This window comes from Tamandua tetradactyla, chromosome 7 (assembly GCF_023851605.1).
Source record: "Tamandua tetradactyla isolate mTamTet1 chromosome 7, mTamTet1.pri, whole genome shotgun sequence".
Classification (NCBI taxonomy): domain Eukaryota; kingdom Metazoa; phylum Chordata; class Mammalia; order Pilosa; family Myrmecophagidae; genus Tamandua; species Tamandua tetradactyla.
In genome coordinates, this window is record NC_135333.1 from 146,370,741 (window position 1) to 146,442,829 (window position 72,089).

The following is a 72,089-nucleotide window of genomic DNA, read 5'->3' on the forward strand; positions in this document are numbered from 1 at the left end:
TACAACTATGATGAATGCTAAAAACAAATGGCATGTTTTACACATTGTGTAACCACATTGTGCCAGTTTGAAACTGTTGTATACCCCCAGAAAAGCCATGTTCTTTAATCCTCATTCAATATTGCTGGGTGGGATCTTTTTTATTGTTTCCATGGAGATGTGATCTACCCAAAACTGTGTGGTGATAATTTTTGATTAGGTATTATCCATGGAGATGTGGTTCCACCCATTTGAGGTAGGGTTACTTTCTGGAGTCCTTTAAGAGGGAACTATTTTGGAAAAAGTTTTAGTGCTGACAGAGTCCACACACCAGAGACTTTTGGAGATGCAGAAAGGAAATGTCCCTTGGGAAGTGGTTTGAAAGAGCTGGTATAAAAAGCTAGCAGACATTGCTATGTGCCTTTCCTGCCAAGAGAGAAAGCTCAAATTTCATTGGCCCTTTCTTTGGAGTTGAGGTATCTTTCACTGGATGCCTTAGTTTGGACATTTCTATAGCCTTAAAACTATAAACTTGCAACTTAATAAATTCCCTTTTTAGAAACCATTCCATTTCTGGTATATTGCATTCCAGCAGTCTTAGCAAACTGAAACATACATTAAAAAGAGAAAAGTAAAATTGTCCCAATATATTAACACATCCATGATATCATTATTTTACGTACAATCAATATAAAAATGTATTTTGCATTCTTTCTCTATACTAAATCTTAAAAATCCAATCTTGATTTTATACTTATTACATACCTTAATCCAGATTGAACACATTTCAACTGCTCAATAGCCACATGTGGCTAGTGGCTACCTTAAGAACTATACAGGTCTGCTAGAACAGCCCAGGTTGTTAACTCAATAGGCCAAAACTTAAAAAAAAAAAAAAAAAAAAAAAAACCAACAAAGACCTGAATTCTTAATGCATTCCTTGACCATTTCAGTCCTTGTCCTGACAACCTATAATTCTGATATTTGACAAGAATATCAGTTAAGGTTGCATAAGCAAGCTTCAGGGTACCATAAAATTTGGTCTCACTGTCATGAATTTTAGTTATCCTGAATTTATACATCAACTTCTTTATAGATTTCGGGTACCCAACATGGTTTTAGCTCAAGCTTTCTTACTTTTAAGGCCAAAGCATAATGATGTAGTATGATCATTATGACACAATAGCACAAATGATTAATGACACAATAACAGAAAGGGAAAGTTGAAGGCATTGGAAATATAGCAGTAGCATCAGTGTGGTTATTAGGAGGCAGTTGCTTTTCTGGTATAATGATATAAATATTATAGTCAAAGGTTCAGTTTGGGAAAGGCTTTCATGTGTTGGCTTACCTTAAATGGATTCTTTTAACTATTGCTTTATTCAAGTAATCATAAAAAAAAAATTAGTATAAACTAAAGTGCCTTAAAGTCCTGGCAAAAAATGAGCTTGTTACAGCATCATGGCAAATCTGGGCAAGTACAGAGAAGATAGGTGTTCTAGTTTGCTAGCTGCTGGAATGCAATATACCAGAAACAGAATGACTTTTAAAAGGGGGAATTTAATAAGTTGCTAGTTAACAGTTCTAAGGCCAAGAAAATGTCCCAATTAAAACAAGTCTATAGAAATGTCCAATCTAAGGCATCCAGGGAAAGATACCTTGGTTCAAGAAGGCCGATGAAGTTCAGGGTTTCTCTCTTTAATGGAAGGGCACGTGGCGAACACGGCATCATCTGCTAGCTTCTTCTCTCCTGGCTTCCATTTTCATGAAGCTCCCCGGGAGGTGTTTTCCTTCTTCATCTCCGAAGGTCGCTGGCGCGTGGACTCTCTGCTTCATGGTGCTGCAGCATTCTCTGCTCTCTCCGAATTGCTTCTCCAAAACGTTTCCTGTTTTATAGGACTCCAATAAACCAATCAAGACCTACCCAAATGGGTGGAGACATGTCATCACCTAATCCAGTTTAACAACCACTCTTGACTAAATGACATCATCCAGGGAGATAATCTGATTATAGTTTCAAACATACAGTGTTGAATAGGGATTATTCTACCTTTATGAAATGGGATTTTGATTAAAACATGGCTTTTCTAGGGGACAAAAACCTTTTAAACCAGCACTATAGGCCAGAGATGCAAGTTGTTTTTATGCTTTTTTTAAAGAAATCAAAGACTAGTTATTTGCATCAATTACTTCAGCTAATTTCTTGGGTTCCACTTTAAATACATCTAATGGAAAGAGCAAGAGCATCAGTAAATACAAAGTATCTCTTTAGCCTGAACAGGCTTCTGATGACCATGTGTCCCACACTTGCCAGAATGGTTTCCATTCAAATATTTCTATTCCTTTTGCAATTTCTTCATGTTTGGCTTGAAAAAGTTCTGCATCTAAGGCAAATCAGTCTGTGTCTGTCTGTCTTTCTCTTCTTAAGAACAAATACTAGAGCTGAACCTATCAAAGCTTGCCAAACACCAACCAAAACCATTCCAGCCAATCCTAAAGAACACCTAGGGTGTTGTATAAGATTCTACAAAGGTTCCATGCACTAGAGTAACTTTGCAGAAACCTACAACCTCCAGATGGGTCCCTGGCCCAGATAAGTCTTGAAACCCAGAGGGCCAGCCTCTCTAGAACATCAGCTAGTTCCATCTTCCTACCCCATATCATCGATATCCCCTTCCAACATGAAAAAGTAGAGTGGGCATAGCCCAAATGCCCCTAAAGAATGGGAGAAAGAACAAATGTGATGGTAGAGTTATACAGAGAGGGTAGGGTTTAACAAAGGAGTGTGATTACTGAATTATTATATTGATATTTCTTTCAGTCTCCAGTATCTCAAAGCAGTTAGAAGTAAAAACTCCAAAGTTGTAGAATTGTAACCCATACCAGACTCCGAAATCTGTTCTACAACTAATTATTGTGCTGTCCTTTGAAATTTATTGCTTTTTTTGTATATGTTATTTTTCACAAAAAGAAAAAAATAGTCGATTGTGATGATAAACATTTATTCCTTCTAGCTGCAAATGTTCTGGAGCAGCAAGAAGGAAAAATTTGAGAGGATCATATGGTAGCCCATGACAAACTCTGGGATCTATCCTCTAACTACTTGTTGAAGAGTGCTTTGAAAGCTGTTGCTTTTTTCTTTCTTTGCTTTGTATATATGTTACATTATAAAAATACAAAATAAACAAATACTACAGCTGAAATTCTGGAAATCTTTCCAGGATGAATCTAGTGGTCATGAGATTTTCTGATGTAAGGTAGGATTTGGCACCAAGAAGAAAACATATGTGTTCACCATCATTTTCTCCCCCACATTATCATCACTTGAGTGCTAACATAAACTCTGAGTACATGGAAGGCTACCTTAAGATAAACACTTTTGACAGGAATTAGAAATGCTTGATATCAATGTTTTTACTCACTGATTTTAAATATCAATAGAAATAGGGATTATCTTGTGGTCTCTGGTGCTTTCTGAATATGCAGGATTAAAAACAAAAATCCGTATTAATTCTGGAAAAGCAATCCTCATCATTAAGTATTGCCTCCATCCTATTCTCTTTATTTTCTCTTTTTGGGATTCCAATGATAAGTACTTTCAACCTTTTTATTCTTTATGACTTTTATCTTCTTTTAATGTATACTGTGATGCATTCTAGATGATTTCATCAGCTCTCTCTTCCAGTTTCTAAGTCTTTTGTTTCTACCATGTAATCCATTTAGTTTATAAGTATAATGATTTTATACATCTAGATGAATACATATGCATATTACATATTCATTTCTAGAAGTTTTGATTTGTTTCCAAACCTTAGCCTGGTATTTCATATCACTTCTTTTTTGGTTTCTTTACTTAAAAATGTAAAATATACATCCATATGAGTACATAAAACTGTAAAGTTTAGGTTCTAATATACATCTGTGAAGGCCCTTTTGTGCCTCTTTCTGATCATATTACCCTGCCTCCTTTCTGGAGAGAAATTGTGTTAAAGATTCTTTTTTAAAACTTTAAAAATTATGGACATATTCCTAAAAATGCATTTTTATTTTTTTCTGTTATATACAATGTAACATAAATATAATCATACTAAATGAACTCCTCCCTAAGTTTTTTTGGATTGCTTTTTTTTTCCTGCTTCTCAGGGTCTTTGGGGGAGCAGCAGGAGTCCTCAGTGATAGCTGAAGGGGGTGTCACTGACCTCCCAGGACTCCAGTTTCAAATGAATTTTGAAGAGCTACAGATTCCTTGATTTTGTGCCAGCTCATTAATACATTAAAATAATTTTAAACATCATATCCAGCATTTTAGTTGTTTCAATCAGAGGATCATTCACAATATTCATACCTAATCTATCATAATGTTAGAAATAAAGTGCTCTTTTGTTCTTTTCTCATGCTTTTAGTTTCTTCTTCTTTCTCATCCATTATAGACATCACTATTTTGCAATTTGTGTCCATCAATTCTGATAGCTGAAATTCTTGGCAGTTCAGTTCTGTGCCTTGTGTTGACTTGTCACAGGTGACCTGTTTGCTTTCTTCTGTGCTTTGTAAGGTTGGATTGTGAAGTCATAGTAGTGGCTTCCTGTGTAGGAACTGTGTGAAGGAGGCATTCCTCTATGCAGGATTCATGTTTGCCTTTGTTAGATCAGCCTGTTACCAACTTTAAGTTAATTTGCTAAGTTGGGGTTTCTGGGATGATGCATGTTGCATCAAATCAAACAGCAAATTCTTATGCAGGTGATTCTGTGGCTATCAATTTCTTGGCACCTGTTTTATACCTCTGGTCTGTATTCTGGCTGGGAAGATATGTTCTTTTACCATTCTGGCTGGGAAGATATGTTCTTTTACCATTCTCTTTTACCAAGAGAATACCATTCTCTTGCTGGTATTTTCTTCTTTCCCATTCATGCTTCCTCAAAGGGGTGGCCTTTGAGAGACCCAATTTGTGAAGGGGAGCTGGTAGTAATTGCAACTTTTTCCTTGCTAGGGCCCAGTGCTTTGCATGCCTCTTGTCTCTTGTGGGACTTTTATATCCTTATCTTCTTAGTTTCAAGATCAGAGAAGGATCCAAGGTCAGCTGTACTTTCAGCATCACTTCAGCTTGCCACTCTGCTGTCCAGCAATCTGATTTTTTTAGCTTAGACTTAGGGTTATCCTTATATTGGAGGTTCAATCATGCTCCCCGCAAAGATACATTCAAGTCCAAATCCCGGTCCTGTGGCTGTGAACCCATTTGTAAATAGGACCTTTATGATGTTGTTAGTTGGGGTGTGGACTCGTGTGAATAAGATCTTTGAAGGTCCTATTTGGATGAAGCCAAATTGTATCAGGGTAGACCTTAATCCATATGACTTCAGTCCTTATAAGCAGAGGAAATTCAGATTCATTTTGAAGAAGCCAGAGAATGAGATAGATTTTGTGCTGGAACCAGAGATATAAGCCAAGGAACCCAGGAATTATGGCAAGCCAGTGTAGAACTGGGAGAAAGTATGGCTTGGCAAGACTTTGATTTTGGATTCTACCCTCCAAAACTGAGATGATAAATTCCTGTCTAAGCCAGAAATGTATTTGTATTTGTCCTAGCAACCATAGCAAACTGATACCTTAACAATCCTGCAAGTGTATAATGCTTTGAAAAGGCCGTTTTAATTTTTCCAGCACTTCAAGTTGTTTTTATCAGGAGGGTTTTTGTTTTTAGAATAATCTGCATATTGTCAAAAATAGAAATCTTTCCATTGTTTTTCCAGTCAAGTCAAACTCTGGAAAACATAACTTTATAATGCTTGTATTTTTATTATATATGCTAAATCTGATAGGACAAGACTCCCATTAACAGCCCCTTTCTTCCTAGAATGTTCTTTGCTATTATTCTTGCCTGTTTAGTCTTCTTGAAGAAATTTAGTGAAATCAAATAAAAACTCAGTGATTTTTGTCTGAATTGCATTAAATTTCTACATTGATTTGGTCAAATTCTTTCACATGTTGTTACACTTAACATAAAGGAAAATTTTATCTCTCTGCTTAGCCAAATATTTTCTGCATACCTAGCTAAGTTTATAATTTTTTTTCTTTCTTCTTTTTTTTTTTTTTTTGGTTACACGGGCAAGCACTGAGAATCGAACCCAGGTCTCCGGCATAGCAGGCGAGAATTCTGCCACTGAGCCACCATCAGAACCACCCCATAATTTTTTTTTTTTTTTTTGGGTGAGTGCTTCAGGAATTGAACCTGGGTCTCCCACATGAAAGGCAGGCATTCTAACCACTGAACTGCCCCATAATTTTAAAGTAGATTTGATGTATTTGTGTTTAATGTTATCTTGAATTATTTTTGTTGTTATTGTGGTTGGACTATATTCTCATTGTATTTCTACCTTGTAATTGTTTAAAGTTAATAGATGACATGTAAAGCATTATGGTACCCAGTATCATTGTAACCACACTCTGTATAATAGCTTATTTCATTCACAAAACAACCCTGTGAAGTTGGTGGTGGTATTCCAGTCCCACAGACTGACAATTTCAGTGCTAATTTTTCTTATCTGATGCACAGTGCAGAGACAGGCAGTTGCTGGGATTCTCAGTGTCTCACGGGTATCAGGAAGGAGGTTTTCCCCTCATGGTCACAAGATGGCAGTTGCAGCTCCAGCTATGGTATCAGAATGAAGGGCAAATCTGTATACAAGACTTTTGAAGAAAGCCATAGAAGTTCTACCCCAAAGCTATATATGTTATTGACCAGAACAGTATAAATTGACACTTTTTCTGAACGGAGGCAGAATTATTTGGGCATGTTACCATTCTTAACCAAATATGGGTTCTGTTAACAAGAAAAAATGGGAAAAGGATAGTGGTTGGTACCTAGCATTTTCTGCCATAATTTAACATATTACTTTTATGTTAAGTATTCTTTTGTTTCTATTTCATAAATTTTTTTCTAAACAAGGAATGTGGGCTGATTTTCAACAAATGTCCTTAAAAATATATTAAAACTGGGCAGATAATGGTGGCTCAATGGCAGAGTTTTCGCCTGCTGTGCCAGAGACCTGGGTTCGATTTCCAGTGCCTGCCCATGTTAAAAAATAAAAAAAGAGAAACTGAAAAAAAAATTAAAATTATTAATATTCTTGTATTATATTGATTTCTTAATATTAAAAATTATAGAAATGACCATATAAACAATATATTGAATGATATATTCTCTTATTCTTTATATTCAAATTATATCTAAGGATTTTAGAGTGTGCCCATATAAACTCATAAATATAATGAGTATTATATTCTTTACTGATCTGTTGAATAAATATTTTATTCCTCTTCATAAACTAAATCCTTAATGTTTTTAAAGGGTGTGTCTTCACTGAATTTAGGTATCATAATTCCAACTATTTAGAAAGTAGAAAGCTTTCTAAATATTATCTGTTTTGGGAATGACTTTTAAAACAAGAGAAATCTCTCTTCCTAGAATGTTAGAAGGGAAACTCATTTATGATACTGTTTGGCACTGCTACCATTTTTGGAGGGGGTGCGTGTCATGGTCAGGTTTATGTGTCAACTTGGCCAGGCGATGGTACCTGTTTGTTAGTGGAGGAAGTGCTGGCCTGTCTGTTGCTATGAGGACATTTCATAGAATTAAATCATGATCATGTTGGCTACATTGACAGATAATTCCATTTGTAATCAGCCAAGGGGAGTGTCTTCTTTAATGAGTGATGTTTAGTCTAATTACTGGAAGTCTTTTAAGGAGGATTCAGAGGAGACAGGCTCTCTTCTTACTTTGGATGGCAAGCCTCTCCTGTGGAGTTCATCTAGACCCTCTATCAGAATCATTAGCTTCACAGCCTGCCCTACAGATTTTGGGCATTATGTTCCCCCAGTTACATGAGACACTTGTTATAAATTTTATATTTACAAATATTTCCTGTTGATTCTGTTTCTCTAGAAAACTGTAACTAATACAACTTGGTACCAGGAGTGGTTCTTAAGAGCCAGAATCTTAAAAATGGGTTTTTATGAATGGTTTTCTACTCTGACTGGACTCAAAGGCACTAAGGACTCTGATTCCCATAATCCAAATGACACTGCCAATCCATGGGGTGAGCTGGCAAAAGAGATAGTCAAAATATCACCATTTGATTCTTCTAATGCTATGTTTATATGAAGCCAGGCTCTGGGGGATAATGTTTTTGATACCTTTACAGAGTTTTATGGAAATAGAAGGTGTAGAGATGTTAGCTGGTTGTTGTTAGATACATTGTATACATTAATGAGTGAAAGGAATGGATTTAAGGTTTCAAACTAGAAGCTTAAGCACCAGCTGACAGATGTAAACGTTTCTATGAGTGTCCTGAAGGAAAATCTTATTTTCTTTAGCTGCAGACTTGAGATTTCTGAAAATCAGACTCAGAATCTTATTGTTAGAGTAGCAACTTTACAACATAAACTGAAATCTCAATCTTGCATGGTGTCTGCCCTTAAAGTAAGGCATTGTTTGGAAGAGAGTGGGACCCTGAAAAATGGGATGGTGACATATGGATTGATAATGATGTTGGTGGAGAGGTTGAAACCCTAGGTCATACTGAGTCTTCTCTAGATAACCCTGTAATAGTCTGCCCTGAGGACATAGCTGCCCCACCTCCAGCCTGCCTTGAGGAGTTGGCCACCCAACCTCCACTTGAAGGGATTAGCCCTAGAGTGATTAATCCTGTTTCACCAGATGAAACTGCAAATGAAGGCCCTGAAACAAATGGCTTGGAAGATACTTCTAATTCTTTTCATGACCCACCCCCACCACTCCTTACTTCTTCCATGCCTATAACTATACTAAAGTCCCAACAGGTCCTAAAGGTGAGATACAAAGTGTCACACATGAGGAGGTATATTATACTCCAAAAGAACTGTGTGAGTTTTCCAATTAATATAGACAGAAATTAGGAGAATATATGTGGGATAATGGTGGGAGGAATATAAGGCTGGATCAGGCTGAATTTATTGATATGGGCCCACTAAATAGAGATTCTGCATTCAATGTATAGCCAGAGGGGTTAGAAAAGGCATTGACAATTTGTTTATATGGTTGGCAGAAATGTGTATCAAACGGTGGCCAACATTACTTGAGGTTGAAATGCCAGAACTGCCCTGGTATAATGTAGATAAGGGGATCCTGAGGTTTAGAGAGATTAGAATGTTACGGAGTAGATTTATCATGCAAAGCCTGCTCTTACACCCCAGGAATGTCCTGAGGTGTAAAAAAAAAAAAAAAATGCATCTTTTACCAGAACAGTGAGAAATAAATTTGTGAGATAGTGCCATCATCCCTGAAGCTCTCTGTAGTTTCATTTTTCTGTAGGTCAGATATTACTGTGGGAACTGCTGTCACTAGGCTGGAATCCTTAAACACGATGGAGATGATGGGATCCTGAGTTGGCAGCGCCAGGTGGCAGCACGTAAACACTAAAGACAGGGTGGACATGGCTATTATAACAGACAGCAAACTCAAAGCAGGAATCAAAATAATCTGACTTGGAGAGATTTGTGGCATTGGCTAGTAAATCATGGGGTACCTAGAAATACAATAGAAGGGCAGTCTACTAAATTCTTGTTTGAGCTGTATAAACAAAAGAGGTTTAGGTCAAGTGAACAGAAGTCTAACTTGAATTACAAAAACACAGAGTCATGGCCCCTTATCAATTTCCAGACTTGAGACAGTTTACAGATCCAGAGCCCCTTGAATGAAGGGAGGACAGGACCCTTGGGGGAGAACCCTGTTATACTACCACAAGTATATACTGTTAATCTTCCTCCAAGCCTTCCCCGAGGAGACTGACAGTCTTTTACCAGGGTAATTGTGCACTGGGGAAAAGGAAATGATCAGATATTTCAGGGATTAGTAGACACTGGTTCAGAAGTGACATTAATTCCAGGGGACACAAAATGTCACTCTGGTCCATGAGTGAGAGTGGGGGCTTATGGTGGTCAGGTGATTGATAGAGTTTTAGCTCAGGTCTGTCTCACAGAGAGTCTATTGGGGCCCCAGACCCATTTTGTAGTTATTTCCTCAGTTCCAGAATGCATAATTGGCATAGACATACTGAGCAACTGGCAGAATCCCCACATTGGCTCTCTTACTTGTGCAGTGAGGGCTATTATGGTGGAAAAGGCCAAGTGGAAGTCACTAGAACTGCCCCTATCTAGCAAAATAGTAAATCAGAAGTGATACCGGATTCCTGGAGGGATTGCAGAGATTACTGCCACTCTTAATGACTTGAAGGATGCAGGGGTGGTGATTCCCACCACATCCCCATTCAACTCTCCTATTTGGCCTGGGCAGAAAACAGATTATTCCTGGGGGATGACAGTGGATTATTGTAAGCTTAACCAGGAGGTAACTACAGTTGTAGCTGCTGTGCAGGTTGTGGTATCATTGCTTGGTATCATTGCTTGAGCAAATCAGTACATCCCTTGGTACCTGGTATGTAACTATTGATCTGGCAAATGCTTTTTTCTCAATAACTGTTTGTAAGGACCACCAGAAACAGTTTGCTTTCAGCTGGCAAGATCAGCAATATACTTTCACTGTCCTACCTCCAGACCTGTGTCATAATCTTGTCTGCAGGGATCTTGATCATTTCTCCCTCCCACAAGACATCACATTGGTCATATTGATGATATCATGTTGATTGGACCTAGTGGGCAAGAAGTAACTGCTACTCTAGACTTACTGGTAAGACATTTGTGTGTCAGAGGATGGGAGATAAATCCAACAAAAATTCAGGGGCCTTCCACCTCAGTGAAATTTCTAGCTGTCCAGTGGTGTGGGTCATGACAATATATCCCTTCTTAGGTGAAGGATCAGTTGTTGCATCTGGCCCCTCCTTCATCCAAAAAAGAGGCACAATGCCTAGTTGGTCTCTTTGGATTTTTGTGAAAAAATATTCCTCATTTGGGTGTGCTACTCGGGCCCATTTATTGAGTGACCAGAAAAGCTGCTAATTTTGAGTAGGGACCTGAACAAGAGGAGGCTCTGTGACAGGTCTAGGCTGCTGTACAAGCTACTCTGCACTTGGACCATATGATCCAGCAGATCCAATGGTGCTAGAAGTGTCAGTGGCAAATAGAGATGCTGTCTGGAGCCTTTGGCAGACCCCCCTATAGGAGAATCACACTGACCCTTGGGATTTTGGAGTAAAGCTTTACCATCTGCTGCAGATAACTACTCTCCTTTTGAGAAACAGTTTTTGGCCTGCTATTGGGCCTTAGTAGAGACCAACCACTTAACCTTGGGCCACAAAGTTACCATGAGACCTGAATTGCCTATCATGAGCTGGGTGTTGTCTGACCCACCAAGCCATAAAGTTGGGCATGCACAGCAGCACTCTATCACAAAATGGAAATGGTACATACGAGATAGGGCCAGAGGAGGTCCTGAAGGCACAAGTAAGTTACATGAGGAAGTGGCCCAAATGCCCATGGTCTCCACTCCTGCCACATTACCTTCTGTTTCCCAGACCAGAGCTATGGCCTCTTGGGGAGTTCCTTACAGTGAATTGACTGAGGAAGAGAAAACTTGGGTCTGGATTACAGATGATTCTGCACGATATACAGACATTCAAAACTGGACAGCTGTAGCACTACAACCCCTTTCTGGGCTGTCCTTGAAGGACAATGGTGAGGGGAGATCCTTCCAGCAGGCAGAACGTTGAGCAGTGTACCTGGTTTGGTTGTTCATTTTGCTTGGAAGGAGAACTGGCCAGAGGTTTATTTGTATACTGCCTCATGGGTTGTTGCTAATGGTTTGGCTGGAGGGTCAGGGACTTGGAAAGACCATAATTGGAAAACTGGTGACAAAGAGGTTCTGAAATGCAGGAATGAAGGTTTAGGTCACCCCACCAGGCAAAGCACCATGGTCAGCTGAAGTGCTCGCTGAGGATAAAGGGAACATGAAATGGGTAGTGGAAGAGGGTAGTGATAAATATGAACTATGACCACATAATCAGTTATAGAAACAAGGACTGTAAGGCTGTTTTGTTCATGTTATAGTATTTAAATTGTAAGATATCAAGTTTAAGAATGAATATTACCCAAGGTTGTCTCTCTCCGCCGGACCGCCGCGCGGCGCACGCGCCCCGCAGCAGCCGAGCCGCCCGACCTCCCTACCCCCTCTCTCTCTCCGCCGGACCGCCGCGCGGCGCACGCGCCCCGCAGCAGCCGAGCCGCCCGACCTCCCTACCCCCTCTCTCTCTCCGCCGGACCGCCGCGCGGCGCACGCGCCCCGCAGCAGCCGAGCCGCCCGACCTCCCTACCCCCTCTCTCTCTCCGCCGGACCGCCGCGCGGCGCACGCGCCCCGCAGCAGCCGAGCCGCCCGACCTCCCTACCCCCTCTCTCTCTCCGCCGGACCGCCACGCGGCGCACGCGCCCCGCAGCAGCCGAGCCGCCCGACCTCCCTACCCCCTCTCTCTCTCCGCTGGACCGCCGCGCGGCGCACGCGCCCCGCAGCAGCCGAGCCGCCCGACCTCCCTACCCCCTCTCTCTCTCCGCCGGACCGCCGCGCGGCGCACGCGCCCCGCAGCAGCCGAGCCGCCCGACCTCCCTACCCCCCCCCTCTCTACCCCCCTCCTCCCCCTCCTGCTCCGGCTGCTCTCCAACCAACACGGTGCCCTCTTCCCCCGCCTTCACCGTGCTCCTCCGCCACCAGCCTCGACAGCCTTGCCGCCCTCACCTTTCCTCCTCCAGAACAACTACTGGGGGAGTGGAGATAATACAGAGCAGCTCCCGGAGCCACGAGGGAAATCAAAGGGACAGTGTACCCCATCCTGGAACGGCTGACTATCTGGGAGAACCAGCTCCGGTGAGATCACCAAGGGGCACGGGCTTTCCTGGGTGGGACAGCAAGCGACCGGAGTCCCTCCCTTCCACCTTCCCAGGCCAGCTGGTAGAATTGGACAGGCGGTCCCCTTAGGCCGCGGCGGCTGGTGCCCCCACCACACGAGGCCCCCCGGAACAACTGAGATAGTTGGGTCGGAAATCCCCAGACTGCGGAGAACAGTGACCGGGGGATCCCTTCCAAACACGTGACTCCCCCGTCGGCTGGGAGCAGTGCACTCTCCCGGGCTGCGACAGCTGGCGCCCTCCCGCCACGCTTGGTGCCCCGGGCCGACTAGCTAATTTGGCCGGACGCTCTCCTGTGCTGCGACAGCCGGCGACCCTCCCCGTGTTTGGAACCCCGGGCCGGCTGGCATTCTTCCAAGACGCTTCGGTTGCCGAACCTCCCCTACGGCGAGAGTTTTCCAGAGTTGAGGGACCCACAGCAACTTTCGCTGGTGGAACCCACAGACAGGCGTGTGCCACGTGTGCCACCTACTGGGCAGGATAGGAAGAACAGAACCCAGAGACTGCGCAGAAAAATCTTTCAACCTGTGGGGTCGAACACCCGGGGAAATCTGACTAAATGCCCAGACGCCAGCAGAAGATAACGGATCACGCTCAGAAAATTGAACATATGGCCCAGTCAAACGAAGAAACCAATAGTTCAAATGAGATACAGGAGCTGAAACAACTAATGCTGAATATACGAACAGAAATGGAAAACCTCTTCAAAAACGAAATCGATAAATTGAGGGAGGACATGAAGAAGACATGGGCTGAACATAAAGAAGAAATAGAAAAACTGAAAAAACAAATCACAGAACTTATGGAAGTGAAAGATAAAGTAGAAAAGATGGAAAAAACAATGGATACCTACAATGACAGATTTAAAGAAACAGAAGATAGAATTAGTGATTTGGAGGATGAAACATCTGAACTCCAAAAAGAAACAGAAACTATCCGGAAAAGAATGGAAAAATTTGAACAAGGTATCAGGGAACTCAAGGACAATGTGAACCGTACAAATATACGTGTAGTGGGTATCCCAGAAGGAGAAGAGAAGGGAAAAGGAGGAGAAAAACTAATGGAAGAAATTATCACTGAAAATTTCCCAACTCTTATGAAAGACCTAAAATTACAGATCCAAGAAGTGCAGCGCACCCCAAAGAGATTAGACACAAATAGGCGTTCCCCAAGACACTTACTAGTTAGAATGTCAGAGGTCAAAGAGAAAGAGAGGATCTTGAAGGCAGCGAGAGAAAAACAATCCGTCACATACAAGGGAAACCCAATAAGACTATGTGTAGATTTCTCAGCAGAAACCATGGAAGCTAGAAGACAGTGGGATGATATATTTAAGTTACTAAAAGAGAAAAACTGCCAGCCAAGACTCCTATATCCAGCAAAATTGTCCTTCAAAAATGAGGGAGAATTTAAAACATTCTCAGACAAAAAGTCACTAAGAGAATTTGTGACCAAGAGACCAGCTTTGCAAGAAATACTAAAGGAAGCACTAGAGTCAGATACAAAAAGACAGAAGAGAGAGACATGGAGAAAAGTGTAGAAAGAAGGAAAGACAGATATGATATATATAATACAAAAGGCAAAATGGTAGAGGAAAATATTATCCAAACAGTAATAACTCTAAATGTCAATGGACTGAATTCCCCAATTAAAAGACATAGACTGGCAGAATGGATTAAAAAACAGGATCCTTCTATATGCTGTCTACAGGAAACACATCTTAGACCCAAAGATAAATATAGGTTGAAAGTGAAAGGTTGGGAAAAGATATTTCATGCAAACAACAACCAGAAAAGAGCAGGAGTGGCTATACTAATATCCAACAAATTAGACTTCAAATGTAAAACAGTTAAAAGAGACAAAGAAGGACACTATCTACTAATAAAAGGAACAATTAAACAAGAAGACATAACAATCATAAATATTTACGCACCGAACCAGAATGCCCCAAAATACGTGAGGAATACACTACAAACACTGAAAAGGGAAATAGACACATATACCATAATAGTTGGAGACTTCAATTCACCACTCTCATCAATGGACAGAACATCTACACAGAGGATCAATAAAGAAATAGAGAACCTGAATATTACTATAAATGAACTTGACTTAACAGACATTTATAGGACATTACATCCCACAACAGCAGGATACACCTTTTTTTCAAGTGCTCATGGATCATTCTCAAAGATAGACCATATGCTGGGTCACAAAGCAAGTCTTAACAAATTTAAAAAGATTGAAATCATACACAACACTTTCTCGGATCATAAAGGAATGAAGTTGGAAATCAATAATAGGCGGAGTGCCAGAAAATTCATAAATACATGGAGGCTCAACAACACACTCTTAAACAACAAGTGGGTCAAAGAAGAAATTGCAAGAGAAATTAGTAAATACCTAGAGGCAAATGAAAATGAAGACACAACATATCAAAACTTATGGGACGCAGCAAAGGCAGTGCTAAGAGGGAAATTTATTGCCCTAAATGCCTTTATCAGAAAAGAAGAAAAGGCAAAAATGCAGGAATTAACTGTCCACTTGGAAGAACTGGAGAAAGAACAGCAAACTAATCCCAAAGCAAGCAAAAGGAAAGAAATAACAAAGATTAGAGCAGAAATAAATGAAATTGAAAACATGAAAACAATAGAGAAAATCAATAAGACCAGAAGTTGGTTCTATGAGAAAATCAACAAGATTGATGGGCCCTTAGCAAGATTGACAAAAAGAAGAAGAGAGAGGATGCAAATAAATAAGATTAGAAATGAAAGAGGAGACATAACTACAGACCTCACAGAAATAAAGGAGGTAATAACAGGATACTATGAACAACTTTACGCTAATAAATACAACAATTTAGAAGAAATGGACAGGTTCCTGGAAAGACATGAACAACCAACTTTGACTCAAGAAGAAATAGACGACCTCAACAAACCAATCACAAGTAAAGAGATTGAATTAGTTATTCAAAACCTCCCTAAAAAGAAAAGTCCAGGACCAGACGGCTTCACATGTGAATTCTATCAAACATTCCAGAAAGAATTAGTACCTACTCTCCTCAAACTCTTCAACATAATCGAAGTGGAGGGAAAACTACCTAATTCATTCTATGAAGCCAACATCACCCTCATACCAAAACCAGGCAAAGATATTACAAAAAAAGAAAACTACAGACCAATCTCTCTAATGAATACAGATGCAAAAATCCTCAATAAAATTCTAGCAAATCGTATCCAGCAACACATTAAAAGAATTATACATCATGACCAAGTAGGATTCATCCCAGGTATGCAAGGATGGTTCAACATAAGAAAATCAATTAATGTAATACACCATATCAACAAATCAAAGCAGAAAAATCACATGATCATCTCAATTGATGCAGAGAAGGCATTTGACAAGATTCAACATCCTTTCCTGCTGAAAACACTTCAAAAGATAGGAATACAAGGGAACTTCCTTAAAATGATAGAGGGAATATATGAAAAACCCACAGCTAATATCATCCTCAATGGGGAAAAATTGAAAACTTTCCCCCTAAGATCAGGAACAAGACAAGGATGTCCACTATCACCACTATTATTCAACATTGTGTTGGAAGTTCTAGCCAGAGCAATTAGGCAAGAAAAAGAAATACAAGGCATCAAAATTGGAAAGGAAGAAGTAAAACTATCACTGTTTGCAGACGATATGATACTATATGTAGAAAACCCAGAAAAATCCACAACAAAATTACTAGAGCTAATAAATGAGTACAGCAAAGTAGCAGGCTACAAGATCAACATTCAAAAATCTGTAGCTTTTCTATACACTAGTAATGAACAAGCTGAGGTAGAAATCAAGAAACGAATCCCATTTACAATCGCAACTAAAAGAATAAAATACCTAGGAATAAATTTAACCAAAGAGACAAAAAACCTATATAAAGAAAACTACAAAAAACTGTTAAAAGAAATCACAGAAGACCTAAATAGATGGAAGGGCGTACCGTGTTCATGGATTGGAAGACTAAATATAGTTAAGATGTCAATCCTACCTAAATTGATTTACAGATTCAATGCAATACCAATCAAAATCCCAACAACATATTTTTCAGAAATAGAAAAACCAATAAGCAAATTTATCTGGAAGGGCAGGGTACCCCGAATTGCTAAAAACATCTTGAGGAAAAAAAACGAAGCTGGAGGTCTCGCGCTGCCTGACTTTAAGGCATATTATGAAGCCACAGTGGTCAAAACAGCATGGTATTGGCATAAAGATAGATATATCGACCAATGGAATCGAATAGAGTGCTCAGATATAGACCCTCTCATCTATGGACATTTGATCTTTGATAAGGCAGTCAAGCCAACTCACCTGGGACAGAACAGTCTCTTCAATAAATGGTGCCTAGAGAACTGGATATCCATATGCAAAAGAATGAAAGAAGACCCATCTCTCACACCCTATACAAAAGTTAACTCAAAATGGATCAAAGATCTAAACATTAGGTCTAAGACCATAAAACAGTTAGAGGAAAATGTTGGGAGATATCTTATGGATCTTACAACTGGAGGTGGTTTTATGGACCTTAAACCTAAAGCAAGAACACTGAAGAAGGAAATAAATAAATGGGAGCTTCTCAAAATTAAACACTTTTGTGCATCAGAGAACTTCATCAAGAAAGTAGAAAGACAGCCTACACAATGGGAGACAATATTTGGAAATGACATATCAGATAAGGGTCTAGTATCCAGAATTTATAAAGAGATTATTCAACTCAACAACAAAAAGACAGCCAACCCAATTACAAAATGGGAAAAAGACTTAAACAGACACCTACCAGAAGAAGAAATACGGATGGCCAAGAGGCACATGAAGAGATGCTCAATGTCCCTGGCCATTAGAGAAATGCAAATCTAAACCACAATGAGATATCATCTCACACCCACCAGAATGGCCATTATCAACAAAACAGAAAATGACAAGTGCTGGAGAGGATGCGGAGAAAGAGGCACACTTATTCACTGTTGGTGGGAATGTCAAAGGGTGCAACCACTGTGGAAGGCAGTTTGGCGGTTCCTCAAAAAGCTGAATATAGAATTGCCATACGACCCAGCAATACCATTGCTAGGTATCTACTCAAAGGACTTAAGGGCAAAGACACAAACGGACATTTGCACACCAATGTTTATAGCAGCGTTATTTACAATTGCAAAGAGATGGAAACAGCCAAAATCTCCATCAACAGAAGAGTGGCTAAACAAACTGTGGTATATACATACGATGGAATATTATGCAGCTTTAAGACAAGATAAACTTGTGAACCATGTAATAACATGGATGGACCTAGAGAATATTATGCTGAGGGAATCCAGCCAAAAACTAAAGGACAAATACTGTATGGTCCCACTGTTGTGAACGGACATTCGAGAATAAACTTGAAATATGTCATTGGTAACAGAGTTCAGCAGGAGTTAGAAACAGGGTAAGACAATGGGTAATTGAAGCTGAAGGGATACAGATTGTGCAACAGGACTAGATACAAAAACTCAAAAATGGACAGCACAATAATACCTAATTGTAAAGTAATCATGTTAAAATACTGAATGAAGCTGCATCTGAGCTATAGGGTTTTTTTTTGTTTTTGTTTGCTTGTTGGTTTGTTTGTTGTTGTTGTTTTTTACTATTACTACTACTTTTATTTCTTTTCTTTATATTGACATTTTATATCTTTTTCTGTTGTGTTGCTAGTTCCTCTAAACTGATGCAAATGTACTAAGAAACAATGATCATGCATCTATGTGATGATGTTAAGAATTACTGAGTGCATATGTAGAATGGTATGATTTCTAAATGTTGTGTTAATTTCTTTTTTTTCTTTCCGTTAATAAAAAAAAAAAAAAAAAAAAAAAAAAAATCAGAGGTATAATCCTAAAAAAAAAAAAAAAAAAAGAATGAATATTACCCAAGGTCTTGCACCCTATTCTGGAGAGATTTAATGTGTTTCCAGTTATATGCAGGACAGTTGAGTATTTTTAGGTGAGGGAAAAAAATGTCTTTTATTGTTTTCTATTTAGAAATTTACTGTGGTTTAAGGTGATGAGTATAGCTGTCAAGTTGACAAAGGATGGACTGTCATGGTTACATTCATGTGTCAACTTGGCCTGGTGGTGGTACCTGTTTGTCTGTTTGGGCTAGTGCTGGCCTGTCTGTTGCTATGAGGACTTTTTATAGAATTAAATCATGATCCTGTCAGCTACATCGACAGATGATTCCACTTGTAATCAGCCAAGGGGAGTGTCTTCTTTAAGCCTTTTAAGGAGGATTCAGAAGAGACATGTTCTCTTCCTGCTTCTGCTGGTGAGCCTCTCCTGTGACGTTCATCAAGACCCTCCATTAGAATTGTCAGCTTCACAGCCTGCCTTATGGATTCTGGACACTACATTCCCACAGTTACGTGAGCTGCTATTATGAATTTTATATTTACGAATATTTCTGTTGATTCTGTTTCTCTAGAGAACCCTAACTAATACAGAGGGATAATCCCATAAATTCTGCAGTTAATTCATCTATTCAGACATTTAATAAATAGTAGTTTCTATTCAATGGAAGTTGAATCAAAGTTTTAAAATTTATTTGCATAAATTGAGACTTAAATATATATACACACACACACAAACGTAATATATAAAATATAAAACCCTGGTGTATTTGTTGCTTAAGTCTCATTTTCCCGTATTTTTTCAGATTGTTTTTCCTTCTGAAAGTTCATATCTGACAGAAATTTGTTTCATTCTTTTGATCCAGGAATCAGCTTTTAGCTTTTTTTTCCCATTGTTTTGCTGTATTTCTACTTTTGCCTCCATTATTTTTTCATGCTTTCCATTGGTTAGTTTTGTTCTTTTTTTTAAAAATTATTCCCATAATTTTATTTGTAATCTGTCTATTTTGGATGTCATTTGTTAGCATATATTGGATGTCTTTAGTTAGCATATTGTATATCTTGTCAACAATTAGTAGAATTAAAGTGTATATATTACAAGTAACTGAAGGTAAAACTTTAGTCAAATTAATTAAATGTTTGTCACAGAAGATTAAAAATATAAGTGAAAGAATTATCCAGCTATTCCAAAGGCTAAAAAAAATATTTATCTACCAATTATAGGATGGGGAAAATTTGAATCTTTTTTTGTTAGCATAGGAGTTTAAACTACATATATATAGTTATACCTGATAGGCTTCATCGCTTTCTGTTTTTGCTTTGTTGTTGTCATCCCTGCTTAGTTTGATTCTGACTTTCATTGTTTAGACTGTATTTAGTGACCAAAGCAAAAATATGAACAGGTTTGATATTCTCTTAACAATAAAAAGGAACATTTTTGCATAGTTGACTATAACTGTTTGTTCAGTTAATCTGATTACTTATATTCTTCATTTTCCATGTTACTTTTTATCTCTTTAAATGTCAGATAGAAAAGAGTTTCCCCATAAAAAGATTGCATTTTTGTCTTTTTCTCCTTGTACTTCAATTTTTTAAAATTAGAAGCTGTGGGTTTACAGAACAATGATACACAATACAGGTTTCCTTATTAATACACCCTATTAACACCTTTCTTTGGTGTGATATACTTTAATAATTGTACTATTAACTTCAGTCCATGGTTTAACAGAGGGTTTGCTGTGTTGTGCAGTTCAGAGGATTAAAAAAAAAAGGTTTTATTCACTTCCCATACAATGCATCCAAAGTGTACAATCACTATCTCTTGGTATTATTGAATAGATATGCATTCACCGCCACAATTAATATGAGAACATTCTAATTCCTCTGAAAAAAAATTCCTATCCCCCTTATACGCCCCCATTATTTACACTTAACTTTGATATAATGCTTTTGTTACAATTGATGAAAGAATATTAGAGTGTCACTGCTAACTATAGTCCTTAGTTTGCATTAATTGTATTTTACCACTCACTACTCTGTTAACACCTTACAATTAGTTCATGTAAGAACTTTCTTATATTTGTAAAATTAACCACTCATAGTCCACCATATGTTTTGCTATGTTATATGGACCCATGTTTTATCCTCTAGCTTTCCTTCTAGTGGCACACGTGACCTTAGTCTTTCCCTTTCAACCATACTCGCACTCAGCATTATTAGTTATACTTACAGTATTTTGCTACCATTATATATTATTGAGCTATCCATTTCTGAACATTTACAATAAACTTTATAGAATGTTCTTTACAGGTTAAACATCATCTGCCCATTCTCTACCATCTTTCTGTCTCCTGGTAATCTGCACTCTAGATTTTAACTCCCAGAGTTTGCTTGTCATAATTATTCCTTACCAGTGAGATTATAGCAATATTTGTCCTTTTGTTTCCAGCTTGTTTTGCTCAACATAATGTTCTCCAGTTTCATCTACATTGTTGCTTGCATCATTAGTTCATTCTTTTTTACAGCTGCTACTATTCCATCATATGCATATATGTATATACCACAATTTATTTATGCACTCATCCATTGATGAACTCTTGGGCAATTATGACTAATGCCACTATAAATATTGGTGTGCAAATATCTATTTACATCCCTGCTTTCATTTCTTCTATGTATATACCTAGTAATGGGATTGCCAGATCATATGGCCGTTCTCTGTTCAGCTTCCTGAGGAACTGCCAAACTACTTTCCAGAGCAATGCACCATTCTACATTCCTACCAGCGGTGAATAGGTGTTCCTGTTTCTCCACATCCTCTCTAGCACTTGTAGTTTTCTGTTTTTTTTTTTCTTTTAAATTGTGTTCAATCTAGTAGGTGCAAAATGATATCTCATTGTGGTTTTGATTTGCTTTCCCTAATAGTTAGAGATGTTGAACATCTCTTTATATGTGCTTTTGAGCCATTTGCATTTCTTCTATGGAAAAGTCTATCCATGTCTTTTGCCCATTTTTAATTTGGGTCGTTTGCCTTTTCATTGTTCAGTTGTAGGATTAAAAATATATATTCTGGATATTTAATCCTTATTGGATATGTGTTTTCCAAATATTTTCTCCCGTTGAGTAGACTGCCTTTTTACTTGACAAAGTCCTTTGAAAAACAAAGATATTCAATATTGAGGAGATGCCATTTATTTGTTTCTACTATCGTTACTTATGCTTTGAATGTAAGGTCTAAGAAACTGTCTCCTAATGCAAGACTTTAATATGCTTCTCCATATTTTTCTGCTAGAAGTTTTATGTTTTATCCTAGTTCTAATATTTAGGTCTTCGATCCATTTTTTGAGTTAATTTTTCTATAAGGTGTGAGATATTGTTCTTCTTTCATTCTTTTGGATATAGATACCTAGTTCTCCTAGTACAATTTGTTGAAGAGATCACTCTGTCCCAGTTAAGTGGACTTGGCAGCCTTGTCAAAAATAAATTGACCGTATATGAACTCTTGATTTGATTCCAGTGATCAATATATCTATCTTTATGCAAGAACTATGCTGTTTAGACTACTTCAGCTTTGTAATATGCTTTAAAGTCAGGAAGTGTCTGTCCTCCAACTTTGTTTGTCTTTAAGGTGTTTTTTTGCTAATTGGGGCACCTTGGCCTTCCAAACTTGATGTGTTTTTTTTTTTTTTTTTTACTTTCTGCAAAGTAAGCTGTTGGAATTTTTATTGGTTTTGAGTTAAATCTGTAAATCAATTTGGGTAGAATTGACATCTTAACTATATTTAATCTTCCAGTCCATGAACACAGTATGTCCTTCCATCTACTTAGGCCTTACTTGATTTCTTTTAGCAATATCTTGCAGTTATTTGTTCATAGGTCCTTTACATCTGTATTGGTTTATTAAAGCCTGTCAGAATGCAATATATCAGAAATGGAATGGCTTTTAAAAAGGAAATTATTATGTGACAAGGGAACAATTCTAAGACCATAAGAATGTCCAAACTAAGGCATTCAGGGAAAGATACCTTGACTCAAAAAAGGCCAATGGATCTGGAACATCTCTGTCGGCTAGGAAGACAAATGGATGACATGTGCTAGTCCTTTGGCTTCTGTTTTCGAACAGCTTCCCTGGGGGCATTTTCTTCATCTCTAAGATGTCTGGGTCTCATGCCAGCTCTGTCTGCTTTTTCCAAAATGGTTCCCTCTTAAAGGACTCCAGTAAGCAACCTCACCTTGAATGGGCAGAAACACAGCTCCATGGAAACCACCTAATCAGAAGGTCCTCCCCACAATTGAGTGGGTCACATCCTCATGGAAACAACTTAATCAAAAAGATCCCACACAGTATATTGTAACAAGATTAAAGAACATGGCTCTTCTGGGGTACACAACAGTTTCAAACTGGCACAGCATCCTTAGTTAAGTTTATTTGTAGATATTTATTTTAGTTGCTATTGTAAATGAAATTATTGTCTTAATTTCCTCCTCAGATTGTTCTTTACTAGTGTATAGAAATACTACTGAGTTTTGCATGTTGATCTTGTGTCCTGCCACTTTTCTGAATTTGTTTATTAGCTCCAGGAGCTTTGTGGTAGATTTTTGGAAATTTTAAATATAGTATCATGCCAACTGCACACAGTGAAAATTTTGCTTTTTCCTTTCTGATTTGGATGCCTTTCATTTCTTTCTCGTGCCTAAACACTCTAGCTAGAATTTCCAGTACAAAAATAAGTAACAATGGTGACAGCAGGCATTCTTGGCTTGTTCCAGATCTTAACAAGGAAAAGCTTTCAATCTTTCACCATTGAGTATGATGTTATCTGTAGGGTTTTCATGTATGCCCTTTATCATTTTGAGATTTCTTTCTATTTCTATTTTTCTTAGAGTTTTTTATCAAGAAAATATGCTGACTCTGTCAAATCCCTTTTCTACATCAGTCAAGATCATGTGGGTTTTCCCCTTTAGTTTAATGATATGGAATATTATATTAAATGATTTTCTTGTATTGAACCATCCTTGCATACCTGGAATAAAAGCCACTTGATCATACTGCATAATTCTTTTAATGTGCTTTTGGATTCAATTTGCAAGTATTTTGTTGAGGACTTTTGTGTCTATATTTATTAGAAAAATTGGTCTGTAGTTTTCTTGTAGTATCTTTGTCTGGCTTTGGTATTAGGGTGATGTTGGCTTCATAAAATGAGTTAGGCAGTATTCATTTCTCTTCAATTTTTTTATTAGGGTTTGAGCAGGATTGGTATTTATGCTTCTTGGAATGACTGGTAGAATTCACCTGTGAAGCCAACTGGTCCTGGGATTTTATTTGTTGGGATTTTTTTTTTTTTCCTGGCATGGGCAGGCACCAAGAGTTGAACCCGGGACTCTGGCATGGCAGGCAAGAAGTCTGCCTGCTGAGCCACTGTGGCCTGCCCTGTTGGGAGGTTTTTTAATGACCAATTCAGTCTCTTTACTTGTGGTTGGTTTGCTGATCTTCTGTTTCTTCTAGAGTCAGTATATGTTGTTCATGTGTTTCTAGGAAGTTCTCCATTTCATCTAAGTTGTCTAGTTTGTTGGCATACAGCTACTCATAGATCTCCTCTTATGATCTTTTTTATTTTTGTGGGGTCAGTAGTAATGTTCCTCCTCTCATTTCAGATTTTATTTATGCCTTCTCTCTTTTTCTTTATCAGTCTAGCTAAGGTTTGTCAATTTTATTTTTTTCTTTAAGAACCAACTTCTGTTTCTGTTGAGTCTATTGATTTTTACTCTCAATTTCATTTATTTATGCTCTAATCCTTATTTCTCTCTTGTTTTCTTTGGAGTTAGTTTTCTGTTATTTTTGTAGTTCATCCTGATGTGCAGTCAGGTCTTTGTAGTTCTTTCTTCTTTTTTAGTATAGGCATTTAGGGCAATGGATTTCCCTTTCAGCACTGCCTTTGCTGCATCCCATAAGTCTTGATATGTTTTCATTTTCATTTGTCTCTCTTTACTGATATCTCTTGGAATTTCTTCTCTGACCCACTGATTTTTTAAAACATATTTTTATTGATAAAGCAACATACAAACATACATTCTTAACATATAAACGTTTCACACATAGTTTACAGTCAATGGCTCACACTTTCATCACATAGTTGTATATTCATCACCATGATCATTTTTAGCATTTGCATCACTCCAGCAAAAGAAATGAAAAAGAAAAAAAGTAAAAAACTCATACGTACTATAACCCTTACCCCTCCCTCTCATTGACCACTAGTATTTCCATCTACCCATTTTTTTTAACCTTTGTTCCTCCTATTATTTGTTTATTTTTATCCATATTTTTTACTCATTTCTCCATACCCTAAATGAAAGGAGCATCATACACATACAGTCACCCAGTCACATTGTAAAAGCTATATAATTTTATAATCATCTTCAAGAAACAAGACTGCTAGAACACAGCTCAACAGTTTTAGGTACTTCCCTCTAGCCACTCCAATACACTATAAACTGAAAAGGAGATATCTGTATAATGCTCAAGAATAACCTCTAGGATAACCTCTTGATTCTGATATTTCTCAGCCACTAACACTTCATTTTTCCTCATTTTTCTTTTCCCCCTTTTGGTCAAGAAGGTTTTCTCAATCCCTTGATACTGGCTTCCATCTTGTTTTGGGTTTTCTATCGCATGGTGCCAGGGAGATTTATTCCCCTGGGAGTCATGTCCCACGTGGAGGGGAAGGGCAGTGAGTTCACTTGTTGTGTCGGCTTAGAGAGCGCGGCCACATCTGAGCAACAAAAGAGGTTTTCTGGGGTGACTTTTAGGCATATTCGTAAGTAGGCTTAGCCTATCCTTTGCAGGAATAAATTTAATAAGGGTGAACCCCAAGACTGAGGGCTCAGCCTCTTGATTTGGTTGTCCCCAAACTGATTGTTTGCATGTGTTGTTTAAACTCCATAATTAAAAAAAAATTCTAGTCCTCTGCCTGTTATTGATTTCCAGCTTCATTTCATTTTGATTAGATAAAATGCAGTGTATAATTTCAATAGTTTTAAATTTATTGAGACCTGTTTTGTGACCCAACGTGTGATGTATCCTAGAGAATGTTCTTTGAGTACTTGAGAAGAATATATATCCTGCTGTTGTGGGGTATAATGTTCTTTATATGTCTGTGAGGTCTAGTTCATTTATCACGTTACTTAAATTCACTGTTTCCTTACTGATCCTTTGTCTAGATGCTCTGATGAGGGTGTTATATTGAATTCTCCAACAGTTATTATACAGACATCTATTTCTGCTTTCAGTGTTGCCAGTATTTGCCTAATGTATTTTGGGGTACTCTAGGAGTCTAGATATTTATGAATATTTCCTCTTGGTTGATTGCCCCTTTTATTCAAATATACTGTCCTTCTTTGTCTTTTAATTGTTTTACATTTAAAATCTATTTTGTCTGGTATTAGTATAGCTGCCTCCTCTCATTTTTGGTTACTGTTTGTCTGAAATACTTCTTTATAGCTTTTCACTCTCAACCTATTTATGTCCTTGAGTCTAAAGTGAGTCTCTTGTATATAGCATATAGATGGATCGTATTTTTTATCCATTCTATTAGTCTGTGTCTTTTGGGGAGTTTAATCCATTAATGTTCAATATTATTACTTTAAAGGCAGTATTCAGCATTTTATCCCTTTGACTTTTTTCCTTGATTTCTTCTTCTGATGGAGTTCATTCTGTATAGAAACACTACTGACTTTCTGGTGTTGATCCTATACCCTACCACTTTGCTGAATTAATTTATTAGCTCCAGGGGTTTTCTGAATTTTTCAGGATTTTCTGTATATAGGATCATGACATCTGCATATAGGGAAAGTTTAGTTCTTCCTTTCCAATTAGGATGCCTTTTTCTTTCTTTCTTTCCTTCTTTTTCTTTTTACCTGATTGCTCTGGCAAGAACTTCTAGCACAATATTGAATAACAGTTATGGCAGTGGGCATCTTTGTCTTGTTCCTTATCTTAGAGGAAAAGATTTTAGTTTAACCCACTAAGTAAGATGTTAACTATAGGATTTTCATATATGCCTTTTATCAAGTTGAGGAAGTTTCCTTGTATTTCTAGTTCTCTGAGTGTTTTCATCATGAGGGATGCTGGACTTTGTCTGATTCATTCTCCTTACTAATCATTCTTTTGTTGATCTATTAATTCTTGAGTCAGTGTAGGTAGTTTGTATGTTGGTGTTTAAAAAATTTGTTTCATGTAATATATCTGATTTATTGGTTTACAGTTTTTTTCTTAGTATTGTCTTATAGTCCTTACTTCAGTGGGGTTTTTAATATTATTCCCTTTTGATTTCTGATTTCAATTTGTGTTCTTTATCAGACTACCTAAAGGCTTGTCAATTTTTGAACTTTGGCTTTGTTGGTTCTCTATTTCTGTTTTCTTTATTGCATTTATCTCTGCTCAGATCTTTATTTCCTTCCTTTTCCTATTTACTCTTTCTAGTTCCTGCAGGTTTCCCAGTTTTGATGTTAGGTCTCTGATATGAAGTTGTCTTTTTTTTTTAATGTAAACATTTAGAGTTATCATTTTCCCTCTCATCACTGCCTCCGGTGCATCCCATATGTTTTGGTATCTTGTGTTATTCATTTTCATTCACCTCAAGATGTTCCCTAATTTTGCTTCTGATTTGCTATTTAATCCATTGGTTGTTTCAGAGTTCATTAATTTTCTAATTTGTGAATTTTCCATTTCTCCCTCTGTTATTGATTTCTAGCTTCATTCATTGTGGTCCAAGAAGATATTTTGCATGAGTTCAATGTTTTATTTTTTTAGTTATTGACTTATGTTTTCCCCTAAATTTGGTTTCTTTTGGAGAATGTCCCATGTGCGCCCAGGAAGAGTGTGTATCCTGCTGCTATTGGGTGAGTTGTTCTATAGCATGTCTGTTAGGTCTAGCTGACTTAGAGTATTATGCACGTATATTTCCATTTTGGTCTTCTGTCTAGATGTTCTATCCATTTTTTAGAGGGGTGTATTGAAGTGTCTTTCTAGTAACTTAGAACTGTCTATTCCTCCCCTCAAATCTTCATTTGTTTCAGATATTTTGGGGCTCTACTGCTAGGTGCATATGTTTATAGCTGTTATATCTTGTTGAATTTACCCCTTTATCAGTACATAATGAACTTTTTCCCTTGTAACTGTTTTGATTCAGTCAGTTTTTGATGTCTGTATGTGTTTGTATGCATATGTGTGTGTGTGGGGCCATGCTGTGCAATCTGTTAAAGTCCGTGATTTTATTTCTTTATTGATTAAGGTATCCTTCCATCTTTTGACTTCTGAATTCTATAGTATCTTATCTAAAAATGTATTCAGCTTATAGCTGATTATAAATGTCAAATGTATGCCATTATCTTTTAAATTTTCCCTATAGAAAATGCAAAGTTTAATTTACTTTTATTTTATTCATTCAACCAAAAATACCTCTCAAATATCTATTATATTCTCCCTAGCAATGTTAAGTTGTGGAGAATAAATATAACAATCCCTCTTTTCTTGTTGCTTAATTCTAAAACACAAATAAATGACCATAGTCATTGCTTCAAAGTATACTTCTTTTCATCCTTGAAACCAGGATGCTTCTTAAAAGCAATGATGTAGTTTATTTGGTTGTTTTTCTCCATAGATTATAAAAGGATACTGAGCCTTATAAAATATTAAACCAATGGAATGGGGTGGTGTCTTAAACTAAATGAAATATGTTGATATGTCAAATGGTGACAAATACTTATATAGAGAAATAAGTCAGAATATGGGGGTGGGCACTTCTGGAGGAGGGTTACGTTTTTAAATAGGATGGCCAGGGAATGCTTCTCTGAGATGGTGACATTTGTATACATTTGTGTAGATCATATACTGTTTAACTTTAAATATTTGCATTCATACAGACTACTTGATGAACCTTACAACCTTACTTGTAGCTATGGGAAAGAGCCCAATAGATATCGAGTGGTAAATTATCTTTGAAAAAGTATAAAATGCTCAAGCACATTGAGACTGGAGTGTAGGTGGCATGTTCCTGGCACAGAGTGAATGTGGGGAAGGGGAGAAAGAGATGAAGTCAGAGAAGTAACTAAGGGTCAGAATTTATAAGGGTCCCTTGGCCCATGTAGGTCTCTGACTTTTACTCTGAGTGAGATAGGAAAGAAGTGGAAAAGGCAACTGATATATCCACTTATACTTTCAAAAGTACCGTTCTTACTGTAGTGCTAAAAAGGTTGACACAGAAAGGCTAGGTGGGAGCTAGGACAATCAGCTAGGAGGCCTATTTTAATAATGCAGGTGTGAGATAAAGGTGGCTTGGTAGAGTGGGTGAGAGGTAATTAGGTTAATTTTGAAGTTGTGTAGGGCCAACAGGATTTACGAATTGATTCAATTTGGTTTGAGAGTGAAAGGGCAAAGTGAAAGCTATTTTCAAGTTTCGGGGCTTGAGCAATTGCTTAGTTTCTATTCTTCCCATTTAGTTGTTGGCCTATATAATCTAAGATTTAAAACCCAATTTGTCCTTATTAAATTACTTCTTAATAACCTGTGTTTTCTTTAAAAAGCAATTGCTGATATTTAGAAACAGTTCTGTAACCAAACTTATGTTTACATTGCACTAAGTTAAAATGGGTATAGTTCTTTTCTCCTTTATTACCAATCTTATGCTCTTGATTTTGAGCTGTTTGCTGACTCCCAGGATTGTCTCCATGCCCGACCTCTTCCCACAGCTTTCTGCCCTGTTTGTTCATATTTGCAATTTCCAGTTGGATATAAAACAGTATCTGTAGGCAGTAGAGGCAGACAACATACTTTTATTTCCTCTGTCTACCCTTATGATAGAAAGATGGCTGCGTAATTTTCTGCTTGGGATAAACTATGTGTATCTGAAACAGAGGAGAGACAGAAGATGGAAAAACATTGTTTATTTACTTCTAGGTGGGTAGACCTGTGATCTTCTGGTGGTATAACAGAAGAAGGCCACTGACTTGGTCTTTATCTAGTTCCATTGATCTTGTAGTGAATATTTTCCCTGTTCCTGGAAACAGAGGTATTATTTCCTACTATGAGATTAGTTTTAGGTGTTTCTGTTTTTCTTTTTTTTTCTTTTTCTCTTATTCTATGTACCCATATTTTAGTGGGACAATGGTACAAAGTGTGTCAAAGCTGACTTGGGCAATAAGCAGAAATTTAGAGGCTTTTAAGTTAAAAATAATATAACAAGCCACCTTAGTTAAAGAAAGCACCAGCTTACAACAAACTAAACTGTAACAGGAATTTATCCCCATTGGGCTCAGCAGGGTTCTGACATTTATTTTTTTGCATGGGCAGGCACCAGGAATCGAACCCAGGTCTCTGGCATGGCAGGCAAGAACTCTGCCACTGAACCACTGTGGCCTGCCCAGTTCTGACTTTTAACAACCTTTCAAAATGACATTGTTGCCTTCAATCAAAATTACCATTTAGAAGGCAGTGCGATGGTGGCTCAGTGGCAGAATTCTCGCCTGCCAAGTTGGAGACCTGCGTTCAGTTCCCGATGCCTGCCCATGTAAAAAAAAAAAAAAAAAAATTAGAGCTTGTGTGGGAAACTATGTCCTGTAAGACATCACATATACTCCACTGGTTTCTTCCAAACAGGCATTTGATCTGTGTTTTCCTTGAGCGGATTTGAAAACAGTCACTCCCATATATATATATATATACAAGGCCATTTTTTGAACCCTGATGGAATAATCTCTTTCATATAGGCCCAGAGAATTAAGAAACTTGTTTATCAATTTAGGATTAACATTTGAAGTGTTAAGAATCTGGTTTGTAGACCAAGTCCTGCTCTGGCTTGGTTGCTGTGGACATTGTCATTGAGGTAGTGGACCATTTATAGAAACTTCCTTATCTGAATTCCCTACCCAGGCCAGTGGAACAGCAAAAGAACACGAGCTCCGTGGACTTCCTAAGAGCAGAACCTTTAAGAATTCAGCTTTTATGTTATGTATAGGAATAGTACGTATGGTGGTATGAGTTTATAGGCAACATAATCTCTTTTGAAATGTGGAGAAAGGCCCATGCCAGCCCAGCAAGAAGGACTGAAACCTGGCCATCTGTTAGGAAAAGGAAAGAAGTGGCACCAACTGAAAGAGAAATGCCTTTGTCCAGAGGAAATTTTCCTTAGCATAGTCTAGCATCATTGCGAGTTTTCAACAATAGCACAAAGAAAGCTGTTTCATATATTCTGTCCCGCATAACCACACCTTTTTGTTTCTATAATGAAGACTGTCTTTCACATGAAGTTGTGGGTTGTTAATGTTCTAATATAATAATGTTATATTAAAATCATAGTTTAATATAATTTAAACTTCATAGTGTTAGGAATAGTGTGGTGCCCACCTAGCATTCTTATTCTCAGGATAACTTGAAGAAGTTTTAGTATCTGGAAAGGGAAAATAGCCTCTGGAAAAATGGCTGTTTGCAAAGTTAAAGTAGACTATTAACAGAAAGAAGTAGAGAAAGTAGTAAAGAATAATGACACATACCTTTCCTAGGGAAGGATTATATGGCTAAATTGGATGAGTGGTAAAAACTTCAGAACTTTCTGTGAAACTGTTCTCTTTGTTGAGTAATATCAGTGTTAAGTGCTATTTTTGAGCAACTTTTTAATGTCTAAGGTCCTATTCTATTTTTTGTGAGAAATCACATGCACACAAAACAAATGTTAGCATAATAGGGGAAGTGGAATGTTCTGTCCAAACCATAGTAGGAAATAATCAGAATCGATTTGCCCTGTCACTCCTATTTAGTTGCTAAAGAGCTTATTGAGTGTGTGTGCATGCATGTTCACAGGCTATTGTATAGTCTTTCAACATATGATTAATTTTCTAGAAACATACATAAGTACTGTTACAAATCCCTCAATGTGAGGCTTTAAAAAAATCAAATGGATGGTTCGAATGCCAGGTATCTTTGTGTCCTCTTAGCAACATGCATAATCTTCCATAAACGTCTTTTAACCTCTGCTACCCTTGGATATTAAGAAGTTACTAAATGACAATATTTCATGTGATGTTTAAAGCCTAATAAAAACTTGACTAATGAAAAAATACGCACCATTAGACGCAGTGTGACTTGCTCTCTTTTGTGGGTATTAATTGAAAGGGTTGTCGAAAGGGGACAAATAAAACCATGTCGTTCAAAATAGGAGCCATAATAATAAATTGTATGTTCCTTTGGGAAGCATTGAGTACATGCTTAGGAAAACAAGGGCATTCATGCTTCTTGGTCTTCAAACTGACTCTCTGTTGGTGCTCCTTCCAGCTGTCAGGGACTTGTAACCTGCTCAGGTCTCAGGTGGGAAAGCCGCAGTGGCCCAGCTGTTCTAAATAATCTGCAGAATTTATTATTAATCTGGACGATATAGAGGATAAGTATTGCCTTCCTTCAGAAAAGAAAATATATCAGAACAACTGAAACTCATAAGCCAATCTAGCATAGCATTATTTACCATACAGAGATTTTTATTTTTGACTCTCAAAGGGAAGTACCTTGAGACTTGTACAAAAAAGCAGTCTCCCATGTGCACTAAAACACAAATGGACTGTTTTTTGAAAAAGTCATCTAAATTCTTACACTGAATGGAAACATAATTTTCAGAAAGACTGTTTGAAAAAGTCATCTAAATTCTTGCCATTTAAGGAGGTCTTGATTATACTTAGAGAAATACTCAAAATTGTGGCTCTAGTTTTCTGTCACTTAGATCTTGGGCAGGAGCTTTAATTCCAGATGTTAAATATTAATTTTTCATTCCTGTTTTGAAATTGCCTCCATTAGCACCAAAGGATGGATTTTTGTCTATGGAAATGATTGTTACAGCTTTTTAGTGTAAATTACTGGCTTATAATATCAAAAGAATAAATATGTAGAATACTGGGTAGCTGTTCTTATAAACTTGACTCATCCATATTAGATGTTGTACCCCCAACTGTTACTATTCTCTTGGGCTTTTGGGCATGCATACATACATGCATGTATGTGTAGCTACTATATTAGAATGCAGATAGCAATAACAATACTGTATTTCCTCAGATTAAATAATAGGTTTTTTTTTTCATCTAAAATTAACACTGATGTCATTAGAATATGCACCTGGAAGGTAAGCTCCAGAATTGTGTCTTTTATTAGCAGTTGCTTGATTAGATGCTTTCGAAGCCAGGTTCAAATATCTCTAAAACAAAGGAAGATGCTTACATTAAGCTAAGGCACCAGAACTCATTGGAGACTACACAAATAAATGCTAATGTTGTGGACTGTTATGTGAGTCAGTCTACTCTAAATACATTATTTTTCTCTTTTGCTATTCCAAATGCTCAATTAAAGTCTTTACTTTTTCTAGTGCAGAATAACTTGAACATAGAATTAGTTCCATTTGAAGCAAGACAATATTAAGGTGTTGTCTAGGCTGCATTTGTATGATTTATATGCTAGCTTAAAAGTGACTCAATGAACTTGCAACTCACAACAAAGTAATACTATTATATTCTGAAATCCATGGTTAAATGAGTGCTGATCTCTAAAGCAGGATTATCTTTTTACTTGTCTATAAGTAATTCCTGACTGCAAATTTTTATAGTACCCTTTTCTGAATTTATTTTCATATTAATTGATGCTACCAAAAAGAAATCACACTGAATGAAAACAAAATGGATTTAACATAAAGATCCAGAAATAGGGTAATGTGAATTGGAGGCAGAAGAATTATGCATAAATATCTTTTTAAATAGAGGATATGCCAATGAATTAGTAGTTTGTGTCTTTATGTTATAAAATCAAAGGGTACATTATTCACAAGGATAGCACCTTGGAAAATGCTTACCACTGCTTTTCAAATGCTTATTTTTTATGATATGCTACATATTGAGTTAACATTTTATTAATAGAAAAAAAGGGATATAAAAATGATGGAATAAAAAGTCATCTGTAATTGAAATTGTTTTTCTTGTTAATCTTGGAAAATCCAAGACAAAGTGTTGTAAACAATACCTATAAATAGTGAGTCTATTATTTAAATAGCAAAGTATCATTTTCATGGAATAAAATTCAAAGTTCAAGAAGGAAGAGTTCGAGTTAGTCTAAATCAGGGGTACTGCCTCTAATTGTCACATAGCTACCCTATTTGGACACCTGAGAAATTTGATTCCTTTCTTTAGGTTCTGATGAAAGAGATTTAGTGCTTTGTTCAGGAGTTTGATCTCATTGCATACATGAAATTCTTACTTATAAACAAAGCAAAATTTCTCCTTATAACTTACTTATAGAATATAAATTTGAGGTCAATGTTTACATGTTATCGCTTAAAGCCAAAATAGCTATAGATTAAGATTAGAAGAGCCGTTAGAGACATAATTAAATAAATGTGATATGTGAACTTTGGATACTGATTTAAATAAGGCCTAAAAAGACTTTGAGGCAATAGGGAAAATTGAATGTGGATTAGGATGAATATAATATTAGGATGTGTACAATATTAAGAATTTAAGTTTGTGTCTAATAATGAAATGGCCTCTGTGTGTGTCTCTGTCTCTCTTTAAAATCTTTGTCCTTTAGAAATACTGAAATATTTATAGGGAAAAATATATGACATCTTGAATTTGTTTAAAAATACTCCAGAAAAGATTCAGAAGAGGATTGAAATAAGAACAGCAGTGAGTTGATGTTTGCTGAAGCTGAGCAAATATGTTTGAAAATTTTTCCCTAGAAAGTATTAGGAAAAATATAGCACTCATAGCCTTATATATACATTCATGGAAGCATTATCCTTAAAAGTAGTCATCTGAAAGGTTGTTTGTCACTTATTATGTATTCCAGTGATAATACCACTAATTAAAATATCTCTGAAGTGCACATTTTGGAAATGTGTTCACACTGATGGAATTCTCAGGGTGTGGACTACATGGTCCAAGACAGAGTTTGGGTTTCAGAGAGAGCCAGATAAGCTAGAGTCTTTTGTCAGCCAACACAGCACATCCAAAGACAAAGAAAATTTTCAAGTCAGTCTGTTTGGAAATCTAACTTCATACAGTGGAAAAATCATTGCTAACATCTAGTTTAAATAACTTAACAATAGAATGAAGTTCTGGATTCAAGATCTAAGTGTTTGCAGTAGGGTGAAGATGAGATGAAAGATGAGAGATACTGTTAATCTCAAGCATGCTCAGGATAGGGAAATATTACTAGATAAGTGTTATGAACACTGGTAGGGCGGTGTCTTCTGTTCCCTTGGCTGGGCTGGTAGATGGGCAGGGGTGTAAGCTTGGTTAAAGAGCAGGTGAACAAGAAGCCAGTGCAGTAATGTCAGGCACAAAACTATAGAATTACAGCTCATTTGAGAGCACAGATTTCATCATTCAGTTTGATCAATTTTTTTTTTAAATTAGAGAACTTGTGGGTTTACAGAAAAATCATGCATAAAAGATAGGGTTCCCATATAACATCCATTTAGCACCTTGCATTGATTGGTGTGATCCATTTGTTATAGTTAATGAAAGCACACTTTTATGAGTATACTGTTAAATGCCCATGGTTTAACTTGCAGTTCACTGTGTTGTGCAGTTTCATGGATTTTAACAAAAATCTTTTAATGCATTAACCTAACATTTCCCCCTTTTAACCACTTTCAATATATAATTCAGTTCTGTTAATTATGTTTATAATGTTGTACTTAGCATCAGCACCACCCCAAAACTTTTCTTCCATTCCAAATAAACTCTGTGTACTTTAAACCTTAACTCCCATTACCTACTCTCCCCTCCCCATGCTCCATCCCCTGGTAAGATATATTTGGGATTCTGACTCTGAGTGTGGTTTTTCAAATTATTTCCTATCAATGATATCATCCAATGTTTTTCCTTTTGTGTCTGGCTTATTTCACTCAACATGACGTCTTCAAGTTTCATCCATGTTGTTTCATGAATCAGAACTTCAGTCCTTTTTAATGCTGAATAACATTCCATTGTAAGTATATATCACATTTTGTTAATCCATTCATTGGTTGATAGGCACTTGGGTTGCTTCCATTTTTTGGCAATTGTGAATAATACCATGATGAACATTGCTTTGCAAATATCTGTTTACATTCTTGCTTTCAGTTCTTTTGGATATATATGTACACACACACACACACCCCTAGAAGTGGGATTGCTGGTTCATGTTGTAATTCTATAATAACTTTCTGAGAAACTACCATGCTTTCTTTTGTAGCAGCTACATTGTTTTGTGTTGCTGCCAACGATGAATGAATGTTCCTATTTTTCCATATCCTCTCCAACACCTGTAATTTTTCATTTTTTAATAGGCATCCTAGGGAGTATTTCATTGTGGTTTTGATTTGCATTTCCCTAATAGCTGATGTTGAGCATCTTCATGTGCTTTTTGGCCAGTTGTATATTTTCTTTGGAGAATGTCTGTTCAAGTCTTTTGCACATCTTTTAAATGGGTTGTTGTGTTGAAGGAATTCTTTATATATTCTGGGTACTGAACCCTTATAGGACATGTGGTTTCCAAATATTTTCTCCCATCATGTGTGTTGTCATTTTATTCTCATGATTAAGTCCCTTAAGGTACAAAAGTTTTAAATTTTTATGAGATCCCACTTACCTATTTTTTTCTTTTTCTTGTCCTTTTGGTATATAGCCTAAGAAACCAATGCCTGACACAAGGTCCTGAATTTGCTTCCCAATATTTTCTTCTAGGCTCCTATATTTAAAACATTCTGAGTTAATTTTTCTATATGGTGTGAGTAGGGGTCCACTGTCATTCTTTTGCATATGGAGTTCCAGTTTTCTCAACACATTCTTTGAAGAAACAATTCTTTCCTAATTGAGTGGTTTTTGCCTCCTTGTGAGATCAGTTAACCGTAAATGTGAAGGTTGATTTCTGAACTCGCAACATGATTCCATTGATCTAGATTCTGTCCTTATGTCAGTACATCAGTACCATGCTGTTTTGATGGCAGTGGCTTTGTAATAGGTTCTAAGATCTGGAGGTATTAATTGTCCAACTTGTTTTCCTCTTTTTCAAGATGTCTTTGGCTATTCAGGGTTCCTTATTCTACATAAATTTTATTTTTCCATTTTTGCAAACAAGGCTGTTGGAATTTTTATTGGAATTGTATTGAATCTATAAATCACTTTGGGTAGAATTGGCATCTTAATATTTAGTCTTCCAATCCATGAATATGGAATGTCCTTCCATATTTATTTGTCTTCTTTGATTTCTTTTCAGCAATGTTTTGTAGTTTTCTATGTGCAAGTCTATTTACATCCTTGGCTAGATTTATTCCTAGATACTTGATTCTTTTCATTGCTATTATGAATGGAATTTTTTCTTGATTTCTCCTTCTGATAGTTCATTGTTTGTATATAAAAACACTACTGATTTCTGTGTGTTGACTGTGTAACCACCACTTTGCTGAATTAATCTATTAGCTCCAGAATCTTTGTTGTGAATTTTTCAGGACTTTCTGTGTATAGGATCATGACCCATTTGCAAATAAGGAAAACTTTACTTCTTCCTTCCCTATTTGGATGCTATTTCTCTTTCTTGCCTAACTGCTCTGGCCAGCACTTCTAGTACAATCTTGAATAACAGTGGTAACAATGAATGCCCTTGTATTTTTCCTGATCTTAGAGGGAAAGCTTTTAGTTTTTACCAGTAAATAAGATGTAACTGTGGGGTTTTCATATATGCTGTTTATCATGTTGAGGAAGTTTTCTTCTATTCCTAGTGTTTTAAGTGTTTATATCATTCAAGGGTGCTGGTTTTTGTCAAATGCCTTTTCTGCATCAATTGTATGATCATGTGCTTTTACCCCTTTATTCTGTTAATGTAGTGTATTACATTAATTGGTTTTGTATGTAAAACCATCCTTGCATACTGGGAATAAATCCTACATCATCATTTTGTGTGATTCATTTAATATGCTGTTATTTGGTTTGCTGATATTTTATTGAAGGTTTTTACATGTATAGTCATAAGGGATATTGGTCTGCAATTTTGTTTTCTCATAGTATCTTCACCTTGCTTTGTTATGAGGGTGATATTGTCCTTGTAGTATGAATTGGAGAGTGTTCTATCCTTTTCAGTTTTTTGGAAGAATTTGAGCAGGATTTGTCCTAATTCTTCTTGGAATGTGTGGTTAAAATTCCCGTGTGAAGACATCTGGTCCTGGATTCTTCTTTGATGGGAGATTCATGATTACTGATTCAATCTCTTTACTAGTCACTGATTTATCAAGATTTCCTGCTTCTTCTTGAGTTAGTGTCAGTACTTTGTTTCTCTGTATTTGTCCATTTCATCTAGGTTATCTAATCTGTTGGCATACGGTTGTTCATAGTATCCTCTTAAAGTCCTTTTTTTTTTCAGTGGGATTGGTAGTAATATCCCCATTTTCATTTCTGATTTTAGTTATGTTTGTCCTTTTCTTTTTCCTTTATCAGTCTAGCTAAGGGTTTGTTGATTTTATCGATCTTTTCAAAGAACCAGCTTTTGGTTTTGTTGATTCTTTTTTCTTCCTTTATTGCATTTATCTCCACTGTAATCTTTATTTCCTTTCTTCTCTCTTTAAGTTAGCTCTGCTTTTTCTAATTCTTCCAGTTTTGAGGTTAGATCTCCAATTTGAAGTCCTTCTTTCTTTCCTTTTTTTTTTTCTTAACATGGGCAGACTCTGGGAGTTGAACCTGGGTCTCCAGCACAGCAAGCAAGAATTCTGCCATTGAACCACCATTACCTGCCCTGAAGTCCTTCCTCTTTTAATGTAAGCATTTAGAGCTATAAATTTTCTTCTCGGCCGCCTTGCCTTTGCTGCATCCCATAAATTTTGATATGTTATACTTATTTTCATTTGTTTCAAGATATTTCCTAATTTCTCTTGCGATTTCCTCTTAACCTATTGACTAAGAGTATATTGTTTAATTTCCACATATTTGTGAATTTCCTATTTTTCTGTTTGTTACTGTTTTCTGGCTTCATTCCATTGTGGTTGGAAAAGATACATTGTATGATTTTAATATTTTTTAATTTGTGAAGACTTACTTGGTGACCTAATATTGTGTTCTCTTCTGGAGATTGACCTATGTGCATTGTGGTAGTTAGATTCATTTGTCAACTTGGCCAGGTAAGCGTGCCTAGTTCTGTTGCTGTGGACATGAGCCAATGATATGTGAACCTCATCTGTTGCTAATTATATCTGCAGTCGGCTAGGAGGTATGCCTGCTGCAGTGAATGTCATTTGGCTTAATTGGCTTGTGCTTAAATGAGAGAGGTCAACTATCACAGCCCAAGCAGCTCAGCAAACCTCATCTCAGCACTCTCAGCTCAGCCCAAGCCTTTGGAGATGCAGAAAGGAATCACCACAGGGAAAGTTGTTGGAACCCAGAGGCCTGGAGAGAAGGCCAGCAGAGATTACCCTGAGCCTTCCCACTTAAACCTTTCCCAAGTTGAAAGTTAGCTGCCTTTCCTCTGAAGAACTAATGAAATAAATCCACCCCCCCCCCTTTTTTTTATCATGGGCAGGCACCGGGAATCAAACCTGAGTCCTTGGGCATGGCAGGCAAGCATTCTTACCTGCTGAGCCACCGTGGCCCACCCTAAATTCCCTTTTATTAAAAGCCAATCTGTCTTTGGTGTGTTGCTTTCCAGCAGCTAGCAAACTAGAACATGCATTCACAGAGAAAATGTGCTTTCTTGTTATTGGGTGCAGTGTTCCATATATGCCTGTTATGTGTAGTTTGTTGGGGTATATCTTTCATGGCCGGTATTTCCTTATTGATCTTCTTTCTAGAATGCGCTATCCATTATTGAGAGTGGTGTGTTAAAGTGTCCTGCTAAATGTAGAACCATGTATTTCTCCCTTCAAATGTGTCATATTTGCTTTATATATTTTGGGGTACTGCTTTTAGGAATATAAATGTTTTTGTTACATTTTTCAAATTGACCACTTTATTAGTATATTTTGGTCATTTCTTTTCCTTTATAATGATTTTTTTACTTAAAATCTATAGTACTATGTGCCAGTTTGAAAAGATTATGTACTCTAGAAAAGCCATTTTTTAATCTTGATCTACCTTGTGGGAGGGAGCCATTTCTTTTAATCCCTATTCAGCACTGTAGGTTGGAAGCCTGATTAGATTATCTCCATGGAGATATGGCTCCACCATTTGTGGGTATTAACCTTGGATTCGAGGGAGATGTGACTCCACCCATTCCAGGTGGGGCTTGATTAGTTTACTGGAATCCTTTAAAAGAGGAAACATTTTTGAGAGAGCAGCAAAGCCATGAGAACCACCAGAGCCCACACAGCCAGAGACTTTTGAAGATGAAGAATAAAACATCCCTGGGGGAACTTCATGAAATAAGAAGCCTGGAGAGAAAGCAAACAGACGTCACCATGTTCACCATTGCCCTTGCAGTTGAAGGAGAAACCCTGAACTTCATCAGCCTTTCTTGAGTGGAGATAACCTCTTGTTGGTGCCTTAATTTGGACATTTTTATAGACTTGCTTTAATTGGAACGTTTTCATGGACTTAGAACTGTAAACTTGCAACTTAATGAATTCCCCCTTTTAAAAGCTGTTCCATTTCTGGTATATTGTATTCAGGCAGCTTGTAAACTATAACATACTATATTACCTGTTATTAGCATAGCCCTGCAAGTTCATTTTTGGTTACTATTGCTTGGTGTGTTTTATACCCCTCCCCCCATCCTTTCACTTTAAAACCACTTGTCTTTGAATTTAAGGTGGTTCTCTTGTAACAGAATATGGTTTCATGCTTTTTATCTATGCTGCCAAAAATCAACCTTTGACTGGAGAGTTTAATCCATTTACATTTTAAATCCCCTCTGATAATGCAGGACCTTCTTCTGCCATGTGCTATTTAGTGTTTGTAGGGCTAATGCTTTTTTTGTCCCTCAGTTCTTCCATTAACGTATACATTCATATTTATTTGATTTTTTTATTGTACCCTATTGAATTAATACTCACTTTTAGGGTTATATTTTCATATATTTTCCTAAGGTTATCATGAGGTTAAAATATGATATACAAAATCTATAACAGTCATAAATTGATTTGATATTAACTGGGCTCTAATAGCAAACATGTACACTATTCCGATATTCCTCCATCCCTCTACCATTAATTGTTATAAATTATATCGTTGTGTAGAATATGTCCCAGAGCATAGATTTATCATTACTTTTTGTCCATTTGCATTTTAGGGCCTGTAGGAAATCAGAAGTGGCATTATATACCAAAAAATACAATGACACATTATTGGCATTTCTAGTTACCCATATGGTTATCTTTACTGGAGGTCTTTATTCCTTTAGGTTGCTTTGAATCACGGTCTAGTGTCCTTTCCTTTCAGTGTGAAAAGCTGCCTTTAGTATTGCTTACAGGGCAGGTCTAGTGGTGATGAACTCCCTCAGTTTTTGTTTATCTAATAATGTCTTAATCTCACCCTCATATTTGAAAGGAAGTTTCATTGGATATAAAATTCTTGGTTGGCAGTTGCTTTCTTTCAGTACTTTTAAGTATTTCAACCCACTGCCTTCTTGTTTCCTAGGTTTCTGATGAGAAATGGGCACTTAATCTAATCTGGATTCTCATGGTTGCTTTTCTCTTGCAGCTTTCAGAGCTCTACTTGTCCTTTGCATTTGACACTTTAATCAGTATGTGATGAGGCAAGTTTCTCTTCAAGTTTACCTTGTTTAGTGTTCTCTGGGCTGTTTGGGAGTTTATATTAACAGTTTTTGCTAAGTTTGGTATCATTTATTTCCTTAACTGTTCCTCATGTCCCAATCTCTCTTCTCCTTCTGGGTCTCAATAATATGCTTATGGATACATTTATGGTGTCAGCAGGTCTTAAGTGATTTTCATTTTTTACAATTCTTCTTTTTTATTTTTCCTCAGCCTGACTTATTTTTGTCTTTTCTTCAGATTTCTCTGTCTTTTTTTCAGCTTCTCTGATTCTTTCTTCTGCCGGCTCCTATCTGTTGTTAACCCCCTGCCGGGACTTTTTCACCTCAATTATTGTAGCTTTCAACTCCAATAGTTTGGTTCCTTTTTAAAATTTCTATCTCTTTCTAGAGATTATCATTGTTTATTCTCTAAAAGCTTGCCTTATTCATTCATTAAGTGCCATCTGGCTGCCAAGTGCTAGGGCATGAGAGTAAATCACCTGACCTTTGGAAGCACTGAATACATACAGCTAACTTCCTTTCCTTCCCTAGGGATCTCTTCCCATGAGGATGTGAAGCAGTGTTAATGCTGAGACACATCCCCATTCACACGCAAAGCAGGTGATCAAGATCCCTCATGACTCTGGTCTAGACAGAAACCATTGCAAAGGTGTCCTTGATCTTGCAGGTCTCCTGTCACCACCTGTATGAACCAGTGATTGATTGCTCTGTTAGAGAACTACCGTGCATGGGTAGGGCGTGGGAGACAGGAAGATGGTTGTAAATCTGATATTTGACACAGTGAATGCATTATCAAGTCGTTAGCCCCCATCAAATGTGGTGATTATATTTTCTGTCAGCCGGTATAGTATAGATTCAGAAGAGAAGCAGTTAAGTTTTAATGGATTTGCTGTAGCATTTGACAGCCTATTGGCCCTAATTATATTGAAAAATCTATACCGAGTATCTGGATGTTTAACTATTCTAGGAAAAATATTTTTCCTAAACAGGTAAATAAGAACTGATATTAGCAACAACAAAGCAGAAAAAAAAAAATAGAAAAGAACAGAGTTGCTTCAAAAAAGCGTCGAATTTTTCTTTTTCAAAACATAGATCCAAACCCCAGTGGTTTTTTTTTTTTTTTTTAGTAATTGATAATGTGGCTTAGCAAAAGTGGTTTTCTGACTGTAATACCTGCAGGAAGCTTACACACAAAGTGGCCGCAAAAGAAATTTGAATTGATCACAAACACTAAGCTGTATTGGAGAAAAGCACAGATTCTCCAAACAAGAAGAGGGATGAGATCTGAAGTCAGTGTAGGTCCTGTGATGTTAAACCTGGTGAAATAAGAGCAAGGGGGTCAATTTATTATTTTTTTTAATACAAGTGTTAATGAGCTGTCTTGCTACAGCAACAGCAGAGATCCTTTGAAGTGTCCAAATCCTCAGAAGACGGCATTTGAAGAGACGTACAGATATCTGCTATAATCAATAGAAACAGTGGCAAAAGCATTAATTAAAGCTGCTGCAGTGTTTTGCAATCTAATGAGGTTGAGATTTTAGATAATTGTAGTACAGTAAATGGGGTAAAGAAATCGACGCTATTTGTCTCCTATGCAGGCTAATTTTCCATGCACAATAAAAATTTACTAATATTCCCTAACAGCTGCTCTAAACCCACTGAGGATTTGGAAGTCATGATACAATATTAGTAAGAAAATTAGAGTGGTGGCAAATCACAAGTTGCTTTCTGAGTAACAGTAGGAGGTCAGTTAATATTAAATATCCACTGCCTGTACACACATTCACATTTCCTAGGAGAGTCTAAGCAAAATACAGCCTTCAGGGGTACACACTTAGAATCTTATGCATGACAACAACTGAGATGCTGATATCAGCTAATGAAATTCTGACACTGGAGAAGGACACCCCCACCCCCACCCCTCCCCCATCCCCCAAGGCTCCGAACAAAGCCCTTGAAGAAAACAGGGATAAATTCCTTGTTGAAAATATGAACAATTGATCTCATTTGTTTGTCCAACATGTATTTATTGAAAGCCTTCTTTCTCTCTACTCTGGTTAGGCCCTGGAGGGGTCCTTGTGTACAAATTCAGACCCTGTCATTGACCTCATGGAGTTCAAGATCGATGAGCAGAGATATATTTTAATGAAACAACAATGCAAGTAGATATATATTTACAATGGTGAAAATGGCTTTGGAATGAAGGTACCTGGCATATAACAGAAGAAACTGATCTTAACTAAGGCGGGTGATTAGGGATTATTAGGAATTTTAGGAGAAATCTTGGTAGGGAAAGTATATGCAAAGAGCCTGTGGCCTGAAAGAGCATGGTTCTTTGAGCAACTGACTGAGTGAGGTTTGGAGGGCAGAGACAAGGAACAAGATATGAAATGAGATGGAGACCTATAGGCAGTCATCAGACTATGTGGGCCACAGTAATTTTTCTTAGAAACCATGGGAAGCTGTTGAGGTTTAGGCTGAGAGGTGTCATAAACCTTTTGAAGAGATTGATCTAGGTAAATTGTGAAAGAATAGATTGGAAGAAGGCAAATAGATTACTAAAGTCTGCAGTCCGGGGCAAGAGGGCACAAGTTTGGACAAGGATGGTAATGACATTGGAGAACCATGAACAACTCAAGAGATATTTAGAGGGTAAAATATGTAGAAGTTAATAAAGTTTTACATATGGGGAGAAATAAATGTGAGGCAGGTGTTGAAGATGTCTCCTAGATTCTGACTTTCATAAGAGAATGGAGAGGGCACAATTTCCTTGGGAATGGAATCCTGGATAAGTAACTGGTTTATTTCAAGTTCAATTTTGGCATAGATTTGGTTGGGGGTAACTTTGAATCATACATGTGGAGCTTTTTTGACTCCAGTTGGATATTTGGACTGAATCTCTATGTCGAGAGGTCTAGAATAGACATATTTGCATGTCATTGAAATAAAGATTGGAAATAAAACTATACGTGTGTGTGAAATCATCCATGGAAAGAGAAGAAAGCAAGTGAAAAGAGAAGGCAGCTAATATGAAGCCTGGAGAGACTATAATATTTAATACAGTGATTTTCAAAGTGCAGTCCCAGACCAATAGCATCAATATCAGCTGTGACTCTTGTAGAAATGCAGACAAACATAATGAATAGAAATGTTGGGGTTAGACCCTAGCAATAATCAGTCACTGGCAGAAACAGATGTTTCTTTTAAATACTGAAGTTTGAGAACCAATGATAATGGAAGGGAAGAGGAAGATGAATCTAAAAATTTAGACTGAACTGTCAAATAGGAAAAGGAAAACCAGGAGATCATTCATGCTAGGGAAGAGAGTAATTCAAGAGAAAGTCAAGGTCAACAGAATAAAATGTTTATGAGAGATCAAGTGAAATGGAGATCACTTCTGACTTTGGAAACAGCTATTTCAGTCAAGGATTGTCATGAAAACAGACTGATGTGCATTGAAAAATTAGTGGGAGTGTAAGTGAGCAGAGAGTAAGTATAAACTACTTGTTTGGGGTAAGTTTGAATAGGTTCTGTATCTCAGGGGCAACATAGGGATGCCTTTTAAGAGGTGTCACGAGCATGTTTGAATGCTGATTGGAAAGAGGCAGATGTGGTAAACCAGTAGAGAGGGTTCTTGGGAAGGCCAGATAGAAGGACTGGATTTAGATCAATTTCTCTCTTGTAGCTCAAGGGACCAGGAATCTCTCTTCTCTGTAAACAGGACGAAGTCCTTCTATTCCATGAATTGTCTACCAGTGAACCTATAAATAAGATCATTTCAGAGAAGGAAAAGGTGAAAGGTGTTATGAGGAATATGAGTTAGGAAAATGAAGTAGACAGTGATTGAGGATAGTATTATAAGATAGTTCCCTATCGTATGTTGCTACTTTATACAGATATAGCTCCAGTTTTCAGGCAGTAATTGGCATATTCATAAACATTTGTTGAAGGAAAGAATAAAAGCATAGGTGCAAGTGTCTAAGTTGGTAGGTCTGATAGAGGTAAAGTGAAGCATTTTCTCCTGAGTTCTATTTTCTTATAAGGTTAAAGAAAACAGAAGTCATCTTCTTGAGAACAAGAATCTAGGGGAATTCAGGGATGTCGGAGGCTGTCTGAAGTATGGAGGTTTAAACTAGTTGAGAGAGTAAGACAGTGAGTTGACAATAGAAACCCACTGTAGGCACCTGGGAGTATTAAGGGTTGATTTTATGATAATTATAAAATTATCTAAGTGGTATAAATTTCTCTGTTGAATGACTTTCTCCCAGGTGCTCAGCTGTCTGGATGTAGACATAGAAAAATCAGGTTGGGTTCAACAGGGTTGGTATTTAGCTAGATGGTGCAGCCAAAATCCAGAGAAGCAGGGGCGTTAGGAATACTAGCAAAAATGTCACTGTATACTACAGACTTCAGGGTCTGACAAAAAGTTAAAGAAGGATCATAGCAGGAATGGTTGAACAAGAAATCTGGGAGATTAGTAAGTTGTAACGGAAGAGTAGGATACATGAATTAGAAGTTTTTTATGAGTTACGGCTTCCATGATGAACAGACATGTGAAGTTCAGGTAGAGGTAGAAAAAATATTTGAAACAGAGGTCAGTGAACTGGGTTTTTCACTTAGAAAATGTTTGGAGTTTCCTGAAATATCTTATAACTCAACCATATATATAAAATCTGTATGAAATGCTCAACTAAAAATAAGAACAGGGTGGGCCACGGTGGCTCAGCAGGTAAGAGTGCTTGCCTGCCATGCCGGAGGACCCAGGTTCGATTCCCGGTGTCTGCCCATGTAAAAAATAAAAATAAAAAAATAAAAATAAGAACAGATAATAACTAACTTCTAGATCCCAAACCATGAACCTAATTGGTATGTGTTAATATAAGCATGTCATTTTTATGCTGACCTTAGAATTGCATCTCTGAATTATGAATAATACAATGAAATCTCATTATTCTCATTTTACTAAAGAATTGATAATTTGGTTACAGGCTGGGCTGATATTTTGTGTTATTAGGGGAAGAGCTATAGAGAAAGAAGAAATGGATTTGTTTATTGATTCTGCCACTCTCCTTTTTGTGGCCTTGGTCTCTATTGAGCCTCTGTTTTTGTAAAAAGTAGAGAAAATTAAATGTCTCACAACCTTATTGTGATGACTAAATCAAAACATGTATGTGAAATGGTTTATAAACTACAAACCCAAAATAGGCCTTATAATCTACAGGATATTAGGTAAGTTAACATTAAAATAAGATTTCAACAAAATGATTATAAGATCTTACTACACCTTTAAAGTAGCTTAGAAGCATTTGTTTGCAAATATATAGATTTACAATCATTATTAAAGCAGACTAAAAAGCTCCATTTGCCAGATGTGCCTGAAATTAATAAACACATTTATTAAAATTGTTTATAATCCAGATTTTTTTTCTGTCAGAGAATCTTTTCCCACAGTATAATTTTATTTCAAATATAGCAATTCGAGCACCCTGACTATACATGTGTCTGTGTGTGTGCACAGCATACCTGTACCTTTTTTTTCTTTTCAGAGCAAAGTTGTTATCCATAGTAATCATTCTTTTATGGAATGGTTCAATCGTGGAAGCATCAAATTCCTACATCAAGAAAATTAATAAATAGACTAGCCAACACAACTTGTCACCAAAAACCACATAAAATATTTCATTGTATTTTTGCAGTACTAAATTAGTTTTTTTGTTTATTTGTTTTTTTCCTGGTTCCTTTGTTTGTTTGTTTGGTTTTTGAAGAAGACATGCCTTGGTTTTAACCTGGTATTTGGTGTTTTGAGACTGGGGGCACAGCAACAGGTAGGCTTCTGTCAGAGAATTCACTTTTCTTTTCTTGTTTTCTCTATTAAAAGTCCTTGGGATTGAGTAATTTTAAAAGAAGTACAAAGTTACACTTGTGATTTTACAATTTACAATTCTTTTCTGAAGTATGATATAGAATTCTAAAGTCTAAAATTTACAGTGTTTTTGAAATGATGCAAAGTATTCTAAAATTAAGTCTTTTCAAGAAATGAGGACAAACTTCATTTTTACAACACGAAAATAATCACAAAATGCATCAATAAAGTAACAGCCAAGCTCTCTATCTACTGATCTGACAGCATCTATAAACCTCCTTCTCCACATTCTTTTGAGTTGGTAATTCAGTGTGGATATTATAGGCAGTGGACTAATTAACCCCTAGGCATGAAATGATTGTACGTCTAGGCCCACTGCCCTATGAAGGTACTACTTGAAAGTTCTATGAATATGTTTTGATTACTTAAATCTAAATAGTCTCAAATCATTAAGAGAAGGAGGCTGTATGTTTTTTCAAATCGACTCAACAAAGTCTGGGCTTACCCATCCATCAAGTGAAAATGATATTTAATTGATGACTGCTGGGAAAGTTCAAAGAAAAATCACTAATGCCATTCTCCATGCCCTGGATTGTTTCTGAATTACACTGCCACAGTGCCAGCACATGTGAGGCAATTTTCAGTAAACCCTCTGTTATTTTAAATCCTTGGTAAGGAAATTCTTAATTTATGTTTTTTCTCTCTACTTGTTATGGAAAACATCACCCAGGAACAATACAAATCCTTGTGCCATAGGCAGGAGGAAAGGAAGTAGAATACTTAAGTGTTACATTAAGGGAAAAACAAGTCAAACACAATAACATTTGTGATAATGGTACAAGTTTATTTTCTTCAAGTTGGGTACAATGTAGGAAATGCAATCAGGAAAACTAGTTTAGTTTCCTATTAGCACTGCCTTGTGATTCCAAAATTGCTGTGATTTGAATACTTTTGTTTTTCCATTTTCTGGAAGATCCTCAAAGCTAAACCCTGGCTTTGCGGCTTACAGAGAAAACATTCTACCCGTATTCCCTTCCAAGGGATAAGTCAAAACTGACAGCACCCTGAAGGTATAAACAAGGTCACAGAGGCCAGAAAAGTCATTTCTTGTCAACCCCAGTGTAGCACTGGCATGGATGTGCCCGCATGTTTTTTTTGCAGTCTCAGTGACTGGCGAGTACTATTGACCAGCAAGGGATAGGAATGGAAGCATCAAGAACTCACCTGTCACATGGACATTGAAGGCTCCCTCAATCAACAGGTGTCAGGACAAAACTAAGGCCAAGTAACAATTTCCAAATAGTTGTTCTGCTGTACTTTGTCACTGCTTATTTCTTCATACGTTCTGCATGCTTTGATTTTTCAGCCACTAGGGATTTTTCCATTTATTCAGAGCAGTAGGGTGGAAGCAGAGAGGTGGTTGGGGAGATGGGATCAGTGGCTATCCCTGAGATTATTTCCAAAAACAGTGCCTTTTCAGACCTAGTGGAGAAAGAAGGTTAAAGAGTGCTCCTTTATTTGCCTGATGATAGACCTTCATTATGTAGATGATTCAAAAAGGCCATTTAATCTTTCATGCTCTAACTTCTCAGTCTACCTATTTGCTGTTCCTTTTCCTTACTCCCTTTTATCTTAGAAAATTCCTAATCAGATTCCTACGTCTCTGAGACATCTCTTGCAATGAGGAGCCTTCCCTATCTCCCCCAATTTGGGCTAGGAAGTTCTTTTCTATGTGTCCATTGGCCTGTTTTAACAACTCAGCATTCAGTGTATTACCATGTTATAATAGTCTGTTGACTGAATTCCTCACTAAACTGTACACCGACTAATGAAAGAATTACTATCTGTCTAGAATTCCTGGTGTCTTAAACTCCTAGGACATAATAGGCCTGCAATAAGTACTTGTTAAAGGGATAAATGAATAAATGCACTATAGCAAAGTGTATGCCATCTAGGGGGATTTGAAATGCAACCTTGATCTAATTTTGAAGTTACATATATATAAATAAAACATCACAACTGTGGTGGCAGAAGAAAGAACATATGTTTTATTTCCATCTAACCATTGATTAGGAGGCCTTAAAATGGGACTTTACAGATTGATCACAGTTGACTGATTAAAAATATATCTATGTAATGACTAAGCTATTATCTATAAAATAGTAGGGAGTACATATGTGATGGTATAGGTCAGTATTTATGATGTTTCAGTTTTCCACCAACATCAAGTATTTCTGGCAATGAATATGAGTGTTGAAAATGAGCACACCATTTATGTCTGAACTAGGGCAACAGTAAATCCATTTGAGGATGGCATGGTGGCTGTCTTGCTATTTGTTTAAGAAGAGGTGGGAAACATATTCTAAAAGTGTTATTGCTTAGAGCAAGGCAGGGGAAATCTCTGTTGAAGATAAAAGTTTGAACTGAAACATGTTGAGCATTCTAGAAAGCTCACAGAGGCTGATAGCAATAGATTTGAGCTTTCCTAGTAGGGAGCAGCAGTTTGAAAGTGTCAGTTTTGAGTGAGATGAAAGTTTTTTATGTTAATAGCTTGTCATACACATACCCTATATGGAGAAGACTGTTTTCATATTCTATGACCTTGACACTTTGGTTGGGATGAAATTTCTCAATTTTGTTAACTCTCCCATCTAAGTAGTTCTCTAATACAGCCTCCTCTTTTCTCCATTTCTACTAATTTGGTTTTGTACCTGTCACTTAGTAAACACTCTGCTTGTTGAGTGACTCAAAGACAAGATGTTTTTACTTAACACTGTTAAGCTTGAGAGAAGACCCTTCCAGGATGTCTGTGGACTTGCATACCTGTACCTGGGTATGTGTGGGATCCTAACTCGCTGCTGTGAGTGGCTCCATGGTCTGCATTTTAACAGACCATGTCGAAGATACAGTTGGGAGGAGTGACATCATAATGGTGGTAGAGTGAGCTGCTCCAGGGTTCTGTCCTCCCATAGAAATTTGAACAAAAAGCAAACACTGGAAGAACCGTCTTTCTCAAAGCTATAGAAAACATTAAAGCATTGTAGTAAATGGACAAGTGCCTAGGGAAGGCAATCTAAAAAAATGGTAGGGAAAGCTCATGTGTACTTTTGTGGCTCTTTCCCTAACCCCTCCCCATTTTAATATGCAGCCAGTCCATACTCCCAAGTGTGAATCTTTGGTCCTCATTATGGAGGGAACAGAGTAAGCTTTATGAACATATTAGAGTGAGTGTATTTACCAATATATTTGTCAGCATGAAGAGCTGAACCTGGATGCTCAACTCTGTAAGCCCTGGGACTTAACTCTGGTAGAGATGCACCAAAAATGCTATAAGAACATTCAGACTGCAGCTACCTGTAATAAAGGACTACTGGATTTAAGTCTTACAGTATAGACCCTGGATTCAGGAGGAAGGACTAAAAATTTGTGAGAAAAGGGGGCTCTTTAGAGTTTTGTTTAATTGAAGAAATTCATGAGGACATACATGTATACCCAGGAGAAGATGCATGCTCAGGAGCGATCAGAAGGTCTGTATACTTCTGATATGGGATGGTCTTCAGGTTTATCGTAATGCTGACTAAGCTCTGAAGGAGAGCACTTGCACAGAGCCAATTTGCAAAGATTAGACAAGGTATTTTCTTTCATTTTGTATATATACTTTTTTAGTTAGTTTTTTTTGGTTAGCTCCTGGCACTCAAGGAGCTCTCTGCCATAATATTAAAGAGATAAGCTTAAAGCACAGAAATCAATAACTAAATTTTAAAGTTAACCAATTAAAATATTAATATTCAACTTGGATAAAAAAATCAAGGCATAGAAACAGGAAGTGATGGCCTACTCAAAGGAACAACGTAATTCATTAGTTGCCATCAAGGAAGAAGCTTAGACTGTGGACATATAAGACAAATATTAAAAAAAAAAAACCTCTTATAAATGCTCAAATAGCTAGAGGAAAATATAGACAACTAAAGGAGACAGTGATGTCATCAACATGGTGACATAAAACATTCCCTGGAAAAGTCTTCTTTAAGAATCAGCTAATCAAAGGACAAATCCCATTTGCTTGGCTCTCTGGAGGACAATAGAGACTAGAGACAGACTTCACAACTGCCAAATCAAATAAAAAGAAGAATAAACTCCAAGGTCAGGTAGGGGACTTTTGCCCCAGAACTGTCAGTAAGGACCCCTCCCACTAACTCTGTCCCATGCAACTTAAGAGTCACCCAGGGGCAGAATGAACCAGGTGCCTCTTGCTGCAGATGTGATCATGGAGCCAGTCAGTAGTGAGTTAGAATCCCACACATATCCAGGCATGGTATAAAAGTCCGCAGAGACCCAGAACAGAACACATGCAGCTGAGGAGTGCCACATGCAAAAGTGCTTCCAGGGGAAAAATGGCCATGGCGGAACTACTGGAAGAACTCTTGACCTAAACACAAAATGGACCTTTCTGAATTGGCCTCTTCTGGCTTCCCTCCAGGGTGAGATACCCTAATGGGAAAGAAACTGAAGGCAGAAAACCCAAATGGAAAAAAAATGTCAGGGAGAACTGAACTGCTCTAAGACAAGATGGCTCCAAGAACTGAAAAGTATGAGGAAAAGGAGGCACTGAGTGATGGAGCGAAAATAAACAAATCATAGGAGCTAGGGAGAAGACTCCGAACAAAACAAACAGAACAGGCCAAGATTCCCCAAGAAGGAATCTAAGAAAGTAGGTTTTTTTCCCCTGGAGGTAAAACAGTTTCACAAAATGTACAGTATTAAAATTTGTAGCACATGTCCAGTACAAGAATTAGGTGAAGAAGAGCTGAGAAAATATAAACAAAGTAAGTTCGAGCAAGCGTCATAGAGCCTTAACACAAAGCCAGTCGACAATAAAACCCTAGGCAAGAGGGAGAAATTGATCTTTGGAGTTAAAGCATCAAAACAATCAGATGTCCAGACATCAAAAAGAAAAGATTATAAGGTATCCTAAGAAACAAGAAGTCAAGGGAGCAAATTAAAACTTCAGCTGAGACAGAATTTGAAACATCTAATCCAAGAAATTCAAACAAATCTCCTAAGTCAATTGAATGAGATGTAGGAAAATATGAATAGAGCTAAAGGATTTAAGACAATGTAGGAGCGTAAAAAAGAATTAGGATACTTAAAAAAACATGACAGGTACTGTGGGGATGAAGGGTACAATAACATATGAAAGAATATATGGGAAGCATACAACAACAGCTTTGAACAGACAGAAGAAAGAACCAGCAAACTAGAAGACAGGAAAAGTGAAATCATATATTCAGCAGAACAGAGAAAAAGAAAATATTGAGCAATGTCTCAGGGACTTTGCTGATGGCATGAAATGTGCAACCATTCACATTGTGGATGTCCCAGAAGAAAAGGGAAAAGGAGTAGAAAAAATATTTAAGGAAGTAATGCCCCCAATTTCCCAATTCTTAAAAAAAGACATAAATATACACATGCAAGAAATGCAACATACTCCAAAAAAATAAACTCTAATAGACTTACTGAGACATATACTAATCAGAATGTCAAATGCCAAAGAATAAAGAGAGAATTCTGAAAGCAACAAGAGAACTTGATTTCATCACATACAAGGGATCCTCAATAAGACCAGCTGTAATTTCTCATCTGGAACCATGGAGGCTAGAAGGAAGGGGTATAATGTATTTAAGGTCCTGAAAGAAAAACTGCCAGCCCAAAGTTGTTTATCCAGTAAAACTGTTCTTCAAAAATGAGGGAGTTGAAAATATTCACAGAAACAGACTGAGAGACTTTGACAACAAAAGATCTTCTCTACAAGAATTGCTAAAGGGAGTTTTACAGGTTGAAAGGGAAAGACAGAAGAGAGTGGCTTGAAGTAGCGTGAAGAAATGAAAATCTCCAGTAAAGGTAACTAAAGTAGTAAATCAAAACCCAACATTATCCTCTCTATATAACTCTACTCTTTAATTCAATTGAACAAGAAAAAGGCATATATCCTGATAATGAACATGCAAACGATAAAGAGGTAATTTGGGATGAAAACAACATAAAGAGGGGAGATGGAGGGATAGAAGTAGAGAATGTGTATGCTATTGAAGCTAATTTGTTGTCTCTTCAAATCAGGTTATAGATATAGATTGTATGATATAACCCCCAATGTCATCACAAAACATATTTTAAAAATATACAGAAATGGCAGTGAGAAAGGGAACAGCCAGAAATATCAAAAGACAAACTACACAGAAATGAGAAAAGGAAAAAAAGATGATATATAAAAACCAAGGGACAAAATGACAATAACACTGAATGTTAATGGATAAACTACCCAATCAAAATACACAGATGTGCAAAATCAAAAAAAAGATCCAGCTATGTTGTTTACAAGACTTACCTTAGACCCAAAAACACAAACAAGTTGAAAGTGAAATAGTGGAAAAAGCTATTCCATGCAAATATTAACCAAAAAAGAGCGGAGACATCTGTACTAATATTGGGCAAAATAGACATTCAGTCAAAGCTGTTGTAAGAGAGAAGACACTATATTAATAAAAAGTAAATCCACCAAGAAGAAATAATAATCATATTTATGCACCTAAGTACAGGGCCCCAAAATACATGAAAAAAAAACTGCCAAAAATGAAGGGAGAAATATATACCTCTAAAATAAATTGAAGACATCAATTCGGCCCTCTAATCACTAGATAGAACATCTAGACTGATCAGTAAGGAAGCAGGAAATATAATATGATATTAAAACACATATAGAATATTATACCCCCAAAACAGCAGGATATATATTCTTAAATGTATATGGATTATCCTCCGGGATAGACCATGTATTTGGCCACAAAACAAGTTTCTGTTAATTTAAAAGACGTTGAAGTTACACAGATCATCTTTTGACCATAATGGAATGAAGCTAGAAATCTATAACAGGTGAAGAACTGCAAAAGTCACAAATATGTGGAAATAACACCCTCTTAAACAACCAATGGGTTAAAGAAGAAATTTCAAGGGTAATTAGTAAAAATCTTGAAATAAATGAAAATGAGAACACGATATATCAAAACTTATGGTATGTGGTGAAGGCAGTATCGAGAGGGAAATTTATAGGCCTAAATATTTACATTAAAAAAGAAAGACCTAACTGCAGACCTGAAGGAACTAGAAAGAACAGCAAACGAAGCCTAAAGAAAGTAGAAGGAAAGAAATAACAAGGATTAGAGCAGAAATAAATGAAACAGAGAAACAATAGAGAACATTAACAAAACTAAAAGTTGTTTCTTTGAAAAGATCAATAAATTCGATAAAGCCTTCACTAGACAGACAGAAAAAAAAGGAGAAGATGCAAATAAATAAAATCAGAAATGAGAGTGGTGGTGGTATTAGGGTCTGGGACTAGATGGCTTCACAGGTGAATTCTACCAGTTATTCCAGAAAGAATTAATGCAAATTCTGCTTGAATTCTTCAGGAAAAAGAAAATTGAACGGGAAGCAACTCTCCCAAACTTATTCTATGAGGCCAAAATCACCCTGATATTAAAACCAGACAAAGATAAGAAAAGTTACAGACAAATTTCTGTTGTGACTGTAGATATAAAAACCCTCAACAAAATACAAGCAAATAGAATCCAACAGCCCGTTAAGATAACTATGCGCCATGTTGAAATGGGTTTTATCCCAGGTATGCAAGGGTGGGTCAACATAAGAAAACCAATTAATGCAATATGCTACATTTAAAAAAATGGGAGAAAAACCCCTAACAAACCACATTACCCCAAATTGACGTATAAAGGCATTTGATAAAATCCAGCATCATTTCTTGATAACAACATTTGAGCTAGGATTCGAAGAAAACTTCCTCAACATGATAGAGATCATGTATGAAAATCCCACACTCAACATCATACTCAATGGGGAAAGAGTGAAAACTTTCCATCTAAGAGCAGGAAAAAAGAGAATGATGACCCCTAGTCACCACTGTTATTTAACATAGCACTGGAAGTTCTAGCCAGAGCAGTTAGGCCAAGAAAAAGACAAGACATCCAAATGGGAAAGGAAGAAGTAAAATATTCACTACTTACACGTGAAATGATCCTATATACAGAAACTCCTGAAAAATCTATATCAAAGCTACTAGAGCTAGCAAATGAATTTAGCAAATGTTCTAGTTTGCTAGATGCTGGAATGCAAAATACCAGAAACGGAATGGCTTTTAACAAGGGGAATTTAATAAGTTGCAAGTTTACAGTTCTAAGGCCTAGAAAATGTCCCGATTAAAACAAGTCTAAAGAAATGTCCAATCAAAGGCATCTAGGGAAAGATACCTTGGTTCAAGAAGGCCGATGAAGTTCAGGGTTTCTCTCTCAAGTGAGAAGGCATGTGGCGAACACAGTCAGGGCTTCTCTCTCAGCTGGAAGGGCACATGGCAAACACAGCGTCATCTGCTAGATTTCTCTCCTGGCTTCCTGTTTCATGAAGCTCCCCGGGAGGCATCTTCCTTCTTCATCTCCAAAGATCGCTGGCTGAAGGACTCTCTGCTTCGTAGTGTCACTCTCTCTGAATCTCTCTGAATCTCTCATTCTCCTTTTATAGGACTTCAGAAGCTAATCAAGACCCACTCAAATGGGTGGAGACTGAGAAAATGTCCCAATTAAAACAAGTCTATAGAAATGTCCAATCAAAGGCATCCAGGGAAAAGATACCTTGGTTCAAGAAGGCCGATGAAGTTCAGGGTTTCTCTCTCAAGTGAGAAGGCACATGGCGAATACGGCATCATCTGCTAGCTTTCTCTCCTGGCTTCCTATTTCGTGAAGCTCCCCAGGAGGCGTTTTCCTTTTTAATCTCCAAAGGTTGCTGGCTCATGGACTCTCTGCTTCGTGGTGCTGCAGCATTCTCTGCTCTCTCTGAGTCTCTCTGAATCTCTCATTCTCCTTTTATAGGACTTCAGAAGCTAATCAAGACCCACTCAAATGGGTGGAGACATGTCATCCCCTAATCCAGTTTAACAACCTTTCTTAACTAAATCACATCAACCAGGGAGATGATCTCATTACAGTTTCAAATATACAGTATTGAATAAGGATTATTCTACCTTTTAGAAATGGGATTTATATCAAAACATGGCTTTTCTTAGGGGGCATACTTCCTTTCAAACCAGCACAGCAAAGAAGCAGGGTCAAAGATAAGCAGAAATCAGTAATATTTCTATACATTGGTAATGAGAGATCTGAGGAAGAAATCAGGAAATTCCATTTATAATAGCTACTTAAAGAGTCAAATATCTGGAATGAATTTAAACAAGGATTTATATACAGAAAATTGCAAAACTTCAGTAAAAGAAATCAAAGACTATCTAAATAAGTGAAAGGACATCCCATGCTCATGGATTGGAAGACTATCTATTAAGATGTCAGTTCTAACCAAAATGATTTACAGGTTCAACACAATCCTAATCCAAACACCAACAGCCTATTTTGCAGGAATTGAAAAGTCAGGTACAAATTTATTTGGAAGGATAAGGGCTCCAGAGAGCCCACACAATTTTGAAAAAGAACAAAGTTGGAGAACTTACACTTCCTGACTTTAAAGCTTATTAAAAAGTTACAGTGGTCAAAACAGCATGGTAGTGGCATAAGACTAGGTGTATAGATCAATGGAATGGTATTGAGAGTTCAGAAATAGACCCTCAGATCTGTTGTCAATTGACTTTTGATGGGGCAGATAAATTCACTCAAATGGGAAAAAATAGTCCCCTCAACAAACGTTGCTGGGAGAATTGGATATGCATGTGCAAAAGATTTGGAGGTATTCTATCTTTTTACACCATATGCAAAAATGAACTCAAAATGGGTCAAAGACCTAAATATAAGAACCAAGACTGCAAAGTTCCTAGAAGAAAATAGAGGGAAATATCTCCTCAAAGAAGATATCCTTCTATTGCTGTTCTCTGAGACGCTGTTTTCACTCTACTCCAAGGTCATGGCATGGGGGCAGGAAGATGGCTTCTGCCTCTTGTACAGTCTTTCACAGGAGTCTTAATTCAGGGTTGACTGGCTGTTCCTGTGAGTCTTGCTGAGAGCAGCATATGGGGCTCAATAAGTGCAGAAAGAGACTGAGTTGCAACTCTCGGTGGCTCGATGCTGTAGAGCTGACAGTCAAACGGTATTAGATAGAGCTAGGGAAGAATAAAGATGAAGGAAAAATCTGACATTCTTGGGTGGAAAGAGAAAGCAGCAAGAATTGTTGGCTTTTTTTTCTTTTTAAGCTCTTCCTGGAGCTAACTCTGGGTCATTGATTCACCTTTGTGATTGGTTAATTTCTCCCATAGAGAGAATGGTGATTGTAATGAACTACTTTAATTTTCACATCTTTTTTTTTTTGTCATTGTTCTTTTTTCATAAACACAAAGCAGAGTAATTTGTTGTAAAACTTTATGTTTATGAAATATAACAGGGAAAATATGGCCACATCCAAGTTGCAGTAAATGTGTATCATTAAATATCTTGAACACTGAAGTGATTTGGTATCAGAGTCAAAAAAGACATGGAATTTAGCAAAACACCCAAGACTGTCTTAATTTCCCGGGCTGTTTTGACACAAATGGATTGGCTTAAGTAACAAGTGTTTATTGTTTTATGGTTTTGGAGGCTAGTAGTCCAAAACCAAGTAAGACCTCAGAAAGGCCACACTTTCCCTGAAGTCTGTGACGTTCTGGAGCTTTGGTTTGCCTCTCTGTTTCTGTCATGGGGAAATCTCTCTTTCCTTTTGTCTGGTTAATCGGTTTTGGTTTCTGGTTCTTCTGTCCAGATCTCCTCTCTTAATAAGGCCTCTAGTCATATGTATTAAAGCCTGCCACCCACCCTCAACCCCGTTCGGTTTCGCCGCACCTGAATAGAAGCTTCTATGATCCTATTCCCTAGTAAATTCACACCTTAATTGATAATGTATCTTCAAAGGGTCCTATTTACAAATAGGTTCACACCTATCTAAGACTTGGGTGAGAAAGTGCTCTGAAAGTACCTAGAATGCCTTAGATATGACAGCATACTATAGCTGCTTTAGAGGGGACCACATTATCCTAGGGGAAAATATAAGCAGACTCTAGGAAGTTGCCCTAGGTGGCTTTACCTATAAGGACTCAGCTGAAACACCTAGCACAGTTAAAGGCAAAGGGACCACATAGAAAACAATTGAGCACATTGATATTATATGACATTTTATTTAACTTTTCAATCAGGGTTTTGTACAGTAAATTAAAAACACTCTGTTTCCTTTAATCAGAGAGGAATCTATTATGTGCGTTTTGGATATTGCACCTTATTAGAAGGAAAGGAGTAGTTTCTGTGATGCACCTCCAGGAGTGACTTCCAGAACAGTTGATGACTTAAGGAGGATCTGCTACCTCTGATACCATAAATAATGCTACGAGTTCAAGTTATACCTAATAACTGTGATGTAAATATTAATCAGTAATAAAGCAGAGCTGCACTGAAAGCTGCTGCATACAATTTCCTCTCATCACCTAGGTATCAGGAGAATGAACCCATAAGACAGATCCAGAGATCAGTAAACATAAAGTAAGATGCTGACATAATTACTTTTAACACCTAGGATGTTAGAGAATAGACCCTGGAACATAGCTGTAGAAGGCAACTTCCATTTCAGTGACATTGCTTGCCAGTAGAGAGAACCAAAAAGGGACAGGAAAATCCTTCCACTTTCCTTTTGTCTTTTAAATTTTGCAAAGGCACATCTAATTGGCATAACCTAATTTGCATTCAGAACCTTTGCTGCAAAGAGGTCTAAAAATGTAGTTTTAAGCTTTCTTAGCCACCCACTCCCCAACTTGAAGAATGGAGTTTGAGAGAGCCGACTTCCAATGTCCACCATATATGTGATATTCATTTATGTGTATTTGCATGTTTATCTGTATCCTGTACCTGTATCATGCATTTATATAGCTGTACTGTATATATATATACACACACATATGTATATATGAATGCATGTGTGTATAGTATTGTAACAGAAATGATAAACTAGGGTTCAAGCTTTTAGGAAAATTATATCCACAAGAAAAAAAAATGTGGTTAGTTCTATTTGTGCTGAAGAGAGGATGTAAGGAAATAAGTTACTTTAAATTGACTTTTCGTGTGGCTTAATAACTAATGCATTTATAGATAACATAGAGTAATCTTTTAAAAAGTTTCCAAAAGTCAATAGCCTCTACCTTCAGTGGTTCTTTGACTATTTTATTTATAGATTCTTTCGCACTCTATTTTTCCCCTTACCATCACAGAAACTCTGGCCTAATAAAGTGCTTAATCTTTGTAAGGTACCAGCTTGCCCTTTAGTCAGTGCTCTCTTTTAAGCAGCAATATAAAGTGAATATAACCACAGTGAGCTAATTTTTAACTAATTTCCTTTTCCTAGGAAACAGAGCAGGGAATGTAGCTTGACCTCAATAGAACAAAATGGATTTGTATTAATGACATACTAGAGAAAATCCATTAAATTCATTTCTGGTGATTAAAAAATTGGAGATTTCCAGACCACATTAAGGTTCATTATATAATAACTGATTTTCTTATCACTGTAAGAAAATTAAAAGGCAGTTCTTTTCTCAAGTCTTCCAGTTGAAAAATAAAGGTGCAAAGGTTTGGGTTAACCATCCTACTGAGTTGTACATACATGGATGCAAATGAAGCTTTTCAGGATTGTAAGGTAATTTATCTTGGAAACATATTCATTTTCAGGCTCTTCATTATCAATATTTTTTGATATATTAGGGAAAAGCAGTATATTAGGGAAGGAAGACTAATGCTTTAGGATTAAAGTTTATCTGATGTCTCAGATAAAAACAAATATGCAAATATTGGTAGTTTTGTGTAAAATGGGTGAGAGAGAGATAAAAAGTTTATGGAATAGTTGTAGCTGTTGCAAGTGGGATAAATCTTAATTTTTTTTTTCCTATTCAATGTGGGGTAAATGAGAGATTTATCTCCACTTCCTCCTGCAGAGGAGAACATTTCAGGCATCCTTCATTCACTGCATAGCACATATCAGGCAGATTCACGGTAGAAGGCTCTTAAGGTTAGACAGAGAAAAACTATTCCCAGGTTAATACCCAATTCATGGCAAGCATTTTGTAGAGCACATTGGTTGGAAGGTTCTTCTTAGGTATGTGAAATGTATAAACTGAGTAAAGTCAACTCTAAACAAGTCCGTAAATGGAGACTGAGAATGAGATCCTTGATGCATTGAAGTGATATCATAGTACAGAGGACGTGGGGCAAGGAGATATGGGATGCTGTGGCAGAAACTGGCCAGCTGTTTAAAATTTTCTTCTTGGTCAACTTCCCAACTCTTTTGCATGTAACTAATTTTTGACCTATGATAGTGGGCAAAAAAGATGCCTATCATTTTCAGGCCTGGCTTGTACATCTCACATGAAAGGCTTCATGTCCTTCTCAAATGTCTCTCGTCAGCTGCATATAGAGAATCCAGTACTTCAAAGTGTGTTTTACTAGATAGAGGCTGGCAGGGCCACCAGATGGAAGGATCCTGGTGCTTCAGAGACTGTGGAGCAGACCACCCTTCTGTAGTTCTGCAGGTCGGCATTGCCACATGTAACAACTGTTAGAGACATTGAAAAAGAGAGCAGGCTTTGGTTAGAGATAAGAATGAAGCTGAGCTGGTCAGGATTAAAGTAATTCCGAATACAGGGGTGTAAAGAGTAGGAAGCGCTGTTCAAGGTCATTCAGGGCCGTGGGGGCCGGAACAGGATTTGCTCTCCTTCCCCAAAATAATGAAAAGTCAGTGAAGTATTTAAAGAAAGGATTGGGAGTAGAGGAGCCATTTACAATGATATAATTTGTCTTTGGCTTGTTTTCTCCATTCAAGTTAATAGTTGTTAGGAAATTAATTACAGTATTTTCTGCCATGCATACAGTGTAACAAATGAAAGGGTCCAAATAGGAGCTATTTCAGACATAAAAATAGGGTCAATTTTTATCTCCACAGGAGCAAGGCTATTCTCTTTTCAGAAGCAACAGGATTCTGAATTAAAGAATGAACGCACAATTTGCATATACTAAAGTCTTTCCAAAAACAGATAAATCAGCCTATTCCAAAGGTGTTAATTGCTTACCTGAAGGACCTGTGAGATCTTTTCATTACCATCTTGGGTAAGATCACTCAGTTTGACGGGAGATTGAATATTGTGTCTAAGAAAACACTCTGAAGATGGTAATATATACCCAGTGGATTGCAAGCCAGAGTTTTGCTAAATTATTTAAAATGATATATCAGAGAAGCTTGCTGTTCAGGATGATCTTTACCCATAGATTAAATTTTGTTGATACATGTGCAGTAGAGTAAAGAGATTGAAAAATGAATTATTTCTTGACATTTCACATACCAAGAGAGGGACTTTTATCAGTTGCCTATATGTCTGGACTGAAAATGTAAGCATGGATTGAAGGGGTAGGACTGGTATGATTTCTATGTCTGAAGAGAAAGTGGAGGATTTCATTTCCTTTAGGGTTTCTGCTATAGAAAAGACCTTTGGCTGATAGTAGGCACAACAACATGGTGAAACTATGTCTTTAATCTAAATCTTAGATCTGATATGAGAATATGTGGTGATGCTCAGGAACACTATAGAGATGAGATTGGCTAAAGCTCAAAGGGAAACTCCGGACTCTCTTAGGAACAGTTGGAATTGTATGCATGATCAAGAGATGATGGGGGATATTATTTTCTGAGTATTGATTTATATGTGTTGGATAGTTTTCTTTTTATCCTTTAGGCTAATATGTATTTCTGTATTCTGTTTTTTTCTAGAGTGTTGTTATCACATATGCAAATAGGGGTCTTAGGTTTTTCATGAAAGTGGTTTTACCAGACCTCCTAACAGTTTTCCCACCAAGAGTAGTATTTCGGTTTGCTAAAGCTGCTGGAATGCAGTATACCAGAAATGGGTTGGCTTTTACAATGGGGATTATTGGTTTACAAATTTACAGTACTAACGTCATGAAAATGTCTAAATTAAGGCATCAAGAGCAAGATACCTTCCCTGATGAAAGGCCACCAGCATCTGGGACACCTCTGTCACATGGGAAAGCACCTGGCTGGCATCTGCTGGCCCTTTGCTCCCAGATTCCATTGCTTTCAGCTTGTTTCCAGTGGCTTTCTTTCTGAGGGTGCTCTCTTAGCATCTCTGGGGTGTTTTTCTCTTTAAACTCTCTCCATATGTCTCTGGGAATTTCTCTCTTAAAGGACTCCAGTAACAGATTAAGACCTACCTCGAATAGGCTGGGTCATATCTCAACTGGAATAATTTCACCCACGAAAGGTCTGCATCCACAGGGATGGATTAAAAGAACATGAACTTTTCTGAAATACGTAACAGCTCCAAACAAGCACATTCCACCCTCAGAACCCCCAAAAGACATATTCTTTCCATATCCAAATATATTAATTCCATCACAGTATCACAAAAGCTTAAATCATTTCAGTAACAATAGGTACAAAATGAGTTGCAGGTGTGGTCTTTCCTAAGGCAAAATTGTCCTCTGGCTGTGGACCTGTGAAACTTAGAACAAATTATCTGCTTCCAATGTACAAAAGAGGGACAGTCGTAGGATAAATGTTCCCATCATCATAGGGAGAAATTAAAAGGAAAACAGACCACCAGATCCAAATAGTTCTGAAAACTTTCAGGACATACTTTAGATTTTTTTGCATGGGCAGGTGCTGGGAATTGAACCTGGGTCTCCGATATGGCAGGTGAGAATTCTGTTGCTGAGCCACCATTGCACCGCCCTTCATTAAATTTTTTAAAGTCAGAATCATTTATAGAATGATGTTTTATCCTCAGGGCTTGAGAGTGTGGCAGTCCTACCCTCTCCAGTGCTGCACAACAGCTCTATTCTCTCCAAACACTGAGGTAAGGGTTCAAACATCTCCAAGCATCGGAAAGACCACCTTGTTTTCAGCCCCACCTTCCTCAAGCATCTGGTTGGCAGAGGAAGACTCTCTGCCACCTTTTGGGCACACTCAACCCCGTTTGGATAGTAGGGTGGTGGCCAGGCTCTCTCCAATGCCTGGAGACTGTGTTCCATTCTCTCTGAGGTATGGGACAGCAGGATTCCTCCTGAACAATGGGGCAGTTTGAGCTCCCATAAGTTCCCCAGGCATCTACAAGCCCTGGGTGGTATAGTCGTCTTGAACAATGGGGCAGAAGACCCACCATTTGTAAACTCCAGGGAAATTTATCATTTTCACATGCATAGGTGGATGGTCTGCACTCCTGGTCTGAGGCTTCTTGGCTCCAGACCTTAGCTTCCATGGTTCTTCCTTTGAAGTCATTGTTCCTTCTTTCTGTCACTTTTCTATCCCTGTTAATCCAGACTGGCAATGGTTCCGTCATACAGATCTTGCAAAAAACTTATCAGTCTGGCATGCAGCACACAGAGGTCCCAATTGTCAGACAAATCCTTTCTGGATTTTCACACAAATCCTTTCTGGGTAACTTCATGTTCAAGCCTATCTAACAGTGAAATGGCTGACTGGTTAAATCCTCACATGGGGCTCTATCCTCTGGGGACTCATTTTCCAAAAACCCAGGATTTTCCAAACCATCATTTTCTTGTTTCTTTGTATCCAAGAGTTCAGTATTCAATCATTCTTTTCCTTTCACATTTTACTATAAGCTGCAAGGAAAAGCCAGGCTGTGTTTTCCATATTTAGTTTGGAAATTTCATCAGCTATATATTTAATCTAGTCACTTTCAAATGCCCCTTCCATCCAACACCTGTACTCAATTTTAACCAATTGTCTGCCACTTTAAAACAATCTTTCCTTTATTCCAGTTTGCAATAACATTAATTATTTTTGTCTAAGTCCTCACTGGAAGTGCCTTTAGCATCTATATTCTACCAACAGTCTCTTGAAAGCATTCTAGGCCTTTTCTATTAAAGCATCTCACAATTCTCCCAGAATCTCCCCCTTATCCATTTATAAAGCTGTTGCATTTTTGGTATTTGCAAATCATAGCACTCCATTTCTGGTACCAAAGCTGAAATAGAAACAAGAGGAGATGTCTGTAAATATGAGATTTTATAAAAGTATCTCACATAGCTATGGGGATGCATGAGTCCAAATTCTGTAGGACAGGCTGCAAGCAGGCAATTTCAGTGAAGGTCATCCACAGAGGAGGCCTGGCTGGCTGAAGTGGAGATGAAAGTTCTCTTTTCTGACTGCTGAAGTCATTACTTTTTCTTAAAAGCTTTCACTGATTGGATTAAATGTCTCTCATTGGTGGAAGAGTTTCATTTTATTGACTTCAGATGCAATCAGCCATAGATACAATCAGCTCACTGATGATTCATGTAATGTCCTTAAAGCAACAGTCAGGCCAGTGCTTGCTTGACATTTGGTTACCATCACTTGGTCAAGTTGAAACATGGACCCGTCTATCACAAGGGGAAATACTCTAGTTTTCAAGCCTGTGCTTTTTGAGAAGGGTAATGTGTTCAAAGTCACCTTTAGAATGACTCTTAAGTTCTTAATGAACTTTATCCCATGAAACTTTTTAGTCATGAGTCACAGCAGGTACTTCTTCTGCATTCAAGGATTCAGATCTGTCTCTTTGGAAACTTAAGGTGCATTCAAAGAAAAAGTGCTTGGTGCCTTTTTGATAAAGGCTTTTGTATTGAGTGCAAGCACATGGAATTCTCATTTTTTTTAGAATTGAATGAACTCTTAGAAGCTGTCTTGTAGAGCCTCTTGGTTTTAAAAATAAGGAAAATAGAGTCTAGTTTATATTGTCTGATGAAATGAGCTCTGAACTTGAAACCGGAAGACTTGGTTGAATTCATTCATTCAGTCATCATTCTGTCTGTCTAGCATTTAGTCCTCACAGTGCTTGGTAGTGAGGATATTAAGGTATTAACACCAATAGTCTCTGTTTTCAAGAAGCCAATAACTAATGGATGATGAAAGACACTAATCTGTGTGATCCTAGATAAATTATATAAACATGAAATCTGTTTCCTTTTCTTTTAATAAGCAGTGACAATACATCAATCTCTTGGGATTAGCTTGGGGTAGGAAGGCATATGAGGAAGCTCCCTTAAAGCACCTTTCAGGTTTACCAGATATGTAACCAAGGGCCTCTGATTTTCAAAGCCCCTATATTTCTCAGGAAGAAAGTGGAACTGAAGAATAGACATAGGCAGGAGGAAGATTAGGGAGACTTGATCTCCCATACTCCCTTCTATAGTAAATAGAGAAGAGTCTGCCATTGTGTTGCTTCTCTATTCTCTTTTAGCCTCTGGCCTATGGTCAAAGCTGGAACTCCTCCAGTACTGTGCTTTGGGTAAGCATTGATTTTGTGTCAAAGGAGTTGAGTCTGAATCCTGATTGCACTTAGCAGCTGTTTGCTTTGGGCTACTTTTAATATTTTCTAAATATTGGGGTATTAGAGCACCTGCATATTTTAGCTGGAAGAAAGGGGTTTATGAGTTCTTTGATTTTTCACTGCTAGGGTTTGTCTTTTATTTAGCTGGAATTGGTTGAGAAATGTGATTTAAGGAAAGGATTAAAAATCACCCCATATTTCTTAATGAAGTATAAAATGATACAAACATTGGAAAACTGTTTAGAATTTCCTTATAAAGTAAATATACATCTACTTATGACCCAGAGATCCACTCCTGGGTAATGACCTTAGGAAATGAAAACACATGCCCACACAAAAACTTCTACATGGATGTTTAGAATAGCATTATTCATAATGGCCTCAAATTGGAAGCAATTCAAATGTCTATTAATAGGAGTATAGATGAATAGATTATTGCATATACATATAATGCAATACTACTTAGCATTAAAAAATTATCTACTGACTATATTTACAACATAGATAAAACTTAATGAATAAAACCAGGCACAAAAAGTTGCATATTGTATGATTCCATTTATAGGAAGTTAAGAACAGGCAAAACTAATCAATATAGAAATTAGAACAGTGGTTGTTTATGAGGAGGTTGGCATTGCTCAAAAAGAAGCATGAGGAAACTTTCTGAGGGAAGTGAATGTTCTCTCAAGTGGGGTGGTTATCTGGGTATATATAATATCAAAAATCATCAGTTTTACACTTAATGTATGTGTGTTTTACTGTATATAAATTTTAACTAAAAAATATCAAAGATCAATTCAGCTTGACAAGTTAAAGCTTTTAGAAGGGTTAAGCAAGCAATAGTGCAGTCATTTCCTTCTTATAGTAGATTAGCTTAATCAGATTTCTTTGCTAACCTTTTGTTGTCCTTTTTGAATTTAAAACATTTCTCTTGAGGGCAGTCTTGGAGTTGGAAGTCATGCCAAAACTCTGAAGATAAAGATATTAAATTTTATGTGTATATGAAGCTAGAGGTCAGCCTTAAGATATCATTGAAGCAGTGAGTCTCATCTTAGATGGTGTGTGCAGCCACGAGAAAGAGCTTCTGGGTCATTGATTGCAGAAAGCAAAATTGACTGAAGTCCCCGAGGCTGGACTCTGGAATCCATCACCATGTTTGTGCTGAGCCCGTACCTCCTGCAGGCTGTTCCCAGCCAGCGAATGCACAGGGCTGGGATACTAAGGCAAGCCAGTCTCTGGGAGGCAGCTTTGGCTTGAGGATCCCCTGATGGCCTTACCAAATTTTCCTTAGGATGTATTGCAGACTAAGACACTTCTATCCAACCTTCCTTTCTCTTTTCTCTCTCTCCTTCACACAGAAAGACCTGCATCAAGGTTTGACTGATGGCCCAACTTCTCCCCATATTCTCTTTGTTGGTAGTTCCCTAATCAATTTATTGCATACTTAATTGTCTTGACGAATTCATTCTGAAGGACCAATGTGTGTGTTAGGGGAGAGGCACAAAGTCTGAATCATGCGGCATTTTGTAACCAGAGGCAACCCATTCACCCATTTCTGCTGGATACCCTTACAGAATCCTTAGGCTTCAGACACTTTGACATTATTATAAAACATCCACCAGGCACTTTCTTACTAAACTTTACAGTAAATCTTTGGCAGAAAAAATGGAGCACCTGTAGCTCAAATAAAATTTCCTATGTCATGCATAATACATCTTGTCTAATTTCTCTTGGGTCTTATACTAGCTTCCATAGTTTTGATTTTATTATGATCAAGTGTAAATCTGAATCTACCTATAGAGTTTTCCCCCTTTATGACAGATAAATTCATTAACAACCCAATTCTTAAAAAATAACATCAAAGTAAAGATAAGCATTCAATGGTTCTTCAAAATATATGATAGAGAACTCTGAGGATATTTTATTTTTGAAATAAGAGAATTGACATTTGAAACGTGATTTGAAGTTGATATATTATTTCTCTATAGAAATAAAATTAAAATGGTACTTGTGGGATAAAGTTTGAGCTGATTATGATAAACAGAATATTCAAGGTAAGTCTCACTGAGGATTTTTCATTAACAATATGTCTGTAAAATATTCGTCTGTTTCCCAGTTGTGAATGATACCTAATTTAGTCCAAAGACCTGACAGTATTTACTCTTGAGATTTTGGGCAAGTTAACTCTATCAGAAACAATGGCCTAAAAATTAAGTGACATCTCTTGATTAGGTAAGAACAATATGTCCTTTAGGAAAGAGGCCTTTCTTAACAAAGAAAATTGAACATACATTAAATGTTTCTGCAGGGATACATGTGAAGCTGTTGACAATATTTCCAAGGACTGGGACAGAAACCTGGTGTGTTAGTCAGGGTTCTATGGGGAAACAGAACCAACAGGATTTATCTTTAAATACGACTTGATAAAAGTATCTTGTGGAACAGTGAGTATGCATGAGTCCAAATTCCATAGGGCAGGCCACAAACTGGCAACAATGAAGAGGGTCTTCGGTGAATTCCCAGGAGAGGCTGTGTGACTGAAGTGGAATTAAAAGTTCTCTTTTCTGACTTTTCCTTTAAAGCCTTCAACTGATTTGACTGAACATCACCCATTGCAAAAGACATTTCCCTTTAGCTGACTGCAGGTGTAATCAACCATAGCTGTAATCAGCATGCTGATGATTTACGTCCATGGTAAATCCTCAGAGTAACAATTAGGTCAGTGTCTGACCCGACAGCTGGGCGCCATAAACTGGCCAAGTTGACACATGAACCTAATCATCACACCTGGGCTTGGGAAATTATTTTGTGTCCTATACACATATTTACTATTTAAAAAACTTTAAACCATGTCAGTGTTACTTTTTAATAAATACAAACTATTCAAACAAAATCTGGGACATTCAACAAAGGATATGATAAGGATATAATTTTAGTGAATTCAGCTTACAGTTGTAAATGGAAATCAGGAAAATGACTGGACATCTTCATTCTAACCTTTAGAAGAATGAGTATGACTGTTGTAGAGAAATCAAGAAGGGAATTGTTCACTTATGATACATTATATTTGAAAGGCTTTTTATACAAATCATGGTTGTAATTCTGTAACTGAGTCATTTGGTGTCTGTTGGTGATTCATAACTTACTGGATACTCTGGTTAAAATGTCAGCATCCCCTAGAATGAAAATGCAGAGGTATCAAAAAAGAATAAATGCAATAATTTGGGGAAATCAGCAGACTATTACTCTCTGACTAAGCTCTGTTAAGTGAGCATGATGTCATAGTTATTTGCAGAATCAGGCCCAGTATTCAAAAGTGCAATTAATATCATTCATTATGAGAGCTAATCCTCTGTGTTTTTGTTCAGAATTCTATAACTATAGATTAAAAAAATGTAAACACGTAGCACATATGGGGTTAAATTTTAAAAGACTCATACACTTCAAGAAGCAATTTTATGAAATAACCTTATAGGATTCCATATTTGTCTTTTTTTTTTCTTTTATTTGGTTCCCTGAAAGTATTGTTTTATTTTAAAAGTCTACTTCTGATTTTATTTTTTTAAATCAACATAAGCATCTGAAAATCCAGGTGAGTTCTTTGCTTTTCAATCTCCTGCCAGAACTCAATTGTATGTTTTATGGTTCACAAAGCAGGAAGCAATTCTTCTGGTCCTCTCAGCCATCCTGGGACCAGTGGGGAAGGCTCTGGACATGAACTGGATTATATTCGGTTATTCGTAATTCATTGACATTAGCGAATTTGCCCCTCATCTAACTCTGCCTCATTTTCTCACCTGTTTCTCCCTATTTTCTAGAAATATTTATGAAAATTAAAGAGATGATAGATTATTCAGAAAGTGTTCAGAAGTCTTTGCAAAAAAAATGCTCTGATTCTAAGTTGTTGTTCAAATGACAGTAAAATAAAGCATGTGAAAATTATTTGAAAAATTATAAAGATGCAATGTAAAAGTGGCATGATACAGGATGGGTTCTCAACTAGGGGCAGTTTTGCCCTTCAAGGAATATTTGCCAATGTTTGGAGACATTTTTAGTTATCTCTATTTGTCTGTGTGAGCGTGTGTGCGTGAGTGCTACTGGTATCTAGTGGGTAGAACCAGGGAATGTTGCTAAATATGTACAGAACAGGCCCCCACAGCAAAAATCTGTCCAGCCCAAGATGTCAATAGTGCCGACATGAGAGATTCTGATGTATCAGAAAACCCAGCATTGTGAGACTAAAACCTTAGCTCTGCCATGAACTAATGAGCAAGGTCATTTACTCTGGGCAGTAAAGCTCAGTGCTTCAGTTTTCTCATCTGTAAAACAAGGTGGTACTAATACCTGCGAGGGCTTTGTAAAGTTCCAATGAGATAATGTCGGTCAAAGAAGAGTTTCTTAATAGTGATGAATGGGTTTTCATTATTATTATTATTCCTACACTCAGTGCAAACCAAAGCAAACCTTCAATTTTTAATTGACAGAGGAAAGCCCCCAATGAATAGATTCAGAGTCATGGGGGACCCACATTATGGTTATTCTCTCAAATGGAATAGTTCTCAGAAATTTCATGACTCTGTTTAATGATGTCTGTCAGTGACAAGGATACTCTTGAAGTACTCAAAACTATAAGCTCCCCAGAAGAAGTCTATGTCAGATAAATAAGAAAACAAAATTCAAGTTGAAGAGTAAACATAATTTCAACACAACATGTATAACAAAAGCACAGATTGCACTGTGCACTCTTTACTGTGCTATTTATAACTTACACAGTAAGTTATAAAACTTACTGTGTAAGTTTTTCTAACAATCACTAAAACAGCCCATGAAGCCGGTAGGAAGTGTTGTCTTCATTTGACTGATAAGAAAACTGATGACTGGAGGTGTTGCATGCTTAGCAAATGGCAGCACAGTGATTAGAATTCATTTTCTTTTCTCTGTTCCACTAGAAAGTGTTGGCAAACAGCAGCATGTTAGAGTAGGGTTATAATGATCAATGAAGCATGTCAGGAAAAGTGGATATTTATGAGATTAAAAGGTAAAAAATTCCTTGGGAGACATTTCCTGGAGGAAAATTTTAGTCATGAGAGAGAACACGAGATTTAAGCTCATTTGAGAAGCAGACTGGGAACATTTCTAAGATGTTCATTCCAGGATCTTCATCTAAAAACTTTTCTTAAATGCCTGGGTTATAATGAAATCTTATTCAGAAAGCTTATATACACTAAGAGAAAAGGAATCATTTAAATCATAGGGATGGAATACATTTCAGGCAGAATTTTCCAAAAATAAGGTTCATGGAATACTAGTCCCTTGAAATAGTTCTTTAAAAAGGAGGAATTCTTTGAATATATTTGGGAAGGAGTGTATTTCCATTGATTCTAAAATGAAGGCTTTTTTCCTTCTTATTTTAATATCTCTGAATTCGAGATGTATTTTACAAATACTGTTGACCAGGTAGCAGGTGTGACGTGGCTGTCTTTGTCTATACAAACATGCACACGCGGGTACAGAAAGACTATTGTTATTTCTGATACCGGGGCTGCACAATGGCAGCCTCTGGGCATTTCAGTCCATTTACAAATCATTTGAGTCCTGGCTTGTCGCTGAACACTTCTTTAACATTTTCTGACCTGTCAAGTGCCACCATCGAAGCTTTCAGAATAGGTGTCAGTTGCTTAGAAGAATATTTCAGAAACAATAGTGACACACTATTAAGAAATATTGCATCACAAGTGCTCTTGATGGCACAGGGACCAGTATATGTGGAAAAAAAGAGTGAATTTGAGAAGTGATTCAAAGGAGTCAGAAACTGAATGTTACAAAACTTTAATACTATAATTAGTTACCTTTACTAATATTTTCCTTTTTATATGTGCAAGTGAGTGATATGATTAAACACTACTGCTGAGTCTACAGAGCTAATTCATTATTAAAAATTATAAGTGACTAAGATAGCATTGTCTTATTGGTTACATTTTTTCCTATTTAACACCTATTCAATAGTATATAAAAATGTATGTTTTAACATTAGGTGGCATCTTAGATTCAATGAAATATGTATATTATCTCTGAGGATAGATAGAAGGATATAGCTCTTTACATATTTGCAAGTGGATGTTCAAATAATTAGCATTTTAAAACTTTAAGAAGTTTTATAGAAAGGAAAGTGGTTTAATTTTGCCTGTTAACGTTTTCACGTTTTATGATCCACTTTTTCCTATAAAACATATCTTTGTCATAATTTTG

At 37.1% G+C, this 72,089-nt stretch overlaps 1 long non-coding RNA gene across 8 annotated transcripts; it reads right to left on the bottom strand.

Moving 5' to 3' along the window:
* Window positions 1-29,664: 29,664 nt before the first annotated feature.
* LOC143690221 (uncharacterized) lies at window positions 29,665-50,333 on the bottom strand. Of its 8 annotated transcripts, none has more exons than XR_013179040.1 (6): window positions 50,243-50,333; window positions 48,644-48,901; window positions 47,086-47,168; window positions 32,947-33,025; window positions 31,912-32,235; window positions 29,665-29,848 (listed from the first exon to the last, which is right to left on the bottom strand). It is a non-coding gene; the product is annotated as an uncharacterized LOC143690221 (long non-coding RNA). The 8 variants fall into 8 exon arrangements; XR_013179039.1 differs by having other exon boundaries at window positions 31,912-32,239; XR_013179045.1 differs by lacking the exon at window positions 47,086-47,168.
* Between the last annotated feature and the right edge of the window lie 21,756 nt (window positions 50,334-72,089).